The 72,089-nt window shown below is 39.0% G+C and overlaps 2 protein-coding genes and 1 long non-coding RNA gene across 14 annotated transcripts; 2 read left to right on the top strand and 1 right to left on the bottom strand.

Annotated features, from left to right (window-relative positions):
* Window positions 1-29,405: 29,405 nt before the first annotated feature.
* On the top strand, window positions 29,406-54,403 carry LOC126625111 (uncharacterized). 9 transcript variants are annotated; one of them, XM_050294190.1, is made up of 5 exons: window positions 43,320-43,667; window positions 43,760-43,855; window positions 43,959-44,056; window positions 44,704-44,985; window positions 45,782-48,755. In XM_050294190.1, the coding sequence occupies exon 5, from the start codon at window positions 45,785-45,787 to the stop codon at window positions 48,584-48,586; it is 2,802 nt and encodes a 933-aa protein (XP_050150147.1). In that variant the 5' UTR covers window positions 43,320-43,667; window positions 43,760-43,855; window positions 43,959-44,056; window positions 44,704-44,985; window positions 45,782-45,784; the 3' UTR covers window positions 48,587-48,755. The 9 variants fall into 9 exon arrangements, 6 of the variants coding, with proteins under 6 accessions (XP_050150143.1, XP_050150144.1, XP_050150147.1 ...); XM_050294189.1 differs by having other exon boundaries at window positions 43,322-43,667; window positions 44,171-44,985; XM_050294186.1 differs by lacking the exons at window positions 43,320-43,667; window positions 44,704-44,985 and adding an exon at window positions 29,406-29,745.
* Window positions 29,603-35,026, top strand: LOC126625475 (uncharacterized). Its single transcript, XM_050294563.1, has 5 exons — window positions 29,603-29,750; window positions 29,838-29,933; window positions 30,037-30,134; window positions 31,859-34,659; window positions 34,993-35,026. Exons 3-5 carry the CDS (start codon window positions 30,123-30,125, stop codon window positions 35,024-35,026), a joined length of 2,847 nt encoding a protein of 948 aa, XP_050150520.1. The 5' UTR covers window positions 29,603-29,750; window positions 29,838-29,933; window positions 30,037-30,122.
* LOC126625116 (uncharacterized) lies at window positions 39,149-41,448 on the bottom strand. 4 transcript variants are annotated; one of them, XR_007624333.1, is made up of 4 exons: window positions 41,161-41,448; window positions 40,974-41,069; window positions 40,772-40,869; window positions 39,149-39,351 (listed from the first exon to the last, which is right to left on the bottom strand). It is a non-coding gene; the product is annotated as an uncharacterized LOC126625116 (long non-coding RNA). The 4 variants fall into 4 exon arrangements; XR_007624335.1 differs by lacking the exon at window positions 39,149-39,351 and adding an exon at window positions 39,658-39,842; XR_007624334.1 differs by lacking the exon at window positions 39,149-39,351 and adding an exon at window positions 39,862-40,657.
* Window positions 54,404-72,089: the final 17,686 nt, after the last annotated feature.

Raw genomic sequence — 72,089 nt, 5'->3', positions numbered from 1 at the left:
TAGTTTCATGTGTTTTCAGGTTTTAAAGGCATATTATACAAAATGATGCAAATTGGAGCTTTTTGGAGCAAAAGTGAGCTTAGAGTGAACAACACATGCTTGGAACAAAAGGTTTGGACGAAATTGAAGATTTGAAGATTTGAGGATTCCTAGTCCGAGAAGGAATCCTAGTCCACAAAGGAGTCCTAATTGAAGAAGGATTCCTAATCAACGAAGGAGTCCTAATTGAAGAAGGATTCCTAATCAACGAAGGATTCCTAGTTGAAGATGGATTCCTAGAAGAATGAAGATTCCTACTCAAACAAGGTTTCCTACTTGAAGTAGGAAAGTTAAGCCTAAAAGTTTCTACTTTGGGTTGATCTTTTCTAAACCTAGATGGCCTTGAGTTTCAGCAACATTAGAAGGTTCCTAAGCGTTGGAAGACACAAAGAAGGGTTTTAGAATATTCCCTCATCCTTGCCGTGGGCTAGGGCTTATTTCCTCTTGGTTTTGGGCTTTCTAGAAGCCCTATCCTTATTTCCTAAATCCATGCCGCACCTAGCCCTTGTTAGAATCTGTTTTCCTTGCCTTGCAAGGCTTTCTAGAAGCCTTATCTCAGCCTATCCATACCTGCCGCACCTTGTGGACTTTTTCCTTCTCTAATTCTGATTTCTAGGCCTATTTCCTGATGGATTTGGGTTATCCAAGTCCATATCTGATTTACCTAGGGTTTTAAGTGCCTATATATATTCATAATCACCCCTTGGCCGAATGGACCACCTCCCATATTCATAAATCACGCCAGAAACTCATCTACCCTCTCTGCCGCAACCCTCAATCACCATACTCCATATTTTCTGACCCTAAACACCTTGCCGCACCCCCCATCAATCCTAAACCCTTCCATACCATTCCCTACCCATTCTCCCATACAAATACCACCCAAATCCTAAACCCTTCCATACCATTCCCTACCCATTCTCGCAAAGCAAAGATACATAAATTTAGACATTAAAATCCAAAGAAAGAAAACACCTAGATGATCCAACTGGACAACAGGTGCATCCACGAAGTCTTCCTTCCTCCTTGTTGCGGCACTTGGTTTAGGATTTGGGTGGTATTTGTATGGGAGAATTCTAAACCCTTCCATACCATTCCCTTCCATACCATTCCCTACCCTTGGCTAGGGGGGATTCGAAACCATGTTTATGCTTGCTATATGATTTAATTACTTCTAATTGCGTTTCATAAGTTGTGCATTCAATTTGCTTATCTACATGAATTAAAACTGATTTGTGTGTGTTGGTTGAGAGTGCACGCTTAATTTTCATGCATAAGTTTAATGCTAGGATATAAGGGATTTTCACCTAATCGTTATGAACTTATATTCACAAGTAGTAAAGGTTGTTGATCACAATCGTGTTAAGAAAATTCTTGGCATAAGTTTCATGCGCTTTCATAGTAACAAGTGCCTCGCCAATGCTTATAATTTCCATACAACTTAATGATCTTTGATTGTTTATCTATTATGCGCTTTCATGTAGGTAGCTTTTAAGGAATAATTTGATTGTTATGCGCTATTTCCATTCAATTCAACGACTAAAAGATTACTTTTTTTTTTCCTTTTGGATTGAATAAATTAAACAAGAATCAAAGGACAAAAATAAATAGAGTTGTGCTTAGAGAAACAAAAATGCGCGAAAATCATTTTCCAAACATTCTACTACCTTCCTCTCCTGGCCATGGCAAGCTACCATAAATGCTGCAAGCAAAGCTGCATAAGGAAGAAAATGCAGCATTCGTTTCGTCATTAGTTCAAATTCAGCTTACGCTTTACAACTTTCCTGTCTTTGATAATAAAAGTTCAATTAGGGTATTTTATAAGCACAAAACTTGAAGATTGTAATGTCCACGGACTACAGATTCCCCTTGTACAGCTCAATTAGTGTAGGGCAGGTTCTGTTTTTGACATTGTGGCCAAAAGATGGTTGAAAAACCTAGGTTTGAGGACAATGTATTGCCTTCCATTGGAGCTCATTATTTTAGTTTCTTCTTGTTCCTTTTGTTTAGGGCTGGAAAAAATTACCAAAAATCCCAAACCAAACAAAAAAAATCCCGATCCCAAACCAAAAAAGTCCCAAACCAAAATTTTCAAAAATTTCAGGATGAAATACCGAATTGATCCCGAAATTTCGGTATGAAATTCAGTATTGTCTACTCAATTTTTCGGTAATTCCATACCGAACCGAAAATAAGTATTATATATGTATTATATTTATATATATATAATTATATTTATATATATAATTATATAATTTTGTATGTATATTTATACACACACACATTTGAACGGTTGCTAACTATGAGTAGTAATATAATTGGTGTGGTCTACAGGTAGTAACCATAACCATTTATCGCCACATTTGTAGGTACAAACCTCCCACAAATATGTCTATTTCTTCTATACAAAATCAAAAAATTGTATTGTTAGTTTTCGAATATATTAGGTTTGAAACTTATTTTTTTGTTTTTTGGGTTTTGTTACTTATTTTATTTGGGTTGCATGTTAATTTAACTTGGTATGAATTATTATTATTTCAATTTGTATGAAATTTGGGAATACCAAACCATCCCGGAATACCGAAAATATTTTGGGAATCCTGAAAATTTGGAATACCAAAATTTTGGTTTGAGATTGGTCTTCAAATTCCCGCCCCAAAATTTTTTTATTTGAGATTCGGAATTCTATTTTCGGTTTGGAATTCCATACCGAATCACCCTACTTTTGTTTGCTCTCGCAGATTATGAATAGAGTGTAAGTACAATTAGTTGGTCATAAAATAATAAAACACATCAGTCGCATAAATCAGTACAATCACTCTCTCATAAAATAACTACAGAAAAAAATTCCTTTTGGGTTCATCTTGTGGCTAAACTCAGATCTAGATCTAACAATTTTTTACACGACTTGTTAACATGACACGAAAATAACGAATTTTGGGTCAACACGATAACTAATCGGGTGATTATCGGGTCACACGATAATAACCCGTTAATAACGGGTCCTTAACAAGTTTACACGAGAATGACACGCGAGTAACCTGTTTCGACACGATAAGAAAAAAATTATTTTGATGATTTTAATTTTTTAAACTACTAAAAAAAACTTACTATAAAATACAATAGACATAATGAATATGTATATATTGTTTATTAATTATTATTCTACATAAATTTTAAAATTTAAGCTTTATTTATTTATTTTTATAGTATATTATAGGCAAAGATTGAGATTAAAAATCATAAAACACATTAAAAATACCAAACACGTTAAAAAAATTATAATAATTAATTTACATGTGCAAAAAATATGAAAAAATTATGCAGACGCTCGTAGTTGCATCATCTACGCTTTGAGGATGGGTATATAATCGTTTGAATTTTTAAAACCATACAAACTCTCATGATTAGTACTTTTAAGGGAGTTCAAAATAAACAAAATTCATAATCATTAATGTATAAGTCTAAAAGATGTGACACACCCCGATCCTAGAATCAAGGCGTGTTGGCCGTCACGTGAGCGTGACGTAACCAAAAGTGCGACGCGGAAGCAAAAAGGATAGACGAAAATACGAATGAATAAAAACCAACTACTAACAATAATATCCAACTAGTATGCTAGAGTGAGTTTAAGTGTGAAACACACATAATCAGAACATAAGTACTAGGTGCAGTCAAGTAAGAACATTACTAATTTACAACACCCAAAGGTGAGTCCTACATGCAAGTAGTCTGTCAGAACGCCATGGGAAAATCCTCGTGAGCCACCAACACAGCTAACTAGAACCTGGATGGGTGCAAAACAAGATTGAGTGGGTCAGTAAAACAAAGCTTTTCAAAAATATTTTGTTTAACAACATTTCTAACCCCTCATTGTAAAACCTGTATACTTTCCCAGAAAAATAGTATAATATGCATATAACTCTTCAAATGTCTCAAATCACAAATCTTTATCCAAAAAACCAGAAAGTATGTCATGCTATAAGCATCAATAACAGAATAAGGATGCATCAAAATAACAGGTGAAATAAGGAATCAACCGGAGACCCTGCAGTTGTCCTGTAAGGTCAATTTTATAGCTCAATATCCAATCCAACCGGAGTCACCACTGTGACCTGTACGGCGCTACTCTGCACATAAATTGGAACTATCTAAAGTAGTATGTACGATAAGAATGGTGTAAGAATACGCTCTAGTGCTCTCTCATCAACAACTGTATAATAATCTAAAATCACCTATAAGTCGAAACCACCTCTAATGGTCTGTACGACATGTCGGAACTCTCTAATGGTTTGTAGGACATGCACCTACTTGGATCCAAGGTGAGCGTGTGGTGCGGGGTGAATAATATAAGAACTAACACCAGGGGTGCAGGTTATGAGCTCTTAACACAATTCACATCATCAATAAACCATAAGAACAACATAAACCTCACTTGATACTCACATGTGCATCCACAACACCATTTCACATATATGCATCAATTACTAATTCATATATTTCATATATTATGCATGCATGGCATTTTAAAACATACTTTCATTTAAATTCAAGTTCTGGGAAAAATCAGTAGTATATAGGTATATACAGAAAATAACTGCCCACTCACTGGTATGTCGAAGGGTTGTAACCCCCGTGATGCCCTTGAACGCGCTCATCCTCGGGATAGGTCTCACCTATATGCGAAATAACTGAGGAAGTTCGATAATCCAGCCAAATTTGAGAAGCTTCGTTCTCGGTCATCCGACGTCCAAATTCTACCAACGAAACACCCCCGAAGCTCGTGAGGACCACCTTAAGCTTGCTATGGTCGTCCAATTCCTTTGATTCTTCTTCTCCAAGCTTCCTTAGAACCTCACTAAGCCTCCTATGAGCTTCAAATTCGCTTTTTAGTCTCCATCGGTAATGAAATGGGCAAGCTCCTCCTTGTCCGTACGTGCACAGTGACAAGGTGCAGAAAATCGAGAGAGAGAAGAGAGGGAAGGTCCACGAGAGAGAGAGAAGACAAGTTTGAGTGTGTGTGTGTGTGTCCACATTACTCCCTTAGCAACCGTTAAGGGTATTTTCGTCATTTCACATCCCTAATAAATGTACCTTCGAGACGGGCTGTGACAAATGTGAAAGCATACTAAACGTTCATAATTGCATCCTCAATGCTTAAACGATGGTTACATGATCGTTTAGATTTTTAAAACCCTCTAAATCTCATGAACAATGTTTTTATTTGAGTGCAAAATTAATAATAATTATTGTAGAAGTGTGAAAAATGTAATCACTCGTAATGAAAAGTTTTATAACTTTCAAGAAGGGATCAACTCCGAAATTTAGTATGTATATACTAATTTAGTATTATGTTTTACATTTTTTTGGGTCAAATTATGTTCTTCATTTTCATTTTTATTGATTTAAAATATATTTTTCTTAATGGGTAATGGGTCGGGTCATATTACCTGTTTACTTTAACAGGTATTACACGACATGACCCGTTAAGCTATTGGGTCTGACATGAAAACGACACAAAAATGACACAAAAACAAGAATACGACACGAATGTTATGTCTACTCAGACCACTCTTTATAAAATAGATTAAAAGAAAAAAAATAAGAGAGAAAGCAAGTTTACCCTTGAAGGTGGAGGAGGGTATTTATGCCTTGAGAGGAGTCCTCGTCCGCAGTGGCGAATCTTGGAAATGATATTAGGGGGGTCAATAAGAATAGTGTGCACAGCGGGTAATTTTTTTTTACCAGAAATAACATGCATATCGCCATTTCATAGAGTTTTGGTATACCTAAAGTCATTTGGAAAGGCATATTGCACACCTGTTAATGTATGTAAGGGGCAGCACCCAAGGTATCTATGGACATTCACCGAATCTTGGTAGGCCTGAAGTCAGTTGGAGGGCATTTATGAAGCCAACTCTAATCTTCAAAAGGGTAACATCCAAGGTATCCATGGACATCCACCGAAGTTCGGAAGGTCAGCACCCAAGGTATCCATGAACATTCATAGAAGTTTAGGGGGTCAGCTGACCCCTCCTGTCCCTCAATGCATCCGCCACTGCTTGTTCGGGTCGTGAACCTATACTGTAGGTGAGGTGAAAGTTGTTTTGAGGAACTATATCATTTGGTATTGATTTTCTAGGGTTTAATATAGAGTTAAGTGCCGATTTAATCTCTTAATTATCACCTAAGTGAAAATTAAGTTACTGAATTCTTTTTTGAGTATAATAAGTAACTAAATTCATTAAAAATTGCTAATTTATCCCTACTATTATATTTAAATCTATTTTATCCAATTTTTTTATCAACTTAAGCCACTTGACACACTTTAGACTTAATACCGTTATTTTCTCGCATATAAGCCATATAGGTTACGAATCTAATGTCTAATTTACCATCCGAAGCTAACTCCATACACTATTTCTGTATGGAAAATGACCAATCTACCCTCCAATATGTATCACATGCAAGTAACGTGACTTAAATTGACGGAAAATTGAATATAGTAGCTTCGAATCTAATACTAGGGATGTAATTGGCAGATTTTTATAATTCAATGACTGATTTTTCTTAAAAAAAATAGTTTAGAGACCTAATTTTCACTTAAATGATAATTCAATCACTAAATTGTCAGTTGACCTTTTAAAATATTTTCTACTAAATTTTAACAATGATGCTAGTACGTCACTCCACAGTTACGTCGAATCCTTATGACAATGAATCCAGAACGAAATCGCGTTAAAGCTAGGACGTCACCCGTAAGTGGCGCGCTGTGTGGCCCGAGCACAGTGATAAGTGAGCAAGGGTCGCTGTATCTCCATCGGCACTCGAATGCAGTGTTAAATGAGCAAGGGGGCCATAGAAACTTCTTTTCGAACGACTCCACTCAAAGTTGTTTGGGAGCATATGCTCCTATCAACTTTACACAGGACACACAAAAGAAGTACTTTGATCCTATTAAACGGGGGATGGTGAAGAAGCTAGGACAGAAGGGTAGAGTTCAAGAGAGTAGAATGCGTTTAGGAACGTGGAATATAGGAACCTTAACGGGAAAATCTATGGAAGTAGTGGAAGTTATGGTGAGGAGAAGGATAAATATTATGTGCCTACAAGAAACTAAGTGGGTTGGTCTTAAGGCAAAGGATCTAGAAAACTCAGGGTTTAAGCTTTGGTATTTGGGCACAAATAGAACGAGAAACGGTGTTGGCATCATTGTGGACAAGACCTTGACACAAGATGTTGTAGATGTCAAGAGGGTAGGAGATAGAATCATGGCAATCAAGATTGTAATAGGACAAGAACTCATCAATGTGATTAGTGCGTACGCACCTCAAGTAGGGTTGGATACGAGTTCGAAGGAGAAATTTTGGGAAGGCCTTGGAGACTTGGTGCAAGGAATTGCTCAGACGGAGAAGTTATTTATAGGAGGAGATTTAAATGGACACGTGGGCAGGGCGACAGGTAACTATGGAGGTTTTCATGGTGGCCATGGTTTTGGGGAGATAAATGAGGATGGGGAAGCTATCTTGGATTTTGCAATGGCATATGATCTCTTCTTAGCCAACACTTTCTTTAAGAAGAGAGAAGAACATGTGATCACCTACAAGAGTGGGTCGTCAAAAACATAAATAGATTTTCTTCTAATGAGGAAAGGGGATCGTATAACTTGTAAGGATTGCAAAGTTATACCGGGGGAGAGCTTGGCTAATCAACATCGCTTGTTGGTGATGGATGTACATATCAAAAAAGTGAGAAAAAAGAACAAGACTTGGAAGTGCCCAAAGACTAGATGGTGGAATCTAAAAAGAGAAAAACAAGTCATTTTCAAAGAGCAAGTAATCACCCAGTGTGTGTGGGATAGAGAGGGGGAAGCTAGCCAAATGTGGGATTCCATGGCTAGCTGTATCCGAAAAGTAGCAAAAGAGGTATTAGGAGAGTCCAAGGGCTTTGCTCCACACCAAAAGGAATATTGGTGGTGGAATGAGGAGGTACAAACAAAGGTGAAGGCTAAGAAGGAATGTTGTAAAGCCTTATACAAGGATAAGACCGATGAAAATGGTGAAAGGTATAGAATAGCGAAGCAAGAAGCGAAGAAAGCTGTGAGAGAAGCTAAGTTAGCGGCTTATGACGATATGTATAAGCGAGAGTTGGATATCTATAAACTAGCTAGAGCAAGGGAAAAGAAGACAAGGGACCTAAACCAAGTGAGGTGCATCAAGGATGAGGATGGAAAGGTTCTTGCTACAGAGAACGCGGTCAAAGACAGATGGAGAGGTTATTTTCATAATCTTTTCAATGAAGGACATGAAATGAGTACTCCTTTAGGGGAGTTGAGTAACTCAGAAGAGTGTAGAAACTACTCATTTTATCGTCGAATCAGGAAGGAAGAAGTGGTTGTAGCTTTGAAGAAGATGAAGCATAGAAAAGCAGTGGGCCCAGACGATATACCGATTGAAGTGTGGAAAGCCTTGGGAGAGACAGGTATAGCATGGCTCACTGACCTTTTCAATAGGATTTTGAAAACGAAGAAGATGCCAAACGAGTGGTGAAAGAGCACCTTGGTGCCTATTTACAAGAATAAGGGCGATGTACAAAATTGCATGAACTATAGGGGTATTAAGCTAATGAGTCATACAATGAAGCTTTGGGAGAGAGTCATTGAGCATAGATTGAGGCAAGAGACACGGGTTTCGGACAACCAATTCGGGTTCATGCCAGGGCGCTCAACCATGGAGGCAATCTATCTTTTACGAAGATTGATGGAAAGATATAGAGATGGGAAAAAGGATTTACACATGGTCTTTATAGATTTGGAAAAAGCGTATGATAGGGTTCCAAGAGACATTCTTTGGAGGATTTTAGAGAAGAAAGGAGTACGAGTAGCATATATCCAAGCTATAAAGGATATGTATGAAGGAGCAAAGACTGCCGTAAGAACTCATGCAGGACAAACCGAAAGCTTCCCCATAACTATAGGATTACATCAAGGCTCATCCTTAAGTCCTTACCTTTTTGCGTTGGTAATGGATGAGTTAACAGGACATATTCAAGATGATATTCCTTGGTGTATGCTTTTTGCAGACGATATAGTGTTGATAGATGAAACTCAGGAAAGGGTAAATGCGAAGCTTAACCTTTGGAGAGAAGTGTTGGAATCTAAAGGTCTTCGCCTAAGCCGATCAAAGACAGAATATATGGAGTGCAAGTTCAGTGCAAATGGAGGCCAAAATGAGTTAGGGGTGAGGATTGAAGATCAGGAAATACCAAAGAGCGACCGTTTTCGCTACCTAGGATCTATCTTGCAAAAGAACGGAGAATTAGATGGAGATCTTAACCATAGAATACAAGCTGGATGGATGAAGTGGAAGAGTGCATCTGGCGTGTTGTGTGATCGTCGTATGCCACTGAAGCTTAAGGGAAAATTTTATAGGACGGCAATAAGGCCGGCGATGCTGTATGGCACAGAATGTTGGGCGGTGAAGCACCAACACGTACACAAAATGGGTGTAGCGGAGATGAGGATGCTTCGTTGGATGTGTGGGCACACGAGAAAGGATAAGATTAGGAATGAGGATATCCGAGGTAAAGTAGGAGTAGCCGAAATTGAAGGAAAACTGAGAGAAAATTGGTTACGGTGGTTTGGCCATGTGCAAAGAAGGCCTACTGACGCTCCGGTTAGAAGATGCGACTACGGGACAGAGGTTCAGGGCCAAAGGGGTAGAGGAAGACCTAGGAAAACTTTGGAAGAGACTCTAAGAAAAGACTTAGAGTACTTGGATGTAACGGAGGACATGACACATGATCGAGCACGAGGGCCGACTCAGTGACTTGGATTTTTCAAGTCTCCAATCGAGAAGTTTTCCCCACTCGGGAAATTAAGGGAACACTACCTCAACCTACATGCTCCACTCACAAAGCTTCAACATACAAGCTTCAACAAAAGAAAATTTCAAAGAACTTAGTGAAGAAGGCTTTGGTGTATTTAACACAATACGTTGAAATGAAACAAAGCTTATTTATTGATATCTCTAAGAAGTTACAAATATGTACATATACACGAGGCAAAATAAACAAACAAGAGGGAGCCTTCACAAAGGTTGCTTAGGAGAAGTCTCAGCAGTCGGTAGAGCCCCAGAAAGAGAAGGCACCGGAGGGGGATCATTCGGAGCCTCAGTACTGGACAGCACCCTAGAAGGAGGAGGCATCGGAGGTTGATCATTTGGAGCTTCATTACGCGGTACAGCCCCAGAAGACGAAGGCAATAAATGCCTTTAGAACAAACCCACAAACCTCTGATGATCATGTAAAATCTGACCATCAGATTCCTTCATCTGGTCAAGCTTCCTCTTCATGTTTGTAGCATAGTCATGAGCGAGCCGGTGCAACTGTTTATTCTTATGCTTGAGCCCTCTAATCTCCTGTTTGAGACTCATCACTTCAGCCGCCAATGATTCAACTTGGCGGGTTCGAGCAAATAGGCGTTGGGCCATATTAGACACAGAACCTGCACACTGAACACTGAGAGCCAGAGAATCCTTAACAGCCAACTCATCAGACCGTTTGGAAAGTAGTCTGTTATCTTTGGGAGTGAGAAGGTTCCTGGCCACCACCGCAATGGTCATATCATTCTTCATCATGGAATCCCCAAGGGTAAGAGGACCAGTAGGGGATAAGAAGGATGGGCGCCATATGTTGTCTGGAGAAGGCGTGGCTGCCTCTTCAACAAGGTTCAAGTCAAAACGACGGTCGGAGGGGCCAAACATTTTCAAAGGTGTTGAAGAGAAAAGAGGTCGGACAAATCAAGATCTTAGAAATGCAAGAAGGGAGCTTCTACTGGTGGAGATTCAAGTGTGCTTTGGAACTTAATACCAGCCTCTATAAAAATCCGCACTCGATGGAGCTTCAAAAATCGAAGAGGCGCCTGCTCAGAAATCGAAAAGGCGTTTGCTCTCTCAAAAGCTGGGCTGCTCAGAGACCACGAGGGCCGATCTCAGGAATCGAAGAGGCGTTTGCTTTCTCAAAAGCTGGGCTGCTCAAAGACCACGAAGGTCGATCGCAGAAATCGAAGAGACGCTTGCTTTCTCAAAAGCTGGGCTGCTCAGAGACCACGAGGGCCGATCTCAGAATTCGAAGAGGCACCTGTTTTTTCAGCCTTGTCAGCACCTGTCACATGCACACTCAACTTTACGGAAATTACGGGCATTCTGTCGAAGATTTCTAGTGAAGTAGAAAGCACGTGAATGTTACTGTTCAATCATTCACTTTCCACATGGAACATCAGCTCACAGGTACCACATATAACTTTGCCATAAATCTCTGACAAAGTTTAGACACGTGAAGCTTGCAGCTCCCATTACATCGCTATGACCAAGAAGGGTAAAAGAATAGCAAAGAAACAGCACTAACAAAGTTTAGATACATAAATTTTGAAGGTCTAGCTACCATATTATTACCCACAAGGGTAAAGGAACATGACCATTGTTGGATAATTGGAAAGTCCCTGTGGGTCAACCTCTGTGCTCTGTGGCAAGGTAGACTAGCAAACAGGCCTAACCTTTACTCACATTCGAGAAAACACTCCCAACAAGATTGCTTGCTTCAAGATCGAAGAGGCACCGTCCTTCGAATCTCGAAAGCTAGACTCCCAACATGATTACTTTCTCAAAAAGCGACGAGACACCGCTCTCCGAATCTCGAGAGCCAGACTCCTAACAGGATTGCTTTCTTAAAAATCGAAGAGGCACCGTTCTCCGAATCTCGAGAGACAGATCCCCGACAGGATTGCTTGTTCGAAAACCGAAGAGGCACCGCTTTCTCAACTTCGAGAGCCCCTTAGATAAAGCTTGTCTGTAATCCTCACACCGCTTTCTCAACTTCGAGAGCCAGATCTCCTTGGATAAAGCTTGTCTGTAATCTTCACACGTAACATCAGCTTTCCAGATACCACAGACCACTTTTTCAAAGTGCTCTGACAGAGTTAAAACACGTGAAGCTAGCAGCTCCCACTACCGTGCTATAACCAAGCAGGGTAAAAGAATAGTATTACTCTTTGTTAGGGAGACTCCTATATATGTCGACCTCCATCCTCAACGGACAGGCAGACCTGCAAAAATGCTCAACCCTTCCTCATATCTGAGAGGGCACTCCCAACGAAGCCTCTCGAAATACTCAGTTTTCTTTCCCCCCGAGAATACCTCTGCAAACAAGCTACACTAGAGCAAGAATATCTCATATCATCAGGGTTAAAAGCAAGAGTATCCCATATCATGCTTTTTCCCTGTCTTTTCCTTTGCCCTTGTTCTTACCTGCAAGACAAGGAGAAAGAGAGCAATCAGTCAGCACTTGGAATCAAGCTTCTAGTCCGGAACTGACTGCCTGGAACCCCATTGCTCTCGAGTACTCATCTTCAACATCTTATGCTTCCCGAGAAGATACCACATCTGCCTGAGGAACAAATAGGGCAAGTGAGAAGGATACAAGGAAGCATGTGGAGACAAGCGCAACAGAACACGTGCCGATACATCCACTACTTTGTCAACAGCAAAAGTATCCCATATCAGCAGGGTCGAACGTACTCTAGATTTGATGGACTTGTTTTGACCCTCAAATTCTTCAGTCGGCCTTATACTCTGGCGGAAACAAGTAAACCCTCCAGCCCAATTCAAGAATAAGCCTGTGGAAAGTTACTTCTTCAAAAGCAAAAGTATCTCATATCACCTTTTCTCCTTTTCTTCTCTTTATCCTTCATGCTACCTGCAAGATAAGGAGAAGGATAACAATCAGCCGGAACTCGAAATCAAACTTCTGATCTGGGACTGATTGCTTGGAGCTCTGATTGCTTACCTTGTCTGTCACCTCTTTCAGCAAATCCCCTAGCTCGGCGACTTGGGGGACTCCTACTACATGGTTTGTATCGCGCTTGACCAAGCCTGAAACTACAAGTAAGGGTCAAGTGAAATTGATACATTACCTTGTGCATCTCCACCAGTTAAAGATACCACCCCTGGAGGGAGGAAGAGTACTTCCAAAGAAGATGCCACATCTACCTATGAGACAGATAAGGCAAGTGAAGACGATACCACACTTTGGTACTTAAAAGTTTCGTGATTACGAGATCATTCTTCCACAATATTTCCTAATGTCATTTGTACTAAATCATTCACTTGTACTCACTAAAGGAGAGCTTGAACCTATGTACTTGTGTAAACCCTTCACAATTAATGAGAACTCCTTTACTCCGTGGACGTAGCCAATCTGGGTGAACCACGTACATCTTGTGTTTGCTTCCTGTCTCTATCCATTTACATACTTATCCACACTAATGACCGGAGCAATCTAGCGAAGATCACAAAATTAATATTTAAGATAATATTCTTTGGTGTATTTTCGCAAACGATATAGTGTTGATAGATTGAAACGCAGGAAGGGGTAAACGCGAAGCTTAACCTTTGGAGAGAAGTGTTGGAATCTAAAGGTCCTCGCCTAAGCCGATCAAAGACAGAATATATGGAGTGCAAGTTTAGTGCAAACGGAGGCCAAAATGAGTTAGGGGTGAGGATCAGAGATCAGGAAATACCAAAGAGCGACCGTTTTCGCTACCTAGGATCTATCTTGCAAAAGAACGGAGAATTTGATGGAGATCTCACCCATAGAATACAAGCTGGATGGATGAAGTGGAAGAGTGCATCTGGCGTGTTGTGTGACCGTCGTAGGCCACTGAAGCTCAAGGAAAAATTTTATAGGACGGCAATAAGGCCGGCAATGCTGTATGGCATAGAATGTTGGACGGTGAAGCATCAACACGTAGGTGTAGTGGAGATGAGGATGCTTCGTTGGATGTGTGGGCACACGAGAAAGGATAAGATTAGGAATGAGGATATCCGAGGTAAAGTAGGAGTAGCCGAAATTGAAGGAAAGAGGAGAGAAAATCGGTTACGGTGGTTTGGACATGTGCAAAGAAGGCCTACTGACGCTCCGGTTCGAAGATGTGACCACGGGACAGAGGTTCATGGCCGAAGGGGTAGAGGAAGACTTAGGAAAACTTTGGAAGAGACCCTAAGAAAAGACTTAGAATACTTGGATCTAACGGAGGACATGACACAAAACCGAGCGCAATGGCGTTCTAGGATTCATATAGCCGACCCCACTTAGTGGGAAAAGGCTTTGTTGTTGTTGTTGTTGTTGTATGCTAGTTCCGGTTACGTACAAAAATTCCATGTTGATATCCTGTGATGAGTTTATCAAGTTGATTGTGTACGTAAATTCCTTTAGTATTCTTAGCAGTATCTATAAATTATGATATTTTTGTGAATTTGAAGTTTTGTACTAGATAAGTACAAGTACTATCGTCTGGAAGTATTAGCTCTTTGAATGACAATTTCTCATCCTTTAGGCCATGACGTACGTAGGTGAATAGTAAGTAGGTTGGATTAGTATTAACACAAGAACACGATCTTTGAATGACACAAACTGTTTTACTGGTTTTGTATGAAAATGGTCCATTTCTTTTACATTTGTAATTCAATATTGACATAAAACAGAATGTTACAATCCGAACTCTTGGTAAATTTGCGTATTATACACGTTCATTTTGATATTAAACCGATAGATACATTTATAAACTCGGGAACATCATACGTAAATCAAACCATAATTTACAAAACTTCTTAACACTGAAGATGGAAATTTTTTGAAAGAGATGTGATAGAAGTAATAAAAACAGTTATTGAGCTCTCTTTATTCTTCCTCGGGATTCTGCTTTCTCAATATTTTATTTCCTTGATTCCCACATTGTTGACATTCAGTACATCATGATTTAAGTTGACATTCAGTACATCATGATTTAAGTTAACATTCAGATGCATCTCACAAGGATTCGAGTGCACTTGACCGAACTATATTGTAATTATTTTAACCAACTAGCACAAATTGGATGCAATTAGGATTATGTTAGTTGTGCCTGAGAATCCCATTTCTGTAACGCAAGGAAGAACCTTTGACGCTTTGTTTCTTCTGAGGCGCAGAGGAGGGGGGTGATGGGATATAAATAGAATCAGGGAGGAATGTGTAGACAACCAGTGGAGCCCTCACCGCATGAACCCCATCATTCAATACAACTGAACCAGATTTGATTGGCTGGTTTGAAACCTTTGGGTTTATGTGACCAGACCATAAGCGAATTCAAGGTCTGCATGCTTATTTGAGCCCACGACATGTGCTGTTCATGAGGAAAAACAAATGGTAGTTCACTAGAGAGATGAAATTAATAACGCATTCAAGTATCAATTCCTATGCAATGCATTTTATTCATATGGATTAAAACTTATAAATTAGGGAGATTAATGCATCTTTTAGTCTTGAAGTTTGCTAGAATTTCCATTTATTCGTGATTTATAGACGCATAACCATACCCTTGTAGTATTAGATATTGACTCAAAAGCAGATTCTTAAATTTTCAATCAATGACTGTGAGACCATCTTTAACATTTTCAGTTTACAAAATTTCCATCCATATCTATATCTACGTTGTATTACCTAAGCTTAATAATCGTGTCTATTAACTAATAGGCACTGATAGTGCTTTTAGCCACTACATTTTGTGCCGCTATTGTTACTGCTTATTGTTGTTATTGTCTTGTGAGTTAGTGGTTCAGAGGTGTTAGCACAATCCCCCTACTCGTCGAAAGCACATGATGTCTAATTAGAGTTATGGACGCAATAGCAGCCTAGATTGAAGTACATGAAAGGTAATGATTGTATGTTTCAGACAAAAAATTTATTGGGACGAAAATGGAAAGCCCGCTGTAACCATTAGTACATTCTCCTTTGCAAGAGTGCATTTAGTTTAGTTTGTTCATACCTGTGGTCATGAGGGCAGATTTGATGGCAGCAGCAGACCAGTTTGGATGAGCGGCCTTGATATATGCAGCAGCACCACTAACGTGAGGGCAGGACATTGAAGTCCCTGAGATTATGTTGTATTTGACACTTCTTGTGTCGGGGTAGAAATCTTCAGAAGATGGTGCCACAGGAGACCAAGCAGCAAGTAGGTCAACACCGGGGGCAGTCAGATCAGGCTGTAGTGTAAACATTTATCCACATTCTCAACATATAATCTATGAAGATCTGAAGCGCATATATATATATATATATGTTTGTGTGTGCGTGTGTGTGTTAGGTCCTCTTGAAGAAAACGATGCAATATATGGTGCCATCGCATCCTTGTCAGTCTCAGGTTCGGAAACCAGAATTGTTGCAATTGGATTCCTGAAAAAAGTTGACATTGTTAGTTTATGAAATAGACTTTGACCAAAAAAAAAAAAAAAAAAAAAAAAAAAAAATATATATATATATATATATATATATATATATATATGAAATTGAAGCTTGCATATTTTTAACAGTTAGTAATTGTATTTTACCCTTGTTTAGAGAGAAGTCTGTTGATGCACAAAATCAGTGCGGACTTTGGTACAACAGAAAGTGCTAAGTTTGTGACATTCGCTAGATTGCTCCGGTCACTAGTATGGATAAGTATGTAAATGGATAGAGACAGGGAAGCAAACACAAGATGTGCGTGGTTTACCCAGATTGGCTACGTTCACGGAGTAGAGGAGTTTTCATTAATTGTGAAGGGTTTACACAAGTATATAGGTTCAAGCTCTCCTTTAGTGAGTACTAGTGAATGATTTAGTACAAATGACATTAGGAAATATTGTGGGAGAATGATCTCCTTTTATAGAAGAGAGTTTCTAGCTTTCTTTTGACATTGGCACGTGTCGCGCTATGATTGGCTTTTGATGTCGACACGTGTTACGCTATGATTGGCCTCCTGGTTGGAAGGAAACTCTTCTGGGTCATTGACGGTATAACGTTGACCGGTGCTCAATAGTTTCGGGATTGGTCAAGTATGGTACAAACAATGCTCCCCTAAGTTCCCGAGTGAGGGAAGCTCCTCAGTTGGGGACTTGCAAGATCCAAGCCGCTAAGTAATCACGAAACTTCTAAGTACCGAAGTGTGGTATCATTTTCACTTGCCTTATCTGTCTCATAGGTAGATGTGGCATCTTTTCTAGAAGTACTCTTCCTCCATCTAGGGGTGGTATTTTTAAATAAAGGATGTACATGGTTCACCCAAATTGGCTACGTCCACGGAGTAGAGGAATTCTCATTAATTGTGAAGGGTTTACACAAGTACATAGGTTCAAACTCTCCTTTAGTGAGTACTAGTGAATGATTTAGTACAAATGACATTTGAAAATATTGTGAGAGAATGATCTCTATTTATAGAAGAGAGTTTCTAGTTTCATTCTGACATTGACACGTGTCGTATTGTGATTGGCTTCTGATGTTAACATGTGTCGTGCTATGATTGGCTTTTGATGGCGACACATGTCGTACTGTGATTGGCCTCCTGGTTGGAGGGAAACTCTTCTGGGTCCTTGACGGTATAACGTTGACCAGTGCTCAGTAGTTTCAGGATTGGTCAAGTATGGTACAAACAGTGCTCCCCTAAGTTCTCGAGTGAGGGAAGCTCCTCGGTTGGGGACTTGCAAGATCCAAGCCATTGAGTAATCACGAAACTTCTAAGTACCGAAGTGTGGTATCATTTTCATTTGCCTTATTTGTCTCATATGTAGATGTGGCATCTTCTTTGGAAGTACTTTTCGTCCATCCAGGGGTGGTATCTTTAACCGATGAAGATACATAAGGTAATGTATCAATTTCACTTGAAGTTTACTTGTAGTTTTGGGCTTGGTCAAGTGCGATACAAACCCTATAGTAGGAGTCCCCCAAGTCGTCGAACTAGGAGATTTGCTGAAGGAGGTAACAGACAAGGTAAGCAATCAGACTTCCAAGCAAGCAACCTGGATCAGAGGTTCGACTTCGGCTTCCGGTTGATTGTTCTCCTTCTCCTTGTGTCGTAAATAGCAACAAGGATAAGGACAAGCAAATGGAGAAGAGATGATATGAGATACTTTTGCTTTTGAAGAAGTAACTTCCACAGGCTTATTCTTGAACTGGGCTGGAGGGTTTTCTGGTTTCCTCTAAAGTATAAGGCTGACTCAAGAATTTGAGGGTCAAACCAAGTCCATCAAATCTAGAGTACGTTAGACCCTGATGATATTTGATACTTTTGCTGTTGACAAAGTAGTGGATGTATCGGCACGTGTTCTATTATGCTTGTCTCTCCACATGCTTCCTTGTATCTTTCTCACTTGCCCTATCTGTTCCTCAGACAAATGTGGTATCTTCTGTGGAAGCATAAGATGTTGAAGATGAGTACTTGAGAGCAATGCCAGGTAAGTAATCAGGCAAGGGGTTATAGGTAGTCAGTTCCTGACTGGAAGCTTGATTCCAAGTGCTGACTGATTGCTCTCTTTCTCCTTGTTTTGCAGGTAAGAACAAGGCCAAAGGAAAAGACAGGGAAAAAGCATGATATGAGATACTCTTACTTTTAACCCTGATGATATGAGATACTCTTGCTCTGATGTGGCTTGTTTATAGAGGTATTATCGGGAGGAAAAGAAGCTGAGTATTTTGAGAGACTCTGCTGAGAGTGCCCTCTCGGATGTGAAGAAAAGTTGAGCATTTTTTTTTATTTGCAGGTCTACCTGGCTGTGGAGGATAGAGGTCGACATATATAGGAGTCTCCCTAACAACAAGTAGTAGTGCTATTCCTTTACCCTTCTTGGTCATAGCAATATAGTGGGAGCTGCAAGCTTCACGTGTTTTAACTTTGTTAGAGCACTTTGAAAAAGTGGTATGTGGTATATGGAAAGCCGATATTGCGTGTGAAGATTGCAGACAAGCTTTATCCATGAAAATTTGGCTCTCGAAGTTTGGAGAGCAGTGCCTCTTCGGTTTTCGAACAAGCAATCTTGTCAGGGATCTGGCTCTTGAGATTCAAAGAATGGTGCCTCTTCAATTTTTGAGAAAGCAATCCTGTTGGGAGTCTGACTCTTGAGATTCGGAGAGCAGTGTCTCTTCGATTTTTGAGAAAGTAATCCTGTTGGGAGTCTGGTTGAGAAAGTAATCCTGTTGGGAGTCTGGCTCTCTAGATTCAGAGGGCGGTGCCTCTTCGATTTTTGAGCACGTAATCCTGTTGGGAGTCTGGCTCTCGAGATTCGGAGAACGGTGCCTCTTCGATTTTTGAGAAAACAATCCTGTTGGGAGTCTGACTCTTGAGATTCGGAGAGCAATGTCTCTTCGATTTTTGAGAAAGTAATCCTGTTGGGAGTCTGGCTCTTGAGATTCGGAAGGCGGTGCCTCTTCGATTTTTGAGCACGTAATCCTGTTGGGAGTCTGGCTCTCGAGATTTGGAGAGCAGTGCCTCTTCGATTTTTAAGTAAGCAATCTTGTTAGGAGTGTTTTCTCGAATATGAGTAAAGGTTGGGGAATTTTGCCATTCTGCCTTGCCACGGAGCACGGAGGTTGACACACATTGGGACTTTCTAGTTATCAAGCAGTGGTGTTGTTCCTTTACCCTTGTGGGTAATAGTAGGGTAGTTGGACCTTCAAAATTTATGTGTCTAACCTTATCAGAGATCTTTGGCAAAGTTATCTGTGGTACCCGAAGAGCTGATGTTGCATGTGGAAAGTGGTGCCTCTTCGAAATCCGGAGAGTGGTGCCTCTTCGATTTTTGAACCAACGGCCCTGTTGCCATTTCTTTTATAAGGGCACCAAGTGTGTGCAAGAAGTATATTCAGAGAGTTATTGCTTGTAGGAATTTTCCCCTTACTTCAGAGATTTATTGCACCTCATTTCTCCTTCATCATTTCTAAGAATATCTGGCCCATCCGACCATCGTTTTAACTTGAACTTTGGTGAAGAGGCATCCATGCCTTCTCAAGACAACATATGGCGTCCATCCTTCTTATCCTCTACTGGTCCTCTTACCGTTGGGGACTATGTGATGAAGAATGATATGACCTCTATAATGGTGGCCAGGAACCTTCTATCACTCCCAAAGATAACAGACTACTTTCCAAACGGTCTGACGAGTTGGCTGTTAAGGATTCTCTGGCTCTCAGTGTTCAGTGTGCAGGTTCTGTGTCTAATATGGCCTAACGCCTATTTGCTCGAACCCGCCAAGTTGAACCATTGGCGGCTAAAGTGATAAGTCTCAAACAGGAGATCAGATGGCTCAAGCATGAGAATAAACAGTTGCATAGGCTCGCACATGACTATGTTACAAACATGAAGAGGAAGCTCGACCAACTGCAGGAATCTGATGGTCAGATTTTATTTGATCATCAAAGGTTTGTGGGTTTGTTCCAAAGGCATTTATTGCCTTCGTCTTCTGAGGCTGTACTACGTAATGAAGCTCTAAATGATCAACCTTCGATGCCTCATCCTTCTGGGGTTCTGCCTAGTACTGAGGCTCCGAATAATCACCCTCTAGTGCCTCCTTTTTCTGGAGCTCTGCCGACTGCTGAGACTTCTCCTGAGCAACCTTTGTGAAGGCTCCTTCTTGTTTGTTTATTTTGATTCATGTATATGGACATATTTGTAACTTATCGGAGATATCACTAAGTTCTTTGAATTTTTCCTTTTGTTGAAGCTTGTTTGTTGAAGCTTTGTGAGTGAAGCATGTAGGTTGAGGCAGTGCTCCCTTAATTTCCCGAGTGAGGAAAACTTCTCGTTTGGAGACTTGAAAAATCCAAGTCACTGAGTGGTCGTGAGACTTTCGAGTATCAAGGTACAGTAGCATATGGTAGGAGTCCCCTGAAGGATTTATTTTGAAAAACATGTTCATTTGAGCAACATCATATGGCATGCAATTAACAATTAAAGGCGGAATCATGCTTGCATGTACTCAAAAACAAAACATTACCATGAAATTCAAAGCCTAGTAGATTGGTGAACCAATAATCAACTCAAAACAAAGTGAGTTGAAATTAATACCTTTGTAGATTCCTCTTTGCATAAGCAAAGGCTAATCACCCAAAGAGATAGGGGCCTTCATTCCTTGCTTCTTAGATCCATGGATTTGGATGGAAGAATAGGTTTCTCCAAGTTCCCAAAATAGGGAACCTCTAAGTCTCTTCACCAAGGTTTGATTGTAGAAGAAAATGAGTGACCTTGGAGTAGTAGGATTGCTAGATGTACCCTCCAAGGTGTTAGCTTCTTTAGAGAGAAAATGGAGAGACAATTCTCACCAATTTTCCCCCAAAATAAACCCTTAATCACTTAATGAATATTTTGTTATAAAGTCATTTATATAGTCACTTCTTTAAGTGACCTAAATAACCAAAACCCTAATTCATCACACTATGGCTTGCCATTTAGGGGATTTTGGGCTTTTGGGCTTTAATGAATCTTCATTCATTAAATTGTCATACAACTTAAGTTAATGGGCTTGACGTTCGAAGCCCATTGGGCCTTAAGGTCCAAAACTATCCCGAAGTCTTTAACGAACTTATTCGTTTGATTAATTAACATATTAAGTAATCCTTGCCATAAATAAATGATTAAACCATTTAATCATTCTTACTCATTTCCGTTTAATCTTCAATCTCCACCTTTTATGGTGTGCGATCCATTAGGTTCCTTTTAGCGAGGTAGTGGGCGATTAAAACCATTTTACATCGATTGTGAATTGAAACTATTTTCAATTCTCCCTTTAGTGATTACACACGTTTAGGGCTTCCACAAACCATGAGTGACACCTAGCAGCATATCATGGTTACCCAAGCTAATCAGAAGAGGATAGAGAACCTATTCAGTTTGGGATTACAAATGCAATACGGTCCTTCTCTAATCTAATACTCTTGTCCACATTGTTTGGTATGATAGTTTATTTATTCATGTCTACTATCCAATGTGATTCGTGTGCTTATATGATTTCCTTGAATGTGAATTGGAACGCATTCCCTAATCTCATTCATACTCTGGCCAGAGATTTCAAATCATATCATAGAGTATTCTCCCTCAACTGTTTGAAGGTTAGAGATCCCTTGTTGCGCATTCACTTGTCTCCATAGCTAAGTGGCTTAACCCCAACGATGCCGTGGACACCCCGAGGGGGTGACTTTGACATAATCAAAGATCAAGGACTTAACCACAAGACAACTGTGATGCCTCAGGTCAAAGGACTACTTTGCATTATCCCAACCATGAGTTCTCATGTGACATGGAATATAAGAACTCTTCGTTGATCACGTTCAGTGAACTCATTCTCTATTGAGCACCTACGTACTTGTCTTGATGTCACACACACCAATGACTCGAGACTAATCACTCTCCCTGAGAGAAGACATAGTACGTACTGATCTTAACGGACTGTCAACGTCCAATTGGCAATCCTATGATCAGGAACATTTAGGATGTGTCTACGAAAGAATGGTCTCATGAATCTAACTTCATTAGATTACATTCTCCCAATCACATATTCCTTGGACTTTATCGTTTAAGCATATAACATTTATATGAGACGGCTCAAACAATAATTTATGCCCTTTATATGTAAAACTAGATTAGTTTAACATGTGAAATGTCCGTAAAGTATCATCACATGATTGGCTTTAGGGCACATTTCCAACAATCTCCCACTTGCACTAGAGCCAATCAGCTTGGTCATCTTGATGATACCTCTTCTGTAGTCATTTCATAAATGGCTGAATAGTAGGCCTAGACAGTGGACATCTATATGTGTTATCCATAGAAGCAACCTTGAGAATAACGACGTCACCATTATACATGATTCTCAATCATGTGGTTCAGTCTCTCATTTGAGTTCGGATCTTGATGAGACCTTGATTCCCAGGCTTGAGCTATCGCCCCATTAGTGTCATACACTTTCTGGTTGGAACCGAATAGAGAGTTCATAAATGAACTTTCCCATCCAAACAACATTGTTGTAAACTTCTATATGGCAATATATCTTGCATTCATAATGGAACACACTAAAGTCATACTTTAATGTTTCCATCCAAATATCTCTTTAGTCATAATAAAGAGATATCTGTTTATCTCTTCATTCATAATGAAGAAACATCCAATGATGGATTAGATTCATAATCTAATACATTTACGCTTCCATTACGTCACTTTGATTCTTCCTCGATCTTTGAGGAATTTATCCTTTAGTATTTCTCAAATACTTAAGGACTCACTTGACAGTTGCCATGGTTCTGATCCTGGGCTTGCACTGATATCATCTTGTACCGTTCTAGGTACAACTCATATCAATGTTTTTCATACAATATGAAATACATAAATCACCTTTCTGCGTATGCATAAATGATTCAATTTACGCATTATTTCTTTGGGAGTCAAAGGGTACGTTCCCTTTGAGAAGGGCAACTTGCTAGTCTCACTAGAATCGTCCTTCTTATTGAAGTTTATCATCATATGAGAAACTTCCTAGCATCCATTGTCTATTATTAGGGATTGATATAATCCAATTATATCATGAAATATATCATTATAGATTTCCATCCCATGTATATAGACTATATCTCCCATATACATTCTATCGTTTATAAAATGCTTAAAGTCATAACTTTAACGAAGAAGCTTTCTTTTCATTTCCAAAATTAATATATCATATATACTTAAATTTTAGGAACATGATTAACTCCCACTAATCTTTTGTAAAACTAGTAAACAAAAGATTCATTTACATCTTTATGAGAAATCAAACGATTTGATCCTTTTCTCATAAAATGCAAATAGCTCCCACTAACTTGCTAAGATCCATGATGGATGGATCTCTACAACTTACATGTCTTGTGATTTATAGTTTTAGACATATATTATCAAGACTATCTTAATAATGGTTTCGGAAACCCATATTATGTCAAAACATTGAATCACCATTTAGTTGTAGCTAGCAATCTTCGAATTAATTGAAACCAAGACTATCTCAAAGATGGTTTCTTCAAAGTCAACCATTCTCTTTGATTGTAGTCACCTTAAGCTACCAATTAGCTTGAAGGTTTCATTATTTCGAGTCAAATGGTACTTTACCATTTTCTTGAGTATATATCGTATATGCACTCAATGTAGTCATAAGGATTTTCATTCTTATCGACTACCTTGGAGCTTGTGGTATAGGAACTAGGTTGTTATATTTGTTGATTACTTTCTTGTCTCTCAAAGAACCCATTCTTTGAGTTCTATCTCTCGTTCATTTGCATCTTAGGCAAATCACATTGTAGGATTACAATGAACTACCTAACAAAACAACCTTTGTTAGTTGGTTTATAGAAGCGATATCCAAAAGTTATTTTAAGGATATCCTACAAGATTGTTATCAAACAAATATTGCTAGTTAGCACACAACCCCAAATCTTTAACATGCTTAAGATTTGTCTTTCTTTTCCAACTACATCTTATGGAGTTATGAAAATTTTGGAAGATCTTCTAATTGACAATCATATTGTTTTAGAAGTATATATCCTATATATGGGTAATAGATAACATCTAACGAACTAAATCTTATTTGAGTTCGTTCTTCTCCTAATGGAGAAATACATTATCTTATGATGCTATTTTCCTTGATATCTTTCAAGGAAACTCATCTAAAGTGTTACCTTTCCTTGGATCAAATCTAAGGAGGTAAATACTTTAGATATCTTACTCATCTATTTACATTTCTTGAATTCTTTGAAACCTTTTGCAAAGTATTCGGACTTGTGTTTATTCAAAATAAACTATAGTCCAACCGAGAGTGATCTTCGGTGAATGTCATATAACATGAGTAGTATTATGTTGTGGACAAGTGCCACTAACATCTAAGTGAATTAACCTCAACAACTTTGTGATTCTTTCTTCTTTCCAAAAGAATAAAGATTCGAACATTTCGCCTCTATACAATTTTAACAAGAAGGTATTGGATCCGGATCTAACGATCCAAAGCATCCTTGTTTCACCAACTCGTAACTTATGTTTTTAGAGGTATCACAATTTAGTTGGGATTAGTCACTACCTTGCAACCTTTTGGGTTTTAAGCATCATTATATTCTAAACAGTTAACACTACCATATCATCTCTACTATAGAGACAATCAATTAGATTACTATAATCCAATTTCTTTGGTAGTTCATATGAGGAAGTAAGTACTATCTGCTTTCGCAGAGATCTATATCTTATTCACGTTCCGTATGTGAAGCACCTTTTCTTCTCTCATATATCTTCTACTTCTTATTAGTCACACTTTTACAACGATTTGTAAAACATAGTTACTAATACGGAATCATACATTCAAGTAGAAGAACCAACTGTTTTGAACTATTCAAGAACAATTTACAACACCTTCGAAAGGTGTGTTCTTGACACTTGCAAGACATTTCTTGCAAATACCCCTTCCAATGTCCATCATTTCATAAAGAAAGTTTGTTCCCTTGGAGTTATTTATCTTCTTTATTTGACTTTCACCTTTGACTACATTAGTCATGGTCCCTAAACTCCCACTATCTCTCTTGAAACCTTTTTCAATTGTGTTATACACATCAAACAATTTGGAGAGTATGTGGTTATTGTTCACTACATAGTTTACCATAAACTTAGTGAACCATTAGGATAGGGAAACAAAGGTGAAGTCCTTGCCTAGTTTCCGTCTCGTTAAGTGGTTTAACACTTCAACACTCAATGATTCAAAATCATCATAAGTCCATGTTAATGGACTATTTTTGTCAACCAACCATTATGTTCTAAACATAATTACAAACTTTCAAGAGTTGTACAAGGCAACTCTCATTTCTTCATACAACAATTTGTAAGTGAAGAATCATGGCACATAAAGTGTCCATGCCCTTGTGCTTACTTCTCAAGTTCTTTGTTCAATTAACAAAGAAATAAGCACTAAGTGTTTGTATTGACTAAGGGTTGTTCAAAGCAACTCTTATTTCTTCATACAACAATTTGTAATTGAAGAATTATGACATTAAAAGTGTTGTCCTCTCTATGATAGACCTTTTCTAACATATTCTTCTAATGATACATTATCAATAGGAAGATTGTGAGGATGAGACTACTTAGGTACATTTACAAGCCATTAAAGACAATCTATGGTTTTGTAGTACCAAGTCCGTAAACTAAACGTTCGGCTTTTATTTGTCAAGTGTTGGATAGCGTTTGCAAATATATTGGTAAACAAATACATAACGTATATAAATTGATTGATTTTAAGCCATTTGATTCGGGTCTTTAAATCAAATAGCATCACCCACTATTTTTGGCAAATTCCATATCCCTCATTGGAATTCGAGAGTTTTGGATGAAACTCTTAGTAGGTTATGGGAGACTCACTACTACCAAGCCCACCTCAGAATTATATCATGTTGGCTAGCGTTAATAATAATGAGAGAGTACGCTTACTCATTTGCAACAACCTCTTGCAAGTACCCATCTAGTTTGGCCTCTAGAAAATGATGCCTCAGAATTATATCATGTTGGCGTCATTGTACTTAGTTAAGTCATTCCCACCATGCCTAGTTCGTGTAGGTGTTCAAGCATAGCCTCAAAATTATATCATGTTGGCTAAACTCGTTGCCTACCTCACTTCATCATGTATGTATATAGAACTCCTCCTGAGTGTAAGCACGCACTTTGTACTCCCCCATTATAGGGTGAAGCCGGTGTACGAGTCACAAACAATCGGAGCCTACCACGGTGGAAGGCCACGAAAGAGTGTTCTAAGCACTCTCCGCTTATCAACTTAATATTGGTTTGGTTGAGGGTTTTAGGTCTCATCACAAATCAATATACATTTTAATCTCTATTAAAACAATTTTGGTCCTATTACAACTATTGGTCCATATGATTGTTTTAGTTGTACATAATACTCCCACTATGCTTTTAAAACGGTTTTTAAAGCAAGAGTATATGTTACTACTAACATAAGGTTTGCATTCATTTGATGGACTATATAGTTGCCTTAGGGCCTTAGGATGACTATGAACCTTTGTTTAGATTCAACACGAGCCTTGTGTTGAATCTCGGTCTAGGGATGGAGATTGATTTTAGTTACGCGTTTAATCACATTAAGGCGTGTTGTCTTAGGGGCGTTGGACCCAATTACTTCATTTTCATGCATATCATATAAAGCAAGAAAGAAATACTTCAAAGTAAAGGATGAGCTTATGCTCATTACAACATTTGCATAAAACAAATTACCTTAAAGTAAAGAAGGACTTATGCCCTTTTACAACATTTGATCAAATCAAATTACAACCAAAATCTAATCTACACATTCCCATGGTTCAAACAAATTTGAAACGCCTTTCACATAGCTCAATTATATTAGGCTTAGGTTCATAATCATCCTTTAATTAATTAACGCTTTAACTAATTAATTGAATGCAACATTTTCATTTGGTTTTTGTATCCATAAAATTGATTTAAGTGGAGCTAAACAAAATGAAAATCCAATTCTCATTTAAAGAGACAAAACAATTTTGTTCTCATCCTATTTGGGCCATCATGCAATAACCACAACTTTTTGGGCCATATTGCGAAAACATAAACTTTTGGGGTCACTTTGTAAAAACACAAAAGTCACTACTTCATGTAAATACAACTAGAACCCAAAATTTAAATAAATTCAAAACTTCATTAAAGGAGCAAAACAATTTGTCCTTTAGCGTTTTTAGGCCTTAACGTCAAAACGTAAACTTTCGAGTCAAAGTACAAATACACAAAAGTATCAAAACTTTATGTAATTGCATAAAAGCCCCAAAAATACCCTATTTTATTAGGGTGGCCGGTTTTTAGGGATAAAAAGGAGTGGTGGATGTTTTGATTTATTAGTTTTGTCAAAAACAATCAAGTAGTGCTTTCACCTTTCATAAAAATAATATATGTTTTGATGATTGATATTTCTTTCATCATTTATACAAATATTTAACACTTTAAATACTTTCATAAAAATAATATATGTTTTGATGATTGATGTTTCCATCATCATTTATACAAATATTTAACACTTTAAATACATGATAAATCATTTGAAAAACATATATCATAAACTTTATGAAACAAATCAAAACTTTGAATCAAAACACCAAACCTTTTTGTTCTTGGCAAGAACATCAAGAACAATGAAGAACATCCATGAAAAACCCAAATTTTTCCATGAACTTTTTTTCACCCAAAAACATTCCAAAACCATTCTTACTTAAGGGAAATAACATCTAACCAAACTAGGGTACTTAGGGATTCCAAAGAACACATTAAAACACTTTTAACAAGTCAAACAAGAACCCAAAATTCCACCTGTTGAGCAAAAATTGTACATAATATGTAAACAAATAATTCACTCGACACAATTTCACCCTCATTCAGTTTTCCGAAGAGGGTTTTATTAATTCGAGTTCGACCCATTCTAGGCTACACGCCTATTAATTACAATCTTTCTTTTGGGAAAGAAATACCCTTTGATTCCAATTCGAAAAAAAATGTAACTTGAGGAATTTGATGTTTGTTTGATTTTGTGACTGCACATAGGTTGAACCCTAGATTGCCTACGTACCCTCTTGAGGGATCAAGTCACTCGTAGTTCATGAATTTGGTATTTATTTGGATTTGATGCCTTGTGCAGTTTTAGCTCATGCGGGCGAGGAGCATAGTGCCTTATGCAGTTTCAGCTCATGCGGGCGAGGAGCATTTGAAAATTTGATGTAGCTTCATGCCTTTTGAGATTTTTCTTCAGCTTCATGCCACTCGGGATTTGAGACTTTGATACAGCTTCGTGCCCTTTGAAAACTTTTCTTCGGCTTCGTGCCATTTTGGTATTTGATAGCAGGAGTGAATTTAGTTTATATAAACCAGGGATTCGTTTCGATTTCACGGTTGCGTCTAAAACTTGATATTAGACTGCCTACGTATCCTTAACGGAATCAAACCGGCGTAGTTCATTATCTTGATTTCATGGTTGTGTCTGAAAATTGATATCAAACTGCCTACGTATCCTTAACGGAATCAAACCAGCGTAGTTCGTAAATCAAAGTTGTCTCCAATATTTCTTTTTGTTTTAAACGCTTGAACTTGGTGCCTCCGAGATGCAGTAGTTAACTCTTATTTGGCACACATGTTTGCCAAAGTGATACTGCCCACATGAATAATATGAGAAAGCTACTCTTTTTCTTCTTTTCGAGTTCCAAATAGTATTCTCATCTAATTTGCAGCAAGTAAAAAAAAAAACTACTCATGATCATGACTAATGTTTTGAAAGCCACGTCACATTCACATAACTTGATGGTGCTTTTCACTTCTTTTTTTTTCTTTTCTTTGTTTGTTGTCAGGGGATAGGTTGTCATTTTCCCTTTGCTTTTCTGGGACCTTTGTCAGTTTGTTCCCATTCATTTACCAATTCCCATGTGAACCACTTTTCCTTGCTTTGTCAATTCCTACGTGAGGTGTTCAATTCAAAGTGGGACTTCCAAGGGTCTTGATGACAGCAAACTTTACTTTTATATATATTTTTTTTTATGTGGTTTAAAGCTTCCAAGCTCAGATAGATTTTTGGCTTCCAATTGCGGCAACTTTCCTCTCTTCTCCATGTGAGAAAACCCTCACATGATGGACTTCATTCATACACCGTGAAATGTTTTAGAGATCCCTCCTTTCCTTAGCTCCCAGACTCGGTGGTCTCCGTCCCGAAACGGCAGGCAATCCCGATATACTTGGGTTCCGGGGATTTCGTTACATTTCAAACTTCTATTTGGATTGGGTGTTCGTGGATTTCAAAGTGAGAATGGGTAAGGTTTGTTGGAGCTCAAATTCTTTATTCAAATTCCTTCAATTTTACCTTTATTTCCCCCTCAAATTGCAAACCATTTTTTTTTTGCAGGTCACCAAAAAGCTTTCATTCTTTTCCTGCCGCCTTGCTCTTTGCCATTTTTTGTTTGTTCTTCTCTTTGTGGATCAAAAGCTCACCACTTTGCAGGTAGTTCCTTTATTTTTTTTTTTTTTCATATTCTGGATCTGCTTATGTATTTGGAGTGAAATAAAGCTCTAACTGTGATGGACTTGTCAATTCTTTCGTGCAGGCGTCCCGGGCAACGGCATCTCTTCGATTGGTTGTTGGACAAAACCATTTTGCAGCCCCGAGTTAGTTGAAGACAATTGTTGATTTATGGCTCAAAAGGTGAGAGTTTGCATCCTTAAATTCGTAGTAATGCACTCCTCGTATCTGCTGTATTTTGAATGAGTTTTGATGTATTTAGAGTGTAAGTATTCGCTGGCATTTTTGTTTCCACAGGGGAAATTATTTGACTGGTCTTGACAATGGGGATTTGGACACACTTTTTTGTGTTCCCATTCGTATTTCGTCTTGAATACTTGCCATATTTTCTAATTAACACTTGTACAAAGTAATGCTTTTCCCAAAATCTTTTGTAGTTTTGACTTGTCTTCTAGTCCATTGGGTGTTTTGCCATGTGAATGAGTTTTCTAAATAATTTGGCAGTAAGCTTCTCTTTCTTTGTAGACTTGGGACAACAAGTGTTTAATATAAAGGCTTTGAACCTTCTCTTTTTTTTTGTCCCATCTTCTCGTGGCAAAGAAGGCTTTGAACCTTCTTTTAAATGTTTGTGGCAGAAAAGCAGGTGAGAAATTTTGACGTGATGAAAACACTCTGTTCTTTCTTCACGTGACAAAGAAGGCTTTGAACCTTCTTTTAGCTGTTTATTCAAAGATTGGGAAATTTCCTTTCTTTCCTTTTTGTCTTGTAGTAGTCTTTGGTCAAGAGTTGTGTTTGAAAAACTTTTCTTCTTGTGGAATTGGACCAAGCAGGAGTCGGTCAAGGGGAGCAAAAGTTGCATTTTACTTCTTTTCCCTTGTTTATTTTGTCCACAAATGCATCTGTTTTCTCATTGGACAGCAAAGAATGACTTTCATTAGACCTTTGATTGGAACTTCACGGGGTGGTCTAGGCCACCCCGAAGAAATTCATGGGATTCTGACAGCGGCGAGGAGCGGAGCCCTTTTGCGTTTTTGTTCTCTTCAGATTTAGACAGAAAGAAAACATGTGGCTGCTGCCATTTTTCTTTGGACTGCTTTGTGCTGTTTTTGCAGGTATAGAAGAGTAGTCGGACTACCATTTAAGAAACCTTCCCTACATAAAAAACCTTTTCCGGCAGTTTTCTTGTATAAACTGAAGGTTACTAGTTCTGAGTGTTTGGTTATGCACCCTTTTTCTTTACTTCCATCTGCAACACAACATTGAACTAGAGAAATAAAAATTAACAGAACTTATTTCATACCTGGTAATGAATGTTCTTCTTTTTTATCTTGACTCGAATGCACGAATGATTGGTCTCTTTGTTCTCTTTTCTGGCAGCAGTTCGTTGCCTTTTGATATTTCTCTCAAAGTTGCTTTTATTTTCTGCAGAGTTTCCCCTTCCTTTTTTCTGTCCTTTTTTTTGTTGTTGTTGCAGCTGATGCCCATTTATAGGCATCATAGGAGGGTTCTAGAGCTTGTTACGTGGGGAGAAGATGGAGGGCATGACTTCCTGCCACTCTCTCTTAACCCCTCTTAACTGACCCCACGTTTTTTTTGTTGCAGGAAAGGAGGAACCTGTTTATTACTTCCCCCTTTTGTAGGAAAATTTTCCTTATTATTTTTTATTTATTTATTTATGGATATTTGGTTTGTATGTAAAGCCCATTCTTATCTTTTGGGCTGGTTTACATCCTTGTTTTGCCTTATAGCCTGACCCAATTTGTATGGACTCTATATTTTTTATGTTGTATATTTTTGTTGTTCAACAGATTGCCCCCTCAAGCCTTATGTGTGAAATTTGTTTTGAGCGTATAAGGCTTGATATGACCATGTCGAATACTGAGCTTCTGACCAACCTTAAATTTCAGGGAATGAATGTAGATGGCCAAATTTGTACCCAGCGAGCTGTTGACAAGGCCGGGAAAGAGTTTGCCACGGGTCTAGGATACAGGCGTTCTTCTCCGTTGGCTTCACTTAACTACAACTTTTCTTTCAGTGATCCTCCCACTTGGTTTCTTCCTTCCAAAGTGAGCTCTGGTCATCTTGATTTTATTCCGGAAGATGGTGCTATCAAGGTTGGCCGGCATCAAGGCGATTTATTTCAGGCTTATACTCTGATGAAAGTGAACAATGAGGCTGATGGAGACACCAAGTTTAAAGTTGATACTAATTTTTTTCCGCTCTTACACAAAATGATCCGAGAGAAGACAGATTGGGGTTTGAGTGTCAAGGTCACAGGTTGTGCTACTTTTCAGGTTGGTGTGCTGGAGTGGACAGAGACTACTTTACGAACTTATGAGAATGTGCTGCGTCAAGCAGATATTTATGGTGCTGTGGCAGTGTCCCGTTATCCTTACAAATACTCATCTAATGTATGGAAAGCTTTTTGTGAGCTATGGGGGCCTTTAACCAACACCTTCCACCAGGGAAATGGGGAAATGAGTATTTCATTATATGACTTGAAGGTGATAGGTGGTTTACCAATTCTCGGTGCTCCTTATGAAGAGTTTATTCCTCCAAATGATGACCTGTGCAAGAAAGAAGCTTACCCGTCTACTCTTCCTGAACTTTTGAGAATTCATTCCCATTTGTGCAAATTTTATGGGCAGAAACATATATTCTGGAATCAATGGTTGGACCATTTTTATCGAGGAAAAATAGTTTATGCGGGCTATGGTGAAAAAAATCAGCGGATGTCCCCGAATGAGCAAAAGATCTTTAAAGCCCGAGGAATTTTGCTGGAAGTCACAAAAGAAGGGGCCTTGGCTGCATTTTTGGTATTCTGGCTTTGTAGATTTGTTTTGCCATTAAAGGGCGGTAAAGTGAGACCCGAGACTTTTCCTATGGCTTGTTTAATAGCGCAGGGCTCTAAAGTCTCTCTTGCCCCAACTGTTCTTGGCTATATTTATCGTGGCCTTGGGGATATCGTTTCTTGTCCGAGGGGACCTGGATTCACATATATTTCCATGCCAGTTCACTATATTGTCGGTTGGTTAGGGGAGCATTTTCCATACTTATACCGTTCTCGTCCTGACAGCGATTTTCCTAAGGGTTATCCTCAATTAGCGAGATATGCGGGTGTTGAACCCAGGGAGGTTAATATATCTCAAGCCAGGTTTATTTTTCGGAGTGACAAATCTGTTATTTATCGTCCAACCGTTTTTGTGGAAGAGAAAGGTTGTTCTTTGATGGATAATGAAGACCTATCTGATGATTATTTTGAATTTTTGGTCTGTGTTCGCACTGCAAAGCTTCCTGTCAGAATTGGTGAACACCTTTGGCTAGAACCATATTTTCCTAACAGATTTGCTCGTCAATTTGGCTTTGATCAAGGAGTTCCAACGAACAATTTAGCATTTGGTGTTTCTAGTAGACAAAATTGCAGTGTTGAGGCTATGTTCGAAGCGCAGACGGTGCTTCTTAAAAGGAACACCGGATCTCTTTTTTATGTTCCATGTTCAACACATCAAGGGATCTGTACCTATTGGTATTGCAAGTGGTGGAGGACTTCTTGTGTAACATATCTTGGGATTTCTTTGGCTGATATTTATGCTATCTTCAATAAACGTCCCCTCAATAAAAAGACAGTTTTTAGTGTGTCAGTTCTAAGAGACATAACTCCAGGTCTGAGAAAAGAGATTTTGCTTTTTGATGCGGGAATTGAGAAGTCTCCTAGCTTGCATCCAGTTGGTCAGAGTTCAGGTTTTTCTAAGAACAGGAATGCAACGGCTGACGAGAAATGTAAGGCTATCCTGGATTTTTCTTCATCAGGGTCCTCTTTAGGGAGTAATCATGATGTGAATTTTAAGCGTGCTCGTTATGAGAATCCTGATGGTCCTGGTGGTGTGGATATTGAAACTGTAACTGCTGCAGATAATTTTACTCCAGAAATTATCCCTGGAAACTTAAGTACACCATCTGTGAAGGTAACGAACCAGCCTTGTAGGGGAAAGTCAGCTGCCTATGTGTCAAATGAAGTTGCACCATCATCCTTGCAAGAAGTGACGGCATCCATCCATGCTTTGTTCGGCTCGGAGGTGAGCAATTTTAGGCAAGGATATATTATTGGTGAAGTAGAGAATATTTTTGTCAAGCTTTCCTCTTGCAACTCACCTACAGAAATTCTTGGCTGCCATGAGGAAGTGAATTTGGTGCTTGATGTTTTGGTTCCCATCATTAACATTTTGGAATCTGGTCGAACAGAGCTTGAGTGGTTTGTCAAAACCGTTCGCCGTATTTTTGCATGTGCTTCACAAATTTCTGATAATGCCAAGATTATTGATCAAGGTAATCATATTCGCGATTTGCTTCGTCGTCATGATGAGTGTTTGTCAACTAAAAAGGCCTTCGAGTCCGAGTTAAACAAATCCATTCAGGAACTTAAGAAAATTGAAGCTGAGGAACTGCCTGTTAAAGAAGCAGAGGAGATCGCTCGTGTTCTTCGCCAGCAATATGATTCTGGAAAACATGCTGTCAAACGTCGAGTGAGTGATCTTAAAGCTTCTATTGAGCGACAAAAGAAATTGGATGTGGAGCTTCGTCAGTTTCGAGCTGATACGAATGAAGGGCTTCTCTCGGATGTTGAGCGTGTTGAGGCTTTGAACAAATCTGCAGAAGAAGGAATTTTGAATTCAATCGCTTCCCTTCTCCACTTTTGCAGCAAACCGGAGTAGGCTTTAAGTTGTTTTTCCTTCCGTTTTGCATTTCTGCAATTTGGGATATTTAAGTTTAGCTTTTCCTTTCTCTCCTTTTTTTAGCAGACTTTCGGACCAATTTTGACTGATAATAATGGGTTTATTGCGCCCAGTATGTTTGAGATTTGTCACATGCTTTGATTGCTCATCCTCCGTGTTCAACTTCTGGATGTTTATCACATTTATATGTAGAAGAGGAAACCATATTAAGCTCTCCATATATTTCTGATGAGATAAAGCATTCTTTGTATCTTTTGGTTCGAACTTTCTTTTTGAGTTTTAGGCTATTTTTTTCTTCTTATTAGCAGAGAAACAATCTTGGAAGTTTGGCATGAAGGATAGTTAATCCTCCTAATTTTTTTTTGAATCGGTGGAACTGGGAATTGGTGAAAAATCCCACCGTTTGCTTTGCTTTGGGGAGTGGGAAAGCAAAGCTTTTTTTCTTATTCCAAAAGCTGAAACATAATGATAAAGGAACCATAAACATATTTTTTTTTTTTTTATGCCTTTGCCATGTACCTTTTTCTGCTAATTTTTGCATCTTTGCGTAACCACGCATGCATGATAATTATTGCCTTCAATGCATTGGACTCATCCGCTTTTTATCACTCTACGTAAGTGAAAATCACTTTATGCTTTGTCCTTAAACTTTTGCTTGAGAAAAGTTCAAATGAATTCTTAGCATATGACTATTTGAACAAATGCTTTTGCCATTCTCAATTTAAAATCGTTTTTAGTGGCTTTTGGCCTTGATAATTATTGAAAAATGCTAGCACGTGGCAGTTCAAATAATTGCTAATTCCATGGAAAAAAATATAATTTTTGATGAATTATGGCTGCATCTAATTTTGGGAATCAGATTGCCTACGTACCCTGTGAAGGGATCAAGCCAAACGTAGTTCATCCCTTGTTTTCGGGATTTGATTTTGATTTTGATTTTTTTTATGACTGCACCCATTTTTAATGATAGGCTGCCTACGTACCCCTTTTTGAGGGATCAAGTCATACGTAGTTCAGAGGAAAGGATTTTTTTCTTGTTCGCTTCCTCTGCACTTGCTTCCATCTCGGAGTTCGTTAGACACTGTTTATGCGTAGAACTTCTTCATGAGCTTTCCGTTGACACATGGGTATATGCATTTCCCATTGGCGTTAGAGAGTTCGTAGGCACCTTTTGTGAAGACTTTTGTAACAACATACGGTCCTTCCCATTTGGCTTCAAATTTTCCTTGCATCTTTCTGGTGACGACGACGGGTCTTCGGACGGTTAAGACTAAATCTCCAACAGAGAATGATCTAAACTTAACCTTTTTGTTGAATGCACCTGCCACTTGAGCTTGATAGATTTCAAGTCTTTGTTGCACTGCAAGTCGTTTTTCATCAAGTGCTTCAAGTTCCGCTAGCCTGATTTTTACATTTTCCTCAGGATTTGTCAGTTGTGTGGCTACTCTTAAGGAAGGTAGTTGAATTTCCAAGGGTAGCACAGCTTCTGATCCATACACCAGACTATATGGAGTACATTGGGTGGATGTACGGACGGTGGTCCTATAGGCCCATAATGCTTCGGGGAGGCGTTCGTGCCAATCTCTTTTGTTCTTTGCCACCATCTTTTTTAGGATGTTGCACAACACTTTGTTGAAAGCCTCTGCTTGACCATTGGCGGTTGGGTTGTAACTTGCGGAGAAGGCTTGTTGAATGTTGTACTTTTTGCAAAGATTATCCATGGCCCTACACTTGAAGTAGAGGGCGTTGTCTGAGATTATTTTGGACGGGACTCCGTAGCGATAGATTATGTTTTTCTTTATGAAATTTGCAACATCTTCCGCTTTCACTTCTTTCAACGGTATTGCCTCAGCCCACTTTGAGAAATAATCCGTGCCTGCTAGGATGTACTGATGTTGGAGAGACGATTTTGGGCTTATCATGCCTATCACATCTAAGCCCCATGCATTGAATGGCCAAGACAAGATGGTCGGATGGAGGGGTAATGGATTTTGGTGTTTGAAGTCTCCATGTATTTGACATGCCTGACATGACTTCACATGTTTCATCGCATCTTGAACCATTGTAGGCCAGTAATACCCAAGTCTTTTCAATTGAGCTGCAAGCTTAGGTCCAGATTGATGGGCTCCGCAAATACCGGCATGAGTTTCAGAGAGAGCATAGGTCGCTTCTTCTTTTGATAAACACCTTAGCAATATTCCGTCAAATGATCTTTTGTATAATGTGTCATTCATATACACAAATCGGTTGGCCCTTCTTCGTACATCAACTCTTCCTCTGGGATCAGTTGGTAGTTTTCCATTTTGAAGATAGTCAATCAAAGATTGCCGCCAATCTGAACATTCATCTACTTCCAGGACTGTAACCGCATTGACTTCATGGTTTTCTTCAATCCGCTCTAGTGTTGAAGGAAGTAAATGTCGTTCTCCCACTGTAATTTTAACTTCTCGTTCCTCAGGAAGAGTTAAAGATGCCGCTAGTTTTGCCAATGCATCGGCTTTGTTATTTTCAGACCTTGGAATGTGAGCAATGTTGATTTCTTGGAATTGTGACACCAAGTGTTTTGCTCTTTTATGATACAAGGTTAGATTTTCATTTTTCACAGCATATTGACCATTCATTTGCTTGATGATTAGTTGTGAATCACCATAAGCTTGAAGGCAATCAACATGTAGTTCGAGTGCAATTTCAAGTCCAATGATAAGTGCCTCGTATTCTGCCACATTGTTTGAACATAACTCTATGAGCGAAAATGAATACGGGATTAGGCCTCCACATGGTGTAATGAAAACAATACCTGCCCCCGCGCCTTTTTTCCTTGCCGCTCCGTCAAAGTAAAGTTGCCATTGAGAAACATATGTCGAGAATACTTCTTCATCCGGCAAATCGCTTGGTAACTCCATGTTGTCGGGAACAGGATGAGCTGCTAAGAAATCAGCTAGTGCTTGTCCCTTTATAGCTTTTTGAGAGACATACTTGATTTCAAATTCCGATAGTAGCAAAGACCATTTTGCAAGACGACCGGATGGCACTGGTTTTGACATCAAGTATCTAAGCGGGTCCGCTTTAGATATCAAAGTAATGCTGTGTGACAATAAATAATGTCGTAGTTTTTGTACAGCGAAAACTAAAGCCAAGCAAACCTTCTCAATAGGGGTGTAATTTTGCTCTGCCCCTACAAGCGTTCGACTTAAATAGTAGAGCGCATTTTCTTTTCCTTCTTCATTGTTTTGAGCAAGCATTGCCCCCAGTGAGCGTTCAAGTGCTGCGATATACAAAATTAAAGGTTTCCCTTTGATTGGAGCCATTAATACTGGAGGTTTCAAAAGATATTCTTTAATGCTACTGAGAGCGTTTTGACACGTGTCATCCCACACGAAAGGCACATCCTTTTTCATCAGCCTTGTGAATGGTTGACATCTCCCAGATAAGTTTGAGATGAATCTCCTGATGTACGCCAATCTTCCTTGTAGTCCTCGTAGCTCTCGCAGGTTTCGAGGAGGAGGCATTTCCATGATTGCCTTGATTTTTGAAGGGTCGACTTCAATTCCCCGGTACCTTACCACAAAGCCAAGAAATTTTCCAGATGCCACTCCAAATGCGCATTTCAAAGGATTCATCTTTAATTGATGTTTTCGGAGTCTGTCAAAGACTTTCTTCAAGTCGTTCAAATGACGTTCCCTTTTTCTTGTTTTAACGACAAGATCGTCCACATAACATTCGATGGTGCTATGCAACATGTCACTGAAAATAATTGTCATGGCTCTTTGGTATGTGGCCCCTGCATTTTTTAGTCCAAACGGCATTACAGTGTAGCAGTAGATTCCTTTCGGAGTGCGGAATGCTGTAAGTTCTTCATCTTCAGGTGCCATTTTAATTTGATTGTATCCTGAAAATCCATCCATGAAAGATAGAGCCTCAAAACCAGTTGTGGCGTCTACCAATAATTCAGTTATTGGAAGTGGGAACTCATCTTTTGGACATGCATCATTAAGGTCTCTGAAATCTATGCAGACACGAATTTGTCCATTTTTCTTCTTTACCGGTACAATACTGGCGAGCCACGTAGGATACCGTACTTCCCTGATAAACCCAACATTTATCAGTTTGTCAATTTCAGCCTTAATTTGTACTTCAAGCTCAGGTCGAAAACGTCGAGGTGCCTGTTTAACATAACGCCTTTCTTTTGATACAGCCAGCTTATGAACTGCCACCTTAGTGTCTAAACCAGGCATATCTTGATAGCCCCATGCAAACACATCTCGATAATCTTGGAGAAGACTTTTGTAATCTTCTAATTCTTCCAGTGTTAGTAGGGCACTTACAAATACAGGTTTTGGCTCGTCATCTGTTCCGAGATTGATTTCTCGGAGTTCATCCACAGTGGCTTGCCCCCCGTCTTCTATTTGAGGTGGTGCCGGTTGAACGTTGTTAATAACACATAAGGCTTGAGGGGGCAATCTGTTGAACAACAAAAATATACAACATAAAAAAAATAGAGTCCATACAAATTGGGTCAGGCTATAAGGCAAAACAAGGATGTAAACCAGCCCAAAAGATAAGAATGGGCTTTACATACAAACCAAATATCCATAAATAAATAAATAAAAAATAATAAGGAAAATTTTCCTACAAAAGGGGGAAGTAATAAACAGGTTCCTCCTTTCCTGCAACAAAAAAAACGTGGGGTCAGTTAAGAGGGGTTAAGAGAGAGTGGCAGGAAGTCATGCCCTCCATCTTCTCCCCACGTAACAAGCTCTAGAACCCTCCTATGATGCCTATAAATGGGCATCAGCTGCAACAACAAAAAAAAAAAAGGACAGAAAAAAGGAAGGGGAAACTCTGCAGAAAATAAAAGCAACTTTGAGAGAAATATCAAAAGGCAACGAACTGCTGCCAGAAAAGAGAACAAAGAGACCAATCATTCGTGCATTCGAGTCAAGATAAAAAAGAAGAACATTCATTACCAGGTATGAAATAAGTTCTGTTAATTTTTATTTCTCTAGTTCAATGTTGTGTTGCAGATGGAAGTAAAGAAAAAGGGTGCATAACCAAACACTCAGAACTAGTAACCTTCAGTTTATACAAGAAAACTGCCGGAAAAGGTTTTTTATGTAGGGAAGGTTTCTTAAATGGTAGTCCGACTACTCTTCTATACCTGCAAAAACAGCACAAAGCAGTCCAAAGAAAAATGGCAGCAGCCACATGTTTTCTTTCTGTCTAAATCTGAAGAGAACAAAAACGCAAAAGGGCTCCGCTCCTCGCCGCTGTCAGAATCCCATGAATTTCTTCGGGGTGGCCTAGACCACCCCGTGAAGTTCCAATCAAAGGTCTAATGAAAGTCATTCTTTGCTGTCCAATGAGAAAACAGATGCATTTGTGGACAAAATAAACAAGGGAAAAGAAGTAAAATGCAACTTTTGCTCCCCTTGACCGACTCCTGCTTGGTCCAATTCCACAAGAAGAAAAGTTTTTCAAACACAACTCTTGACCAAAGACTACTACAAGACAAAAAGGAAAGAAAGGAAATTTCCCAATCTTTGAATAAACAGCTAAAAGAAGGTTCAAAGCCTTCTTTGTCACGTGAAGAAAGAACAGAGTGTTTTCATCACGTCAAAATTTCTCACCTGCTTTTCTGCCACAAACATTTAAAAGAAGGTTCAAAGCCTTCTTTGCCACGAGAAGATGGGACAAAAAAAAAGAGAAGGTTCAAAGCCTTTATATTAAACACTTGTTGTCCCAAGTCTACAAAGAAAGAGAAGCTTACTGCCAAATTATTTAGAAAACTCATTCACATGGCAAAACACCCAATGGACTAGAAGACAAGTCAAAACTACAAAAGATTTTGGGAAAAGCATTACTTTGTACAAGTGTTAATTAGAAAATATGGCAAGTATTCAAGACGAAATACGAATGGGAACACAAAAAAGTGTGTCCAAATCCCCATTGTCAAGACCAGTCAAATAATTTCCCCTGTGGAAACAAAAATGCCAGCGAATACTTACACTCTAAATACATCAAAACTCATTCAAAATACAGCAGATACGAGGAGTGCATTACTACGAATTTAAGGATGCAAACTCTCACCTTTTGAGCCATAAATCAACAATTGTCTTCAACTAACTCGGGGCTGCAAAATGGTTTTGTCCAACAACCAATCGAAGAGATGCCGTTGCCCGGGACGCCTGCACGAAAGAATTGACAAGTCCATCACAGTTAGAGCTTTATTTCACTCCAAATACATAAGCAGATCCAGAATATGAAAAGAAAAAAAAAATAAAGGAAATACCTGCAAAGTGGTGAGCTTTTGATCCACAAAGAGAAGAACAAACAAAAAATGGCAAAGAGCAAGGCGGCAGGAAAAGAATGAAAGCTTTTTGGTGACCTGCAAAAAAAAATGGTTTGCAATTTGAGGGGGAAATAAAGGTAAAATTGAAGGAATTTGAATAAAGAATTTGAGCTCCAACAAACCTTACCCATTCTCACTTTGAAATCCACGAACACCCAATCCAAATAGAAGTTTGAAATGTAACGAAATCCCCGGAACCCAAGTATATCGGGATTGCCTGCCGTTTCGGGACGGAGACCACCGAGTCTGGGAGCTAAGGAAAGGAGGGATCTCTAAAACATTTCACGGGGTATGAATGAAGTCCATCATGTGAGGGTTTTCTCACATGGAGAAGAGAGGAAAGTTGCCGCAATTGGAAGCCAAAAATCTATCTGAGCTTGGAAGCTTTAAACCACATAAAAAAATATATATATAAAAGTAAAGTTTGCTGTCATCAAGACCCTTGGAAGTCCCACTTTGAATTGAACACCTCACGTAGGAATTGACAAAGCAAGGAAAAGTGGTTCACATGGGAATTGGTAAATGAATGGGAACAAACTGACAAAGGTCCCAGAAAAGCAAAGGGAAAATGACAACCTATCCCCTGACAACAAACAAAGAAAAGAAAAAAAAAAAGAAGTGAAAAGCACCATCAAGTTATGTGAATGTGACGTGGCTTTCAAAACATTAGTCATGATCATGAGTAGTTTTTTTTTTTACTTGCTGCAAATTAGATGAGAATACTATTTGGAACTCGAAAAGAAGAAAAAGAGTAGCTTTCTCATATTATTCATGTGGGCAGTATCACTTTGGCAAACATGTGTGCCAAATAAGAGTTAACTACTGCATCTCGGAGGCACCAAGTTCAAGCGTTTAAAACAAAAAGAAATATTGGAGACAACTTTAATTTACGAACTACGCTGGTTTGATTCCGTTAAGGATACGTAGGCAGTTTGATATCAATTTTCAGACACAACCATGAAATCAAGATAATGAACTACGCCGGTTTGATTCCGTTAAGGATACGTAGGCAGTCTAATATCAAGTTTTAGACGCAACCGTGAAATCGAAACGAATCCCTGGTTTATATAAACTAAATTCACTCCTGCTATCAAATACCAAAATGGCACGAAGCCGAAGAAAAGTTTTCAAAGGGCACGAAGCTGTATCAAAGTCTCAAATCCCGAGTGGCATGAAGCTGAAGAAAAATCTCAAAAGGCATGAAGCTACATCAAATTTTCAAATGCTCCTCGCCCGCATGAGCTGAAACTGCATAAGGCACTATGCTCCTCGCCCGCATGAGCTAAAACTGCACAAGGCATCAAATCCAAATAAATACCAATTCGAAAAAAAATGTAACTTGAGGAATTTGATGTTTGTTTGATTTTGTGACTGCACATAGGTTGAACCCTAGATTGCCTACGTACCCTCTTGAGGGATCAAGTCACTCGTAGTTCATGAATTTGGTATTTATTTGGATTTGATGCCTTGTGCAGTTTTAGCTCATGCGGGCGAGGAGCATAGTGCCTTATGCAGTTTCAGCTCATGCGGGCGAGGAGCATTTGAAAATTTGATGTAGCTTCATGCCTTTTGAGATTTTTCTTCAGCTTCATGCCACTCGGGATTTGAGACTTTGATACAGCTTCGTGCCCTTTGAAAACTTTTCTTCGGCTTCGTGCCATTTTGGTATTTGATAGCAGGAGTGAATTTAGTTTATATAAACCAGGGATTCGTTTCGATTTCACGGTTGCGTCTAAAACTTGATATTAGACTGCCTACGTATCCTTAACGGAATCAAACCGGCGTAGTTCATTATCTTGATTTCATGGTTGTGTCTGAAAATTGATATCAAACTGCCTACGTATCCTTAACGGAATCAAACCAGCGTAGTTCGTAAATCAAAGTTGTCTCCAATATTTCTTTTTGTTTTAAACGCTTGAACTTGGTGCCTCCGAGATGCAGTAGTTAACTCTTATTTGGCACACATGTTTGCCAAAGTGATACTGCCCACATGAATAATATGAGAAAGCTACTCTTTTTCTTCTTTTCGAGTTCCAAATAGTATTCTCATCTAATTTGCAGCAAGTAAAAAAAAAAACTACTCATGATCATGACTAATGTTTTGAAAGCCACGTCACATTCACATAACTTGATGGTGCTTTTCACTTCTTTTTTTTTCTTTTCTTTGTTTGTTGTCAGGGGATAGGTTGTCATTTTCCCTTTGCTTTTCTGGGACCTTTGTCAGTTTGTTCCCATTCATTTACCAATTCCCATGTGAACCACTTTTCCTTGCTTTGTCAATTCCTACGTGAGGTGTTCAATTCAAAGTGGGACTTCCAAGGGTCTTGATGACAGCAAACTTTACTTTTATATATATTTTTTTTTATGTGGTTTAAAGCTTCCAAGCTCAGATAGATTTTTGGCTTCCAATTGCGGCAACTTTCCTCTCTTCTCCATGTGAGAAAACCCTCACATGATGGACTTCATTCATACCCCGTGAAATGTTTTAGAGATCCCTCCTTTCCTTAGCTCCCAGACTCGGTGGTCTCCGTCCCGAAACGGCAGGCAATCCCGATATACTTGGGTTCCGGGGATTTCGTTACATTTCAAACTTCTATTTGGATTGGGTGTTCGTGGATTTCAAAGTGAGAATGGGTAAGGTTTGTTGGAGCTCAAATTCTTTATTCAAATTCCTTCAATTTTACCTTTATTTCCCCCTCAAATTGCAAACCATTTTTTTTTTGCAGGTCACCAAAAAGCTTTCATTCTTTTCCTGCCGCCTTGCTCTTTGCCATTTTTTGTTTGTTCTTCTCTTTGTGGATCAAAAGCTCACCACTTTGCAGGTAGTTCCTTTATTTATTTTTTTTTTCATATTCTGGATCTGCTTATGTATTTGGAGTGAAATAAAGCTCTAACTGTGATGGACTTGTCAATTCTTTCGTGCAGGCGTCCCGGGCAACGGCATCTCTTCGATTGGTTGTTGGACAAAACCATTTTGCAGCCCCGAGTTAGTTGAAGACAATTGTTGATTTATGGCTCAAAAGGTGAGAGTTTGCATCCTTAAATTCGTAGTAATGCACTCCTCGTATCTGCTGTATTTTGAATGAGTTTTGATGTATTTAGAGTGTAAGTATTCGCTGGCATTTTTGTTTCCACAGGGGAAATTATTTGACTGGTCTTGACAATGGGGATTTGGACACACTTTTTTGTGTTCCCATTCGTATTTCGTCTTGAATACTTGCCATATTTTCTAATTAACACTTGTACAAAGTAATGCTTTTCCCAAAATCTTTTGTAGTTTTGACTTGTCTTCTAGTCCATTGGGTGTTTTGCCATGTGAATGAGTTTTCTAAATAATTTGGCAGTAAGCTTCTCTTTCTTTGTAGACTTGGGACAACAAGTGTTTAATATAAAGGCTTTGAACCTTCTCTTTTTTTTTGTCCCATCTTCTCGTGGCAAAGAAGGCTTTGAACCTTCTTTTAAATGTTTGTGGCAGAAAAGCAGGTGAGAAATTTTGACGTGATGAAAACACTCTGTTCTTTCTTCACGTGACAAAGAAGGCTTTGAACCTTCTTTTAGCTGTTTATTCAAAGATTGGGAAATTTCCTTTCTTTCCTTTTTGTCTTGTAGTAGTCTTTGGTCAAGAGTTGTGTTTGAAAAACTTTTCTTCTTGTGGAATTGGACCAAGCAGGAGTCGGTCAAGGGGAGCAAAAGTTGCATTTTACTTCTTTTCCCTTGTTTATTTTGTCCACAAATGCATCTGTTTTCTCATTGGACAGCAAAGAATGACTTTCATTAGACCTTTGATTGGAACTTCACGGGGTGGTCTAGGCCACCCCGAAGAAATTCATGGGATTCTGACAGCGGCGAGGAGCGGAGCCCTTTTGCGTTTTTGTTCTCTTCAGATTTAGACAGAAAGAAAACATGTGGCTGCTGCCATTTTTCTTTGGACTGCTTTGTGCTGTTTTTGCAGGTATAGAAGAGTAGTCGGACTACCATTTAAGAAACCTTCCCTACATAAAAAACCTTTTCCGGCAGTTTTCTTGTATAAACTGAAGGTTACTAGTTCTGAGTGTTTGGTTATGCACCCTTTTTCTTTACTTCCATCTGCAACACAACATTGAACTAGAGAAATAAAAATTAACAGAACTTATTTCATACCTGGTAATGAATGTTCTTCTTTTTTATCTTGACTCGAATGCACGAATGATTGGTCTCTTTGTTCTCTTTTCTGGCAGCAGTTCGTTGCCTTTTGATATTTCTCTCAAAGTTGCTTTTATTTTCTGCAGAGTTTCCCCTTCCTTTTTTCTGTCCTTTTTTTTTTTTGTTGTTGCAGCTGATGCCCATTTATAGGCATCATAGGAGGGTTCTAGAGCTTGTTACGTGGGGAGAAGATGGAGGGCATGACTTCCTGCCACTCTCTCTTAACCCCTCTTAACTGACCCCACGTTTTTTTTGTTGCAGGAAAGGAGGAACCTGTTTATTACTTCCCCCTTTTGTAGGAAAATTTTCCTTATTATTTTTTATTTATTTATTTATGGATATTTGGTTTGTATGTAAAGCCCATTCTTATCTTTTGGGCTGGTTTACATCCTTGTTTTGCCTTATAGCCTGACCCAATTTGTATGGACTCTATTTTTTTTATGTTGTATATTTTTGTTGTTCAACAGATTGCCCCCTCAAGCCTTATGTGTGAAATTTGTTTTGAGCGTATAAGGCTTGATATGACCATGTCGAATACTGAGCTTCTGACCAACCTTAAATTTCAGGGAATGAATGTAGATGGCCAAATTTGTACCCAGCGAGCTGTTGACAAGGCCGGGAAAGAGTTTGCCACGGGTCTAGGATACAGGCGTTCTTCTCCGTTGGCTTCACTTAACTACAACTATTCTTTCAGTGATCCTCCCACTTGGTTTCTTCCTTCCAAAGTGAGCTCTGGTCATCTTGATTTTATTCCGGAAGATGGTGCTATCAAGGTTGGCCGGCATCAAGGCGATTTATTTCAGGCTTATACTCTGATGAAAGTGAACAATGAGGCTGATGGAGACACCAAGTTTAAAGTTGATACTAATTCTTTTCCGCTCTTACACAAAATGATCCGAGAGAAGACAGATTGGGGTTTGAGTGTCAAGGTCACAGGTTGTGCTACTTTTCAGGTTGGTGTGCTGGAGTGGACAGAGACTACTTTACGAACTTATGAGAATGTGCTGCGTCAAGCAGATATTTATGGTGCTGTGGCAGTGTCCCGTTATCCTTACAAATACTCATCTAATGTATGGAAAGCTTTTTGTGAGCTATGGGGGCCTTTAACCAACACCTTCCACCAGGGAAATGGGGAAATGAGTATTTCATTATATGACTTGAAGGTGATAGGTGGTTTACCAATTCTCGGTGCTCCTTATGAAGAGTTTATTCCTCCAAATGATGACCTGTGCAAGAAAGAAGCTTACCCGTCTACTCTTCCTGAACTTTTGAGAATTCATTCCCATTTGTGCAAATTTTATGGGCAGAAACATATATTCTGGAATCAATGGTTGGACCATTTTTATCGAGGAAAAATAGTTTATGCGGGCTATGGTGAAAAAAATCAGCGGATGTCCCCGAATGAGCAAAAGATCTTTAAAGCCCGAGGAATTTTGCTGGAAGTCACAAAAGAAGGGGCCTTGGCTGCATTTTTGGTATTCTGGCTTTGTAGATTTGTTTTGCCATTAAAGGGCGGTAAAGTGAGACCCGAGACTTTTCCTATGGCTTGTTTAATAGCGCAGGGCTCTAAAGTCTCTCTTGCCCCAACTGTTCTTGGCTATATTTATCGTGGCCTTGGGGATATCGTTTCTTGTCCGAGGGGACCTGGATTCACATATATTTCCATGCCAGTTCACTATATTGTCGGTTGGTTAGGGGAGCATTTTCCATACTTATACCGTTCTCGTCCTGACAGCGATTTTCCTAAGGGTTATCCTCAATTAGCGAGATATGCGGGTGTTGAACCCAGGGAGGTTAATATATCTCAAGCCAGGTTTATTTTTCGGAGTGACAAATCTGTTATTTATCGTCCAACCGTTTTTGTGGAAGAGAAAGGTTGTTCTTTGATGGATAATGAAGACCTATCTGATGATTATTTTGAATTTTTGGTCTGTGTTCGCACTGCAAAGCTTCCTGTCAGAATTGGTGAACACCTTTGGCTAGAACCATATTTTCCTAACAGATTTGCTCGTCAATTTGGCTTTGATCAAGGAGTTCCAACGAACAATTTAGCATTTGGTGTTTCTAGTAGACAAAATTGCAGTGTTGAGGCTATGTTCGAAGCGCAGACGGTGCTTCTTAAAAGGAACACCGGATCTCTTTTTTATGTTCCATGTTCAACACATCAAGGGATCTGTACCTATTGGTATTGCAAGTGGTGGAGGACTTCTTGTGTAACATATCTTGGGATTTCTTTGGCTGATATTTATGCTATCTTCAATAAACGTCCCCTCAATAAAAAGACAGTTTTTAGTGTGTCAGTTCTAAGAGACATAACTCCAGGTCTGAGAAAAGAGATTTTGCTTTTTGATGCGGGAATTGAGAAGTCTCCTAGCTTGCATCCAGTTGGTCAGAGTTCAGGTTTTTCTAAGAACAGGAATGCAACGGCTGACGAGAAATGTAAGGCTATCCTGGATTTTTCTTCATCAGGGTCCTCTTTAGGGAGTAATCATGATGTGAATTTTAAGCGTGCTCGTTATGAGAATCCTGATGGTCCTGGTGGTGTGGATATTGAAACTGTAACTGCTGCAGATAATTTTACTCCAGAAATTATCCCTGGAAACTTAAGTACACCATCTGTGAAGGTAACGAACCAGCCTTGTAGGGGAAAGTCAGCTGCCTATGTGTCAAATGAAGTTGCACCATCATCCTTGCAAGAAGTGACGGCATCCATCCATGCTTTGTTCGGCTCGGAGGTGAGCAATTTTAGGCAAGGATATATTATTGGTGAAGTAGAGAATATTTTTGTCAAGCTTTCCTCTTGCAACTCACCTACAGAAATTCTTGGCTGCCATGAGGAAGTGAATTTGGTGCTTGATGTTTTGGTTCCCATCATTAACATTTTGGAATCTGGTCGAACAGAGCTTGAGTGGTTTGTCAAAACCGTTCGCCGTATTTTTGCATGTGCTTCACAAATTTCTGATAATGCCAAGATTATTGATCAAGGTAATCATATTCGCGATTTGCTTCGTCGTCATGATGAGTGTTTGTCAACTAAAAAGGCCTTCGAGTCCGAGTTAAACAAATCCATTCAGGAACTTAAGAAAATTGAAGCTGAGGAACTGCCTGTTAAAGAAGCAGAGGAGATCGCTCGTGTTCTTCGCCAGCAATATGATTCTGGAAAACATGCTGTCAAACGTCGAGTGAGTGATCTTAAAGCTTCTATTGAGCGACAAAAGAAATTGGATGTGGAGCTTCGTCAGTTTCGAGCTGATACGAATGAAGGGCTTCTCTCGGATGTTGAGCGTGTTGAGGCTTTGAACAAATCTGCAGAAGAAGGAATTTTGAATTCAATCGCTTCCCTTCTCCACTTTTGCAGCAAACCGGAGTAGGCTTTAAGTTGTTTTTCCTTCCGTTTTGCATTTCTGCAATTTGGGATATTTAAGTTTAGCTTTTCCTTTCTCTCCTTTTTTTAGCAGACTTTCGGACCAATTTTGACTGATAATAATGGGTTTATTGCGCCCAGTATGTTTGAGATTTGTCACATGCTTTGATTGCTCATCCTCCGTGTTCAACTTCTGGATGTTTATCACATTTATATGTAGAAGAGGAAACCATATTAAGCTCTCCATATATTTCTGATGAGATAAAGCATTCTTTGTATCTTTTGGTTCGAACTTTCTTTTTGAGTTTTAGGCTATTTTTTTCTTCTTATTAGCAGAGAAACAATCTTGGAAGTTTGGCATGAAGGATAGTTAATCCTCCTAATTTTTTTTTGAATCGGTGGAACTGGGAATTGGTGAAAAATCCCACCGTTTGCTTTGCTTTGGGGAGTGGGAAAGCAAAGCTTTTTTTCTTATTCCAAAAGCTGAAACATAATGATAAAGGAACCATAAACATATTTTTTTTTTTTTTATGCCTTTGCCATGTACCTTTTTCTGCTAATTTTTGCATCTTTGCGTAACCACGCATGCATGATAATTATTGCCTTCAATGCATTGGACTCATCCGCTCTTTTATCACTCTACGTAAGTGAAAATCACTTTATGCTTTGTCCTTAAACTTTTGCTTGAGAAAAGTTCAAATGAATTCTTAGCATATGACTATTTGAACAAATGCTTTTGCCATTCTCAATTTAAAATCGTTTTTAGTGGCTTTTGGCCTTGATAATTATTGAAAAATGCTAGCACGTGGCAGTTCAAATAATTGCTAATTCCATGGAAAAAAATATAATTTTTGATGAATTATGGCTGCATCTAATTTTGGGAATCAGATTGCCTACGTACCCTGTGAAGGGATCAAGCCAAACGTAGTTCATCCCTTGTTTTCGGGATTTGATTTTGATTTTGATTTTTTTTATGACTGCACCCATTTTTAATGATAGGCTGCCTACGTACCCCTTTTTGAGGGAGCAAGTCATACGTAGTTCAGAGGAAAGGATTTTTTTCTTGTTCGCTTCCTCTGCACTTGCTTCCATCTCGGAGTTCGTTAGACACTGTTTATGCGTAGAACTTCTTCATGAGCTTTCCGTTGACACATGGGTATATGCATTTCCCATTGGCGTTAGAGAGTTCGTAGGCACCTTTTGTGAAGACTTTTGTAACAACATACGGTCCTTCCCATTTGGCTTCAAATTTTCCTTGCATCTTTCTGGTGACGACGACGGGTCTTCGGACGGTTAAGACTAAATCTCCAACAGAGAATGATCTAAACTTAACCTTTTTGTTGAATGCACCTGCCACTTGAGCTTGATAGATTTCAAGTCTTTGTTGCACTGCAAGTCGTTTTTCATCAAGTGCTTCAAGTTCCGCTAGCCTGATTTTTACATTTTCCTCAGGATTTGTCAGTTGTGTGGCTACTCTTAAGGAAGGTAGTTGAATTTCCAAGGGTAGCACAGCTTCTGATCCATACACCAGACTATATGGAGTACATTGGGTGGATGTACGGACGGTGGTCCTATAGGCCCATAATGCTTCGGGGAGGCGTTCGTGCCAATCTCTTTTGTTCTTTGCCACCATCTTTTTTAGGATGTTGCACAACACTTTGTTGAAAGCCTCTGCTTGACCATTGGCGGTTGGGTTGTAACTTGCGGAGAAGGCTTGTTGAATGTTGTACTTTTTGCAAAGATTATCCATGGCCCTACACTTGAAGTAGAGGGCGTTGTCTGAGATTATTTTGGACGGGACTCCGTAGCGATAGATTATGTTTTTCTTTATGAAATTTGCAACATCTTCCGCTTTCACTTCTTTCAACGGTATTGCCTCAGCCCACTTTGAGAAATAATCCGTGCCTGCTAGGATGTACTGATGTTGGAGAGACGATTTTGGGCTTATCATGCCTATCACATCTAAGCCCCATGCATTGAATGGCCAAGACAAGATGGTCGGATGGAGGGGTAATGGATTTTGGTGTTTGAAGTCTCCATGTATTTGACATGCCTGACATGACTTCACATGTTTCATCGCATCTTGAACCATTGTAGGCCAGTAATACCCAAGTCTTTTCAATTGAGCTGCAAGCTTAGGTCCAGATTGATGGGCTCCGCAAATACCGGCATGAGTTTCAGAGAGAGCATAGGTCGCTTCTTCTTTTGATAAACACCTTAGCAATATTCCGTCAAATGATCTTTTGTATAATGTGTCATTCATATACACAAATCGGTTGGCCCTTCTTCGTACATCAACTCTTCCTCTGGGATCAGTTGGTAGTTTTCCATTTTGAAGATAGTCAATCAAAGATTGCCGCCAATCTGAACATTCATCTACTTCCAGGACTGTAACCGCATTGACTTCATGGTTTTCTTCAATCCGCTCTAGTGTTGAAGGAAGTAAATGTCGTTCTCCCACTGTAATTTTAACTTCTCGTTCCTCAGGAAGAGTTAAAGATGCCGCTAGTTTTGCCAATGCATCGGCTTTGTTATTTTCAGACCTTGGAATGTGAGCAATGTTGATTTCTTGGAATTGTGACACCAAGTGTTTTGCTCTTTTATGATACAAGGTTAGATTTTCATTTTTCACAGCATATTGACCATTCATTTGCTTGATGATTAGTTGTGAATCACCATAAGCTTGAAGGCAATCAACATGTAGTTCGAGTGCAATTTCAAGTCCAATGATAAGTGCCTCGTATTCTGCCACATTGTTTGAACATAACTCTATGAGCGAAAATGAATACGGGATTAGGCCTCCACATGGTGTAATGAAAACAATACCTGCCCCCGCGCCTTTTTTCCTTGCCGCTCCGTCAAAGTAAAGTTGCCATTGAGAAACATATGTCGAGAATACTTCTTCATTCGGCAAATCGCTTGGTAACTCCATGTTGTCGGGAACAGGATGAGCTGCTAAGAAATCAGCTAGTGCTTGTCCCTTTATAGCTTTTTGAGAGACATACTTGATTTCAAAGGATGTAAACCAGCCCAAAAGATAAGAATGGGCTTTACATACAAACCAAATATCCATAAATAAATAAATAAAAAATAATAAGGAAAATTTTCCTACAAAAGGGGGAAGTAATAAATAGGTTCCTCCTTTCCTGCAACAAAAAAAACGTGGGGTCAGTTAAGAGGGGTTAAGAGAGAGTGGCAGGAAGTCATGCCCTCCATCTTCTCCCCACGTAACAAGCTCTAGAACCCTCCTATGATGCCTATAAATGGGCATCAGCTGCTACAACAAAAAAAAAAAAGGACAGAAAAAAGGAAGGGGAAACTCTGCAGAAAATAAAAGCAACTTTGAGAGAAATATCAAAAGGCAACGAACTGCTGCTAGAAAAGAGAACAAAGAGACCAATCATTCGTGCATTCGAGTCAAGATAAAAAAGAAGAACATTCATTACCAGGTATGAAATAAGTTATGTTAATTTTTATTTCTCTAGTTCAATGTTGTGTTGCAGATGGAAGTAAAGAAAAAGGGTGCATAACCAAACACTCAGAACTAGTAACCTTCAGTTTATACAAGAAAACTGCCGGAAAAGGTTTTTTATGTAGGGAAGGTTTCTTAAATGGTAGTCCGACTACTCTTCTATACCTGCAAAAACAGCACAAAGCAGTCCAAAGAAAAATGGCAGCAGCCACATGTTTTCTTTCTGTCTAAATCTGAAGAGAACAAAAACGCAAAAGGGCTCCGCTCCTCGCCGCTGTCAGAATCCCATGAATTTCTTCGGGGTGGCCTAGACCACCCCGTGAAGTTCCAATCAAAGGTCTAATGAAAGTCATTCTTTGCTGTCCAATGAGAAAACAGATGCATTTGTGGACAAAATAAACAAGGGAAAAGAAGTAAAATGCAACTTTTGCTCCCCTTGACCGACTCCTGCTTGGTCCAATTCCACAAGAAGAAAAGTTTTTCAAACACAACTCTTGACCAAAGACTACTACGAGACAAAAAGGAAAGAAAGGAAATTTCCCAATCTTTGAATAAACAGCAAGTCACTCGTAGTTCATGAATTTGGTATTTATTTGGATTTGATGCCTTGTGCAGTTTTAGCTCATGCGGGCGAGGAGCATAGTGCCTTATGCAGTTTCAGCTCATGCGGGCGAGGAGCATTTGAAAATTTGATGTAGCTTCATGCCTTTTGAGATTTTTCTTCAGCTTCATGCCACTCGGGATTTGAGACTTTGATACAGCTTCGTGCCCTTTGAAAACTTTTCTTCGGCTTCGTGCCATTTTGGTATTTGATAGCAGGAGTGAATTTAGTTTATATAAACCAGGGATTCGTTTCGATTTCACGGTTGCGTCTAAAACTTGATATTAGACTGCCTACGTATCCTTAACGGAATCAAACCGGCGTAGTTCATTATCTTGATTTCATGGTTGTGTCTGAAAATTGATATCAAACTGCCTACGTATCCTTAACGGAATCAAACCGGCGTAGTTCATTATCTTGATTTCATGGTTGTGTCTGAAAATTGATATCAAACTGCCTACGTATCCTTAACGGAATCAAACCAGCGTAGTTCGTAAATCAAAGTTGTCTCCAATATTTCTTTTTGTTTTAAACGCTTGAACTTGGTGCCTCCGAGATGCAGTAGTTAACTCTTATTTGGCACACATGTTTGCCAAAGTGATACTGCCCACATGAATAATATGAGAAAGCTACTCTTTTTCTTCTTTTCGAGTTCCAAATAGTATTCTCATCTAATTTGCAGCAAGTAAAAAAAAAAACTACTCATGATCATGACTAATGTTTTGAAAGCCACGTCACATTCACATAACTTGATGGTGCTTTTCACTTCTTTTTTTTTCTTTTCTTTGTTTGTTGTCAGGGGATAGGTTGTCATTTTCCCTTTGCTTTTCTGGGACCTTTGTCAGTTTGTTCCCATTCATTTACCAATTCCCATGTGAACCACTTTTCCTTGCTTTGTCAATTCCTACGTGAGGTGTTCAATTCAAAGTGGGACTTCCAAGGGTCTTGATGACAGCAAACTTTACTTTTATATATATTTTTTTTATGTGGTTTAAAGCTTCCAAGCTCAGATAGATTTTTGGCTTCCAATTGCGGCAACTTTCCTCTCTTCTCCATGTGAGAAAACCCTCACATGATGGACTTCATTCATACCCCGTGAAATGTTTTAGAGATCCCTCCTTTCCTTAGCTCCCAGACTCGGTGGTCTCCGTCCCGAAACGGCAGGCAATCCCGATATACTTGGGTTCCGGGGATTTCGTTACATTTCAAACTTCTATTTGGATTGGGTGTTCGTGGATTTCAAAGTGAGAATGGGTAAGGTTTGTTGGAGCTCAAATTCTTTATTCAAATTCCTTCAATTTTACCTTTATTTCCCCCTCAAATTGCAAACCATTTTTTTTTTGCAGGTCACCAAAAAGCTTTCATTCTTTTCCTGCCGCCTTGCTCTTTGCCATTTTTTGTTTGTTCTTCTCTTTGTGGATCAAAAGCTCACCACTTTGCAGGTAGTTCCTTTATTTATTTTTTTTTTCATATTCTGGATCTGCTTATGTATTTGGAGTGAAATAAAGCTCTAACTGTGATGGACTTGTCAATTCTTTCGTGCAGGCGTCCCGGGCAACGGCATCTCTTCGATTGGTTGTTGGACAAAACCATTTTGCAGCCCCGAGTTAGTTGAAGACAATTGTTAATTTATGGCTCAAAAGGTGAGAGTTTGCATCCTTAAATTCGTAGTAATGCACTCCTCGTATCTGCTGTATTTTGAATGAGTTTTGATGTATTTAGAGTGTAAGTATTCGCTGGCATTTTTGTTTCCACAGGGGAAATTATTTGACTGGTCTTGACAATGGGGATTTGGACACACTTTTTTGTGTTCCCATTCGTATTTCGTCTTGAATACTTGCCGTATTTTCTAATTAACACTTGTACAAAGTAATGCTTTTCCCAAAATCTTTTGTAGTTTTGACTTGTCTTCTAGTCCATTGGGTGTTTTGCCATGTGAATGAGTTTTCTAAATAATTTGGCAGTAAGCTTCTCTTTCTTTGTAGACTTGGGACAACAAGTGTTTAATATAAAGGCTTTGAACCTTCTCTTTTTTTTTGTCCCATCTTCTCGTGGCAAAGAAGGCTTTGAACCTTCTTTTAAATGTTTGTGGCAGAAAAGCAGGTGAGAAATTTTGACGTGATGAAAACACTCTGTTCTTTCTTCACGTGACAAAGAAGGCTTTGAACCTTCTTTTAGCTGTTTATTCAAAGATTGGGAAATTTCCTTTCTTTCCTTTTTGTCTTGTAGTAGTCTTTGGTCAAGAGTTGTGTTTGAAAAACTTTTCTTCTTGTGGAATTGGACCAAGCAGGAGTCGGTCAAGGGGAGCAAAAGTTGCATTTTACTTCTTTTCCCTTGTTTATTTTGTCCACAAATGCATCTGTTTTCTCATTGGACAGCAAAGAATGACTTTCATTAGACCTTTGATTGGAACTTCACGGGGTGGTCTAGGCCACCCCGAAGAAATTCATGGGATTCTGACAGCGGCGAGGAGCGGAGCCCTTTTGCGTTTTTGTTCTCTTCAGATTTAGACAGAAAGAAAACATGTGGCTGCTGCCATTTTTCTTTGGACTGCTTTGTGCTGTTTTTGCAGGTATAGAAGAGTAGTCGGACTACCATTTAAGAAACCTTCCCTACATAAAAAACCTTTTCCGGCAGTTTTCTTGTATAAACTGAAGGTTACTAGTTCTGAGTGTTTGGTTATGCACCCTTTTTCTTTACTTCCATCTGCAACACAACATTGAACTAGAGAAATAAAAATTAACAGAACTTATTTCATACCTGGTAATGAATGTTCTTCTTTTTTATCTTGACTCGAATGCACGAATGATTGGTCTCTTTGTTCTCTTTTCTGGCAGCAGTTCGTTGCCTTTTGATATTTCTCTCAAAGTTGCTTTTATTTTCTGCAGAGTTTCCCCTTCCTTTTTTCTGTCCTTTTTTTTTTTGTTGTTGCAGCTGATGCCCATTTATAGGCATCATAGGAGGGTTCTAGAGCTTGTTACGTGGGGAGAAGATGGAGGGCATGACTTCCTGCCACTCTCTCTTAACCCCTCTTAACTGACCCCACGTTTTTTTTTGTTGCAGGAAAGGAGGAACCTGTTTATTACTTCCCCCTTTTGTAGGAAAATTTTCCTTATTATTTTTTATTTATTTATTTATGGATATTTGGTTTGTATGTAAAGCCCATTCTTATCTTTTGGGCTGGTTTACATCCTTGTTTTGCCTTATAGCCTGACCCAATTTGTATGGACTCTATTTTTTTTATGTTGTATATTTTTGTTGTTCAACACCACCCTTTGGATTTGGCCGAATTTTCCCAAAAGCATGGCACCAAATTTTAGCTCCAATATTCATGCTCATATGAACAACATCTACAACATTTGAGATAGCAAATTTTCCAACAAAATTTACTTTCAAAGAAGCAAGAATAAAGCTTGTAACAATTACAACTTTTAAATCACAAACTTATGAACTACAAAACCCAAAAGGATTCACCAACTACTAGACCTAGGCTCTGATACCACTTGAAGGATTTATTTTGAAAAACATGTTCATTTGAGCAACATCATATGGCATGCAATTAACAATTAAAGGCGGAATCATGCTTGCATGTACTCAAAAACAAAACATTACCATGAAATTCAAAGCCTAGTAGATTGGTGAACCAATAATCAACTCAAAACAAAGTGAGTTGAAATTAATACCTTTGTAGATTCCTCTTTGCATAAGCAAAGGCTAATCACCCAAAGAGATAGGGGCCTTCATTCCTTGCTTCTTAGATCCATGGATTTGGATGGAAGAATAGGTTTCTCCAAGTTCCCAAAATAGGGAACCTCTAAGTCTCTTCACCAAGGTTTGATTGTAGAAGAAAATGAGTGACCTTGGAGTAGTAGGATTGCTAGATGTACCCTCCAAGGTGTTAGCTTCTTTAGAGAGAAAATGGAGAGACAATTCTCACCAATTTTCCCCCAAAATAAACCCTTAATCACTTAATGAATATTTTGTTATAAAGTCATTTATATAGTCACTTCTTTAAGTGACCTAAATAACCAAAACCCTAATTCATCACACTATGGCTTGCCATTTAGGGGATTTTGGGCTTTTGGGCTTTAATGAATCTTCATTCATTAAATTGTCATACAACTTAAGTTAATGGGCTTGACGTTCGAAGCCCATTGGGCCTTAAGGTCCAAAACTATCCCGAAGTCTTTAACGAACTTATTCGTTTGATTAATTAACATATTAATTAATCCTTGCCATAAATAAATGATTAAACCATTTAATCATTCTTACTCATTTCCGTTTAATCTTCAATCTCCACCTTTTATGGTGTGCGATCCATTAGGTTCCTTTTAGCGAGGTAGTGGGCGATTAAAACCATTTTACATCGATTGTGAATTGAAACTATTTTCAATTCTCCCTTTAGTGATTACACACGTTTAGGGCTTCCACAAACCATGAGTGACACCTAGCAGCATATCATGGTTACCCAAGCTAATCAGAAGAGGATAGAGAACCTATTCAGTTTGGGATTACAAATGCAATACGGTCCTTCTCTAATCTAATACTCTTGTCCACATTGTTTGGTATGATAGTTTATTTATTCATGTCTACTATCCAATGTGATTCGTGTGCTTATATGATTTCCTTGAATGTGAATTGGAACGCATTCCCTAATCTCATTCATACTCTGGCCAGAGATTTCAAATCATATCATAGAGTATTCTCCCTCAACTGTTTGAAGGTTAGAGATCCCTTGTTGCGCATTCACTTGTCTCCATAGCTAAGTGGCTTAACCCCAACGATGCCGTGGACACCCCGAGGGGGTGACTTTGACATAATCAAAGATCAAGGACTTAACCACAAGACAACTGTGATGCCTCAGGTCAAAGGACTACTTTGCATTATCCCAACCATGAGTTCTCATGTGACATGGAATATAAGAACTCTTCGTTGATCACGTTCAGTGAACTCATTCTCTATTGAGCACCTACGTACTTGTCTTGATGTCACACACACCAATGACTCGAGACTAATCACTCTCCCTGAGAGAAGACATAGTACGTACTGATCTTAACGGACTGTCAACGTCCAATTGGCAATCCTATGATCAGGAACATTTAGGATGTGTCTACGAAAGAATGGTCTCATGAATCTAACTTCATTAGATTACATTCTCCCAATCACATATTCCTTGGACTTTATCGTTTAAGCATATAACATTTATATGAGACGGCTCAAACAATAATTTATGCCCTTTATATGTAAAACTAGATTAGTTTAACATGTGAAATGTCCGTAAAGTATCATCACATGATTGGCTTTAGGGCACATTTCCAACATCCCCCAAGTCTCCGGTCGAGGGAGTTGACGAATGAGGCATTTCCTTTCTAAGTGGTAGCCCAAAACTCCTTCTTCATATATATTTGTTATGAAAGTTGTTAGGCCCAAAGAAGAGGAGGCCTAGGCAATTTTTTTTTTGAATATTTTTTTTCGAATTTTCGAATTTTCGAAAAAACAAACATATATATATATATATATATATATATATATATATATATATTAAAGCTTTGTAGGTGAAGCTTTGGTGTTGAAGCTTTGTAGGTGAAACTTTGAGGTTGAAGCTTTGTTGGGTACCATGAATTGATTTTGCTTCACACTATCTTGATCAAGATAGTGTGAAGCTTTTGTGTTGAAGCTTTGTAGGTGAAGCTTTTGTGGGTGAAGCTTTTGTGGGTGAAGCTTTTGTTGGTGAAGCTTTTATGGGTGAAGCTTTTGTGGGGGAAGCTTTTGTGGTGGGGGAAGCTTTTGTGGGTGAAGCTTTTGTTGGTGAAGCTTTTATGGTGGGTGAAGCTTTTGTGGGTAAAGCTTTTGTTGATGAAGCTTTTATGGGTGAAGCTTTTGTAGGTGAAGCTATTATGGTGGGGGAAGCTTTTGTGGGTGAAGCTTTTGTTGGTGAAGCTTTTATGGGTGAAGCTTTTGTAGGTGAAACTATTGTAGGTGAAGCTTTGGAGTTGAAGCTTTGTAGGTGAAGCTTTGGAGTTGAAGCTTTTGTTGGGTACCATGAATTGATTTTGCTTCACACTATCTTGATCAAGATAGTGTGAAGCTTTTGAGAATTTGTAGTTGTCCTCCATTGATGAAGCTTTTGTTGGTGAAGCTTTGGAGTTGAAATTTTTGTTGGGTACCATGAATTGATTTTGCTTAACACTATCTTGATCAAAATAGTGTGAAGCTTTTGAGAATTTGTAGTTGTCCTCCATTGATGAAGCTTTTGTTGGTGAAGCTTTTGTGTTGAAGCTTTGTAGGTACCACGAATTGATTTTGCTTCACACTATCTTGATCAAGATAGTGTGAAGCTTTTGAGAATTTATAGTTGTCCTCCATTGATGAAGCTTTGTTGAATTTCCCTTTTTTTTTTTTTTCGAAACTAGAAATTTGAAAATGTGGGAGAGACAACATACACAAATTTTGCTTCCACACTATTGAGCAAGAGATTGTGATGCAAGCCACACCTTGTAGTAGTCGAAGGTTTGGATGAACCATATAAATTGAATTTGTTTCGAACAATCTTGAATTTGCTTTGAAGGTTTGAGAATTATAGTTGCCCTCCATTGATGAAGCTTTTGTTGGCACCATAAATTGGTTTTGCTTCACATTGTCTTGATCAAGAGTGTGTGAAGCTTTTGAGAATTGTGGTTGAACTCCTTTGATGAAGCTTTTGTTGGCACCATAAATTGGTTTTACTTCACACTGTCTTGATCAAGAGTGTGTGAAACTTTTGAGAATTGTGGTTGCCCTCCATTGATGAAGCTCTTGTTAGCACCATAAATTGGTTTTGCTTCACACTGTCTAGATCAAGAGTGTGTGAAGCTTTTGAGAATTATGGTTGCCCTCCATTGATGAAACTCTTATTGGCACCATAAATTGGTTTTGCTTCACACTGTCTTGATTAAGAGTGTGTGAAACTTTTGAGAATTGTGGTTGAACTCCTTTGATGAAGCTCTTGTTGGCACCATAAATTGGTTTTGCTTCACACTGTCTTGATCAAGAGTGTGTGAAGCTTTTGAGAATTGTGGTTGAACTCCATTGATGAAGCTCTTGTTGGCACCATAAATTGGTTTTGCTTCACACTGTCTTGATCAAGAATGTGTGAAGCTTTTGAGAATTGTGGTTCCCCTCCATTGATGAAACTATTGTTGGCACCATAAATTGGTTTTGCTTCACACTGTCTTGATCAAGAGTGTGTGAAGCTTTTGAGAATTGTGGTTGCCCTTTATTGATGAAGTTCTTGTTGGCACCATAAATTGGTTTTGCTTCACACTGTCTTGATCAAGAGTTTGTGAAGGTTTCTACGAGTTGTAGTCTTTGTATTGTTACAAAGGAGAAATGTCTGAAGTAGATGCAAGAAGGCTGAATAGCTTGATCTTCGTATGCCATGCACTGAAGTTGTGGTTGGCTTGCAATAAGACTTTGTTGGTGACTATAACTCTTATTGGGCATAAGTGCTCCCCTAGTTGAGTTGTCAAGCTTGAGGGTTTTTGATTATTTGTGAATGCTAGGAGTTCACATGTACAAGTTGTACCACTCGTCTTTTGGTAGGTGGAATGAATGGTGAGTTGCTTTCATCACTTGGTTGTTGGTACAAAGATGAGTTCCTTCTTCACCTAGTTGGTGGCATGAGTGGCAAGTTGCCAAATGATATTAGAGTACGGGTTGTACATTTCATCACCTGGTTGGTAGCATGAAGGAGAGTACGGGTTGTACATTTTATCACCTGGTTGGTGGCACGAAGATGAGTTCCTTCTTCACCTGGTTGGTGGCATGAGTGGCAAGTTGCGAAATGATATTAGAGTACGGGTTGTACATTTCATCACCTGGTTGGTAAGAATAAAGGCAAGGTGTCGAGGCACATTGTAGCAAGTGTCGAAGACACAAAGTATGTTGAACCCTTTCGAAGCACAGTTAGCTTATGTATGGATGTGTTGGAATGTATGATGTTTATGTATGAATGTGTTGGAATGTATAATGTTTATGTATGAATGTGTTGGAATGTACAATGTTTATGTTGATTGATATGAGTGATGCTTATGAATGTTTTGCTATGCATGAAGGGATCCATGCTTTTGATATGTGAACTATGTTGGTTGTAACACTTAGTATCACATACTTTGTGTCAAAGTATGCATGTTGAAGCTCTGAGTTGGAGTATAAGGGTAGGTCAGCGTATACCAAGTGTTCCAGTGTTAGGAACGTAAAAGACTCAGAAGAAGTTGTCTGAATTCCCTCTTCTTTAAATATTTGCCGAATGGTTTGTGTGACAAAAAATCTCAAACGGTTGAGAGTCAAAACATTTGTAATGTGTATGCCTTCTTATAATAGCATTTCCTTCAGTACCTAGTCCTCCACTTTGAAAGAGTGAGGCTTGGCCCTATAGTCATAATAGTCGACGGTACGTTCACCCCTGGTTGTCTTGATACGAACTTTTATCCCTCTTGCTGTAATGGGCTTGCTTAGAGTAAAAATCCTTCCTCTTACCAAGAGACCGATACGTTTGGTGACTTAGCGAGTAGCTAAATGAGGCAGGAGATGATGCAATGGGTGTTTGAATGGCCAAGATCTCCTTACTTGGTAGAACTTGGCTTCCACTTCCCATTTGTTGATAGGGGTTAACCATATGGGGGTTCCCTTGGTATGTCCTTGCTTCGACGGAGGCGTGATTGTAAGCATGTGCCATCACCTCAGAGTAAGTCTTCCAAGTGTTGGCATTGATCATGTACTTGAAGAAACAATCACGTAGGCCTACCGTGAAGGCCTTGAAGGCGGTCTTGTCATCTGCCTCAGCGCAGCGAGAATACTCATGGCTGAAGCGACCGGCATACTTGATAGGAGCATATTTATGCGCCTTAGTTAGTTAGTTCTTATGCATTTATGTTGTATTTTCTTAGTTAAGTTAGTCTTTTAAGCTATTTTCATGTGTTTTCAGGTTTTAGAGACAAAGTGAGCAAAAGGATGCAATTTGGAGCATTTTGGAGCAAAATTGGGCTAAAATGGAGTTCATGCACATGAAGCACAAGGGATGGACGAATTTGAGGAATTGGTGAAGCTAGGAAGGCGTTTCAAAGTTGAAGAATTGAAGATACAAAGTTTCCTAGTTGAAGAAGGAAATGACTTGAATGAAGGATTCCTAAATGAATTGGGATTCCTAATCACTAAAGGAGTCCTAATTGAAGATGGATTCCTAGATATATGAAGTTTCCTACTCAAGCAAGGTTTCCTACATGAAGAAGAAGAATTAAAGCCAAAGAATCAGCTCAAGATAAGGAGTATTATCCAAAACCTCATCCATAACCTTATCTTAGCTTATCTTATCCAATCAAACCTTATCCTATCTTATCTTATCCTTACCCTAAACTATCCACATTCCAGCCACTTAGGAGGGTTTCTAATTAGATTAGGATGCTTAAAATGGGATTTCTAGAAGACCTTATCTTATCCTACCAAGATGACACCTAAGAACCTTTCTAGAAGCCTAAAAATCTGCCTTGCATTATCCTTCTAGAAACCACACTTTGTGCCGAATTTTCTACCCTATTTCCTTTAGGATTTTGGTTTCTAGAAGCCTTATCATTTCACACTCTTTGTGCTGCACCTTATCTCCCAATCCCTTTGGGTTTTTGACTTGTTTTCCTTATAGGATTGGATGTTATTATCCTATGCAATTTAGGCCTTTAAAACCTTGTCCTTTGCTACCTAGGAGATGGGATTTTCAGCCTATATATACAACCCATTGCCGCACCCTTTCACTCACCACCCTCTACCAGATTTTCACTACACCATTCACCAATCATCCCTCATTGTGCCGTGAGTTTGCAAGGAGAAGAAGGAAGACAACTTGGAGCCGTGCATGCCATTCAAGACGTTGGATTGTCGGAGCGTTTCTAGGTGTTTTCTATCTTTGTTTCAATGTTTAAATTTATTTATCTTTGTTTGTTTGCGAACATGAGGAACTAATTTCTTTATAGTTAGAGGGGAATTCAAAGCCATGATCATATGTTTTATATGACTTGATTTCTTCCAATTATGATTTCATGAATCGTGAATGTGGTTTACTTATCTATTTGATTGATAACATGTTTATGTATGTTGATTGAGGGTCGACACTTAGTTTGCATGCATGAATTTGATGCTAGAGTATAAGGGAATTTCACCTAATCGTTATTAACTTATATTCATAAGTAGTAAAAGTCGCTAGTCACGATTGTGTTAAGTAAATCCTAGGCAAGAGTAACATGCGTATCCCATAGTTATGAATGCCTCGTCAATGCTTATGATTTCCATTGAACTTAATGATCTTTGATATGTGTCTCTATCATGCGTATTCCATAGTTAGGGTCCTTGATAAGAATAATTTGGTTGTAATGCGTATCCCATTCAATTCAATGAATCTAGGGAAATCTGAGAATTAATTGGTCAATCTAGTTAATTTGGGGCATTGTCATTCAAGGTTTATTGAAAGAGTAATTGGAAATCGAGTCGTATGCATATGTTTCATGTGTGGAGAAGGAACCTTCTAACTAGCCTTTCACCATCTTAGTTTTCATCAAAACGTTTTTGTCAAAGTTTATTTTCAAAGTTTCTGTTTTCAAAGTTAAATTCGTCCAAAATCAATCCCCCTTTACTTAGTTGAGTCATAGTAGTTAGAAATCACTTTAGTTTGTGTTTTTAAGTGTCTTAGGTCAAGTTAAAACCAATTTTCGTCCAAGTTTGTGTCTAGTGTTCAAAACTGCCCAGATTGTGGTTTTAAGGCAGTTTTGAGTGTTTTTGGACTGTTTTGAGTCTTTTGGTTTGTTTTGGTGTTTTAAAGTTTAGTTTTGCATTCTTTGAGTCTAGTTTAGTGTTTTAAACTTGTTTTTACGTATTTGAGTCAGTTTTCAAGTGATTTTGCAATCCCTCCTAATCCCCGGTTTAGAACGATCCCTACTTACATACTTTGCTACAATTGATAAAAAGAGGGTTAATTTGTGTGTCAACATAATTTTCACATCAAATTTTGGCGCCGTTGCCGGGGATTAGCAAAGTTGCTAATCCCTTGGTTTGTTTTATTTCAATTTGTTTTATTTGTGTCCAGATTCTTACTTTGTTTTTGTTTCTTATTTTTAGGTACTAGTTTATGACTCGGAGCTCTAATCCGGTTCGTGAACACATCTTGGACTTTGACGACGATTTTGAACGAGAGTTGAGACGAAAGAGGAAGAATCCAGAGTCTAGTGAATCAAGTTCAAATCTGGAAGCCGAAGTTGAGATTGAGCAAGAGGAACCCACGGCACAAGTGGGTGAAGTTGAGACAGTCATGGCACAAGACAATCGAACAATCAAGGAGCTCTCGGCCTCGGGATTGGACAATGCCGCACCTCTATGTATTCAATATCCGGCGGCTGCCTAAGGAAAGACCGAGGAATTCGAGTTAAAGTCAAGTTTGCTCCACCATATTCCGAAGTACCATGGGTTGTCCATGGAGGATCCTAACAAGCACTTAAAAGAATTCGAGATGGTGTGTTCAAGCATGACTCCAATCAATGTCGACGGGAGTATATTGAAGATGAAGGCTTTTCCCTTTTCTCTCATGGAAAAGGCGAAAGATTGGTTGTATGAATTAGCTCCCGGAACGGTCACATCTTGGGAGAGCATGAAACGAGCTTTCTTGGAGAAGTTTTTCCCAACTTCTCGAGTCATCCTCCTACGAAAAAGGATAAGTGGAATTCAACAAGAAGAATGTGAGTCTTTTCCTACATACTATGAACGGTTTAAATCTCTTGTTGCTTCTTATCCACAACATCAAATGAAGGAGGAGCTTCTGCTACAATACTTCTACGAGGGACTTCTACCAATCGAACGACAAATGCTAGATGCTTCGGCGGGAGGAGCTTTGGTGGACAAGACCCCCACGGCAGCAAAGACTTTGATTGCCAATCGAGCGTTGAACGCTCAACAATACGAAGGTGTTGGACAAAGAGGCACCCCACGGCAACACCAAGTGAATGAGGTAAGTGCCATAACCGAACTTCAAAATCAAATGGCTAACCTTACTACTTTGCTTTCTCAGGTTGTGGAAGGGCCAAAAGTTCAAAATGTAAGTGCGTGTGGCGTGTGTTCCATGCAAGGACACCCTACGGACAAGTGCCCACAATTGATTGAGAATGGAGGGTGGGAGACCCTCAATGCCGTGGGCTTTGGGCAGCAATACCAATAAAGAAATGATCCCTTTTCTAACACCTACAATCCCGGTTGGCGTGATCATCCAAATTTCAAATGGCGAGAACCCCAACAAAGCCAACAACAAAGCACATTTAGGCAACAACCCCCGGGTTTCTATCAAAAGCCGTTTGCACCAAATCAAACCCAAGCACAACCCGCCCAAAAATCAGGTTCTTCTATTGATAATGATCAAATTTTTAATTTACTAACTTCTATGGCGCAGGGCATGCAGACTAGGGACAAGAAGGTGAACGAGTTGGAGAAGCAAGTGGGGCAAATTGCCGAGTTTATGGGACAGTTTCGAGACCAAGGAAGACTCCCCAGTTCAACCGTTGCAAATCCAAAAGGGGGATTCGAAACCGCCAAAGCAATTACATTGAGGAGTGGCAAACAAGTTGGAACTGAACCCCAAGCATCCAAAACAAGTCATGAAGAGGATGAAAAGTTGCAGTTTGAAGAGAACACACAAGCAAAACCCACGGCAAGGAGGGAACCACCTTTGCCGCAGCCATCTTGCACTTCCAATCCATATAATTCGGCCAAGGTAAGTTCAATCCCGACTTCCCCTAGTTCTATTCCACTAAACGTGCCTTTTCCTGGCAGGTTGAAGCAATCCAAGAAGGAGGAGAACGAGAAAGACATTTTGGAGACGTTTCGGAAAGTGCAAGTCAATATACCTCTTCTTGACGCCATTAAGCAAGTACCAAGGTACGCCAAGTTTTTTAAGGAATTATGCACAACAAGAAGGAGAATTTCGAACAAAGAGGTGGTCCAGGTAAGTGAGAATGTTTCCGTTGTTTTGCAAAGAAAACTACCTCCTAAATGCAAAGATCCAGGTAGTTTTACAATTCCATGTGTTATAGGCAATACTAAATTTGAACATGCTATGTTAGATCTAGGAGCTTCAATTAACGTCATGCCATACTCAATATATGCATCCATGAACTTAGGAGAACTTAAAAACGATGGTGTTATAATTCAATTAGCCGATCGTTCTAATGCATATCCGAAAGGAGTTTTGGAAGATGTGTTGGTGCAGGTGGATAACTTGATATTTCCAGTGGATTTCTATGTCTTAGAGATGGAGGACTCACCAAATGTCACCCCATTGCCGATTCTACTTGGGAGGCCTTTCATGAAAACAGCACGCACCAAGATCGATGTGTTCAAAGGGACGTTGACAATGGAATTTGATGGGGAGATTATTAACTTTAACATTTCTGAAGCTATGAAATTTCCTAAAGATGATCATTCTTGTTTTTCTATTGATATATTGGATGAATTGGCGCAGGATTATCTTGATATGTTGGAAGACGATCCCCTTGAAACGACGATTGCACAAGGACTTGGCATGAAGCCCAATCTGGCCGTACCTAAGGAGGAGCATGCCGAGCTTGTGGCTGCCTTGGAATCATTGCCCCAACATCGTGGTAAGCCTTCTAACCCAATTCCAATTCCCGTTTCCACTAATACGTTGTTACCTTCTGTGATTCAGGCCCCCGTTCTTGAGCTTAAACCGTTGCCGGATTATTTAAAGTATGTATTCTTGGGAGATGAAGAGACGTTGCCCGTCATTGTCTCTTCATCACTCACGGCATTAGAGGAAGACAAGTTGATTCGGGTGTTGAAAGAGCACAAAACAGCCATTGGATGGACATTGGCCGATATTAAGGGAATTAGCCCTACAACATGCATGCATCGCATATTTCTAGAGGAGGGGGCTAAACCAACTCGAGAGGCTTAACGCCGGCTCAACCCTCCGATGATGGAAGTCGTGAAAAAGGAGATTATAAAGCTTCTCGATTGTGGAGTGATTTATCCAATTTCGGATAGCCGTTGGGTCTCACCGGTTTAAGTTGTCCCGAAGAAGTCCGGAGTTACTGTGGTGAAGAATGCCGAGGATGAGCTTGTGCCAACCCGTATTCAAACAAGTTGGAGTGTGCATTGACTATAGGAAGCTCAACAACACCACAAGGAAGGATCATTTTCCACTACCATTCATCGATCAAATGTTAGAAAGGTTAACCGGTCATTCTTTTTATTGTTTTCTTGACGGTTATTCGGGATACAGTCAATTTGTCATAGCTCCGGACGACCAAGAAAAGACCACCTTCACGTGCCCATTTGGTACTTTTGCTTACCGGCGCATGCCATTCGGATTATGCAATGCACCGGCCACGTTCCAAAGATGCATGGTAAGTATCTTTTCCGATTTTATTGAGAAGATTATTGAGGTATTCATGGATGATTTTAGTGTCTTTGGTGATTCGTTTGATGGTTGCTTGGAAAATCTCACATTAATCTTAAAACGATGCGTGGAAACGAACCTTGTTTTAAATTGGGAAAAGTGTCACTTTATGGTAAAACAAGGCATCGTTTTAGGGCATATCGTTTCTGAAAGGGGAATCGAAGTTGATAAATCGAAAATAGATCTTGTACGCTACTTACCCTCTCCAACTTCGATTAGAGAGGTTCGTTCTTTTCTTGGCCACGCAGGATTTTATAGGCGATTCATCAAGGACTTTTCAAAGATTTCCACACCCCTATGCCGACTTCTCCAAAAGGATGTGACCTTCGACTTCAACGAGGAATGTGAAAAGGCGTTCAAACACCTCAAAGAGATGCTAACTTCGGCCCCCATCATTCGGCCACCAGATTGGAGCATTCCCTTCGAGCTTATGTGCGATGCATCCGACTATGCTCTAGGCGCTGTTTTGGGACAAAGGAAGGACAAACAGCCACACGTCATATATTATGCCTCTCGGACCTTGAACGATGCTCAATTGAACTATTCCACAACGGAAAAAGAACTTCTTACCGTTGTTTTTGCTTTAGATAAGTTTCGTTCTTATTTACTTGGCACTAAAGTAATAATCTACACTGATCATGCAGCGTTGAAGTACTTGCTCACGAAGAAGGAGGCTAAACCAAGGCTTATTCGATGGATGCTTCTCCTCCAAGAGTTCGATATCGAAATCCGAGACAAGAAAGGAGGTGAGAACGTTGGGGCTGATCACCTGAGCCGTTTGGTGCATGAAGAGGAGGTTGTGCCGATCCCAGAGACATTCCCGGACGAGCAATTGATGTCCATTGAGGTTAGTATGCCATGGTATGCAGATTTAGTTAATTATTTAGCATCTAAAGTCATTCCAAGTGAGTTCAATAAAAACCAACGTGATAAACTTAAGTATGATGCACGAAATTATGTGTGGGATGATCCTTATTTATGGAAATATTGCTCTGATCAAATCGTTCGTAGGTGTGTGCATGATTCTGAAATTCAGTCTATTTTAAACTTTTGTCACACTTATGCATGTGGAGGTCACTTAGGCACTCAAAGGACTACACGTAAAGTACTTGAATGTGGTTTTTATTGGCCTACTATTTTTAAGGATGCTAGAACTTTTTGCATTGCATGTGATCGTTGTCAACGAACTGGAAATATAGGACCAAAAGACCAAATGCCACAAAGTCCCATCTTTAATGTTGAAATTTTTTATGTGTGGGGCATAGATTTCATGGGTCCCTTTCCTTCATCTCATGGTTTTGTTTATATTCTACTTGCGGTTGATTATGTTTCGAAATGGGTGGAAGCAAGAGCCACCCGTACTAATGATTCTAAAGTGGTTGCAGATTTTGTTAAGACTAACATTTTTGCAAGGTTTGGAATGCCGCGGGTACTTATAAGTGATGGGGGCTCTCATTTCTGCAATCGCACCATTGAAGCTCTACTCAAGAAATATGGTGTCACGCATAAGGTGGCAACACCTTATCATCCTCAAACAAGTGGGCAAGCGGAGGTGTCAAATAGAGAAATCAAGCAGATTTTGGAGAAAACCGTAGGGCCAAACCGGAAAGATTGGAGCTTGCGCTTGAATGATGCATTATGGGCGTATCGTACGGCCTACAAAACACCAATTGGAATGTCCCCATTTCGGCTCATTTATGGGAAACCATGCCATCTTCCGGTTGAATTGGAGCATAAAGCACATTGGGCCATCAAAACCTTTAATATGGACATTGATGCCACAGGTCTTCATAGGAAACTTCAATTGAACGAGCTTGAGGAAGTTAGGAATGAAGCTTACGAGAACTCTCGTATTTACAAGGAGAAAACGAAGGCATTCCATGACAGGATGATTCGGAGCAAGACGTTCTCTATCGGGTAGAAAGTGCTACTTTTCAATTCTCGCCTTCGGTTATTTCCAGGTAAGTTGCGTTCTAAATGGATTGGACCTTTTATTGTTACTAATGTTTTTCCGCATGGTGCAGTTCAAATTCAAAGTTTGAAGACGCAACAAGAGTTCAAAGTCAATGGACATCGTTTGAAGCCATATTTCACACCTTTTGAGGAGGAGACCGTGGAGGAAGTCAATCTCCAACCCGTGGGCCCTATTCAAGCTTGATTGGAAGCATCGTCCGGCTGGAAGACGTTAAAGCAAGCGCTTCTTGGGAGGCAACCCATGCAAATAAAGAGGACCTAGGCAGCTCCGGCATCATAATCAGATTTGCGTTTCTAAACCCTACTCTTTATTGCTTTTACTTTGCCATATTTGTCATGTTTGCTAGTTGTGTTATTTGCTTGTTTTTGTGTGAGTCTATGTTTGAAACATTGAGGACAATGTTTGGTTTAAGTGTGGGGGGGTAAACAAAGTGTTTTTGTGTCAAATTCGTAGGATTTTATCACCTAACATTTCAAAGGTTGTTTTTCATTGTTTTTAAAGTGTTTTTAGAAAGTTTTGATGTGTTTTTATGTGGCTTTACCAGAAAATCCGAAAATTCAAGAAAAAAATAGAAAAAGTTTTGAAAAAACCCAAAAAGAGTCGTTTTAAAAGTTGTTTTTGTGTGTTTATGTCTTAGAGTACCTTCCAACACAATGATGAGGATTTGGTTTTTAATTGCATGACCGTTAAAGAAAGTTACAAACATGGATGGAAGTTTGATATGCTCTTTTGTTTATGCTTGGTCATCGTTGTTGTTTACGAATTCACATGTAATCACAAAGGAAAAAATCAGTTTTTGTAACATGCTTGAAGGAAGGAACTCAAACTAATGCTACAACCCTGTGAGACTTGAGCCTAAACATTCTTTGGAGAGTTAATAATCTTTGAATTTGTTGTTTTCTAAAGTCGTTGCATGATCTCATCATTCTTTGCTTGGTTGCTACTTAGAAGGCATGTCATCATTATAGATCCAAATATTAGAACTCATACCCATTTCATTCAAAACTTAAAATTGAGTGCATAACATATAACAAGATGAAGTTGTTTAGTAGTTATCACCAGAGCCAAAAAGCCTTCAACCCATGCATTTGTTTTTGTAGGATTAACCCCTTTGAGCCTTATTTAGCCTATTTTTGTTGTTAGCCACATTATCCGTACCTAGCCTAGAGTAGGACTATCCATACCCTTGTTCTTAAAGGATAATAAAGCATGACTTAGAGGGAATTCCTTTTGATCAATGTGTGCAGAAAACTAAGTGTGGGGGAAGGGAAAGTTTGTGTGCCAAAAGAAGTAAGGAGGGCACGGGTTAGACAAAGAAAAACAAAAGAAAAGAAAAAAAAAAGAAAGAAAATTCGTAGAAAAAGAAAGAAAAAAAGAAAAAAGTGTGAAAAGTATGAAAAGGAGTTGAAAGAGCATAAAATGAGCTCTAAGTTGTTGGTTGTTGAAGCAAGGGTCCAAAAAGTTGAATTAGACCCTAAGTGTTGCATGAATCTTCCCCTTGAGTTTAAACATTGATTTTCGCATGCAAAAGTGAATTCTAAGTATCAATTTCATTACTTTGCTTATTATTCTTTAAGAATATTTGTTTATCCTTACCTTTCTTTGTTAGCCAATACCTTAGCCCCGTTACAACCCTTTGCTTCTATCTTGATTGTTATGTGTTTCAATATGTGGAGTTTGGAGTTGGTATGAGCATATGATATCCCTGGATCTCGCATCTAAGTAGTAGCATTCCATTCATGAGATTGTATACATACATTCATAATTCCAGAAAATGCTTTTATTGTCATAACATATGTGAGCATTAGTTTTCATATTTACATCAATCTTCTCACATATAACTAGTGTAGGGTGTGTAGTCAGAAAATCTAAGTGAAAAAAGAGTGTATATTTAGTGAGGAATTGAGGGATTCTCTAAGGCATGTTACTATATTCAAAACATTGTTGTAATTGATTAAATGTGAGCTAGTAAGTGATGACTATGATTAAGTATGTGCTTAAGTGTAAAGATGGCTAAAATCTATGTGAGTAGTAATCTTTGGCGTGTCGTGTACCATTGAAAATCCCTGAGGCGATTGTTGGAAGGTTTAGGTTATGTTTTGTTTCGTTGTTTTGCTCGAGGACTAGCAAAAGCTAAGTGTGGGGGAATTTGATAGGAGCATATTTATGCGCCTTAGTTAGTTAGTTCTTATGCATTTATGTTGTGTTTTCTTAGTTAAGTTAGTCTTTTAAGCTATTTTCATGTGTTTTCAGGTTTTAGAGACAAAGTGAGCAAAAGGATGCAATTTGGAGCATTTTGGAGCAAAATTGGGCTAAAATGGAGTTCATGCACATGAAGCACAAGGGATGGACGAATTTGAGGAATTGGTGAAGCTAGGAAGGCGTTTCAAAGTTGAAGAATTGAAGATACAAAGTTTCCTAGTTGAAGAAGGAAATGACTTGAATGAAGGATTCCTAAATGAATTGGGATTCTTAATCACTAAAGGAGTCCTAATTGAAGATGGATTCCTAGATATATGAAGTTTCCTACTCAAGCAAGGTTTCCTACATGAAGAAGAAGAATTAAAGCCAAAGAATCAGCTCAAGATAAGGAGTATTATCCAAAACCTCATCCATAACCTTATCTTAGCTTATCTTATCCAATCAAACCTTATCCTATCCTATCTTATCCTTATCCTAAACTATCCACATTCCAGCCACTTAGGAGGGTTTCTAATTAGATTAGGATGCTTAAAATGGGATTTCTAGAAGACCTTATCTTATCCTACCAAGATGACACCTAAGAACCTTTCTAGAAGCCTAAAAATCTGCCTTGCATTATCCTTCTAGAAACCACACTTTGTGCCGAATTTTCTACCCTATTTCCTTTAGGATTTTGGTTTCTAGAAGCCTTATCATTTCACACTCTTTGTGCTGCACCTTATCTCGCAATCCCTTTGGGTTTTTGACTTGTTTTCCTTATAGGATTGGATGTTAT

Source organism: Malus sylvestris, chromosome 6, assembly GCF_916048215.2.
Source record: "Malus sylvestris chromosome 6, drMalSylv7.2, whole genome shotgun sequence".
In the NCBI taxonomy this organism is placed as follows: domain Eukaryota; kingdom Viridiplantae; phylum Streptophyta; class Magnoliopsida; order Rosales; family Rosaceae; genus Malus; species Malus sylvestris.
The sequence above is the reverse complement of the archived record's forward strand: the minus strand, read 5'-3'. Positions and strand labels throughout refer to the sequence as shown.

Excerpts from the sequence above, each read along its gene's own strand:
- LOC126625475 (XM_050294563.1), top strand. Across the intron at positions 34,660-34,992 it reads CACTTTTGCAGCAAACCGGA|AGAAACAATCTTGGAAGTTT; the intron begins GTAGGCTTTAAG and ends TCTTATTAGCAG.